Raw genomic sequence first — 71366 nt, forward strand, 5'->3', positions numbered from 1 at the left:
ACCAGCTGTACCCAGCAGCTCCACACTCCTACACCTCCTCTCTACTCTTAGCCTTGGGTTGAGAAGATTCCAGGGACTATGTCTCAACAGTTACCCCAGACCAGTCAGTGGTAGTGTTTAACAATACTTCCTGTTTGGAAGGTTTCCTTAGGGGTCATCTGTCACCCTCATGTCTAAATTCTTTGGTTTAGTTTTAATTCTCTTGTTGCTTTGTTTTCTGCAGAAATGGAGACCCCAGCTGTCCCCCGCTGATCATTTACTCATTCACTCATTCACTCATCCAGGCCTTATTATGTGGCTGCTACTCTGGGCGCTGCATATGTTAATATCCCTTTTCCTAGGAATTCAAGGGAAGAAAAAGTACTCAGGGCACAGGTATTTTGGCTGCTCTATAAATAAAACACAAGTTTCATTTTTTTTCTCTTCCTGCCCCTGTCCTGAGCCCTGCTTCCCTTGGCAGGCCACCCTGAGCCAGGGCACTTTGGTGGCTAAACACAAAAAAGAAGAAGAAGGCAAAGGAGAAGGCGCTGTGTAATTGTGCCGTACCTCGGAAATTCTAGTGATGAAAGGCAAAGTGCAGCCCCGACTTCCCCTTCCTGCAGAGTGTGAGCTGGGGCGCCTGGAGCTGGAGCAGTCCTCGCTGGGCAGCCTGAGGCAAACATGGACCAGGAAACGCTGGGCAGTATTGTCCTGTTGGCCATCATCACCCTCATCAGCGTGGTCCAGAATGGTAAGGGAAGCCCCTCGCTCGGTGGGGGGGAGCACAGAGGTAGATTTTGTTTGCAAGTTGTGTGAGAGCCAGGCCCCCACGGTCTGTGTGCACACTCGTTTCCCTCATCTGCATGTATTGCCTTTTACTTGAATGTGGAGGGGTGTGTGCATTTCTGTGTGAACTTGGGAATTTGCCTTCTCCTGGTCTTTGTCTCCCTTTAATGCTGATGATTAATCACACGGGTGGAGTCAGGGCAGCAACTTGGAGGTTTCACAAAAGTCCTCGCCGAAGTGTTTGCGACCAGCATTTTGATTATTAATTACTAGGCCAGAGACTGAGTGGAAGGCAAGAAGCCTGGAGAGCGAAAGCAAGATACACGTTCACACAGACACCTTGATATTCAGTTAGCCCAGCTGGGCTGACTTCAGTGCACCCAAGTTTACCTCCACCTGTAGGCTAAACAAATGAATTTGGGGGAGGGTGTGAGGGGGAAATCATCTTATCATTGTTTTACCTCTGTATTCCCTTTTTTTTTCTTTTGGAGAAACATGTTCTTTGTAAAACTTCCCCTTTCTCTAGCAATGTATAATTTTTGAAGCATTTTTCAAATGCATTATATAATTGTATATATAGAAAGATATGCTTGTTTGGGGTCTGCATTTCCATTAACCCTGCTGTCACTTAAAAAACCAAGCAAGGTAACCAGATCTGAAAAAGACAAGACTGTGCAGAGCTCTCTTTAAAGTTCTGAGTTAGGGCTGCCTCAGACTCTTTTTACAAGTCTCTTCAGGAGCTTTGTTTTTACAGTTTATTCAGATACAGAAAGGAGAGTGACGGCTAAGGGCAGCTGCTATGACTTAGAGGTCAATGACTGAAGGTTCACACACTGTCACACTTTGGAAATTTGAGCCTCTAATCAATGTGGGATATTCTGATATGTTCCCCCAACTTGAATCTGGACAGACTCTGGTGATTAGCCTCTGGGCACCACGTAAGCTTTCCCCCCGACCTCCCCACACCAGAGAGGTCCAGCCCTGCATTCTCTGAGTATGTTTCTTTATATGGAACAACACTCGGTAGCTTCTTGACCCGGACATTTCCAGACTAAATTATGCCCAATACAGTTGCAGCTCAGAGAGGGAACAAATGGGTGGTTCAGGCTGCCACTGCTTCCAGTCATTGCTAGTTCATGCAGGTACCATGGCAGGGCTCCCTGGTCTTGGAAATAAGCAAGGGACTCATTTATGTGACCTGCGTGCACTTACAGGGACCCTACACTGGGCTGGGAGGTGTCCTGGGTACATGGGGATGTAACACTGAAAGACAGCTGTGGTTCCTGCCTCCCGGGACAGGAAAGGTTAGTGGGGAAAGGTGGGCAGGAAAGGAAAGCAGGAAGCCTGCAATGACCTCCGCAGTCTCTGTGAGGCAGTTGCATGGGTGGGGGGCAGTGCTTGCTCAGCTCTGTGCGGGGTCTCCCCTCCTGCCCTTCCGCTACAAGTATCAGTGTAGCGCCGAGAGTCAGTGGCCAGCGGAACCGCTCCCTCTTACCGGCCTTTGCCGAGGCGGCTGAGCTCAGCTAGAAGAAGGCTACAGTGCATTCTGAGAGCTCAGGTTGAGCCGGGGAGGCTGCAGCGTCTCCTGATGGGAAAACCGTCTCTGCCTCTCTCCTGTCTGAGAGCTCCAGGACCTGGCCTTGGTCTATCAAGTGCATCCTGAGCTTTCCATAGTGACATGGCAAACCCTGAGTAGACTTGAGGTGGATGGTGAGATTTCTAACGAGTTCTGGAAGATGAGAGTAAATCTGCTTTGGTACACGGTGGGAGAAGGGGTTATAAATGGTCAAACGTCTGAGCCTTCACAACTCCAGTCTAAATAGCGGCTGCGCAGTTCCCCCAACTGTTGAGTGGGATGGAGGCTTCCTGGCAGGGCAGATACAAGTATGGACCCTCATGGAGCTACTGTTTGGGGCTGGAGAGTTCTGTGCTGGGCAGACCCCATATGGCCTCTGTTCCTGCCCAGCCCCCGGGTGCAGCTAAGGCAATGTGGGGGCAGAATGACCTCGTACAACACTGTGCCCCCTGTGCTTGGGGAAGGGAGAAATTGCTGTTCTTTTGAAGCCACAGAAGGAGCCCTTGCAGACCCTCTGGGTAAGGCGGGGACCTGGGCTCCTGCATGCTGCTGACAGGACTGGGTGAGAGCTTGTCACTTTTAAATGTTAAGGGCAACAAGAAAATGCAAATGATTTGGGAGATAACATTCCCATTTTACTGTGAGTTTTTAGGCAAACACAAAGGTCCAAGTGTACAGTTCAGAGCGTCTCTTTGCATTTCTAATGCACCTCAGTGTTGCAGCACAGATCTACCTCACAGAGCTCAGAAAATATGCAAAAACTGTGCTTTTCTCCCTCTGCCCTCCACAAAAGCCGTTCTACCCTTTCTGTTAGTTGTAAGAAATATTTACATGTTGTTGCCAGGCACTGCACAGTTCGCCTTTATCCCAAGATAAGCAGATCCAGTCCATATGCGTCCGTGATGTGTCCACGGCTCTGTGTTTAAGGACACTGAGGGCCTCATTGCCTGGCAGAGGCCAAGAGCCCAGCCCACCTGGTGGCACTTCCTCCTCTGCCTCTCAAATATTCTTTAGTCATCAAGATCTTTAAACTTGTGGCCCTCTTCCAGTTTGATCCTGCAAAATGCGGAACAAGTGTAAAACACATTGTTCTAAGAACGCTGGACCAGAACTACCAAAGCCAGGGATTACAGACAGATGCATTTCCCTATGAATGGTATCTAGAGGGTCTCCAGCTTCCCCTGACAGAATGACCAGCAGCTTTGACATGAAGCAAACCTGGGAAACACAGATTTGGAGAGAGTGACTTCCACAGGCAGCCTAGCTCATTAGTTTGGGAGGGGCAGTGTGCCAAGGGGAGGGGCACTGAATGGTGACGGCAGAGGAAAGGTTTGTTTCAGCAGGAGGGCTGTGCCCGCAGTCCTGATGGTTGCAGGGGAAGGTGGTGGGCGTTAGCATCATCCTTTTTCCTCTAAGAGAGGCGGCCTTCTCAACTCTCTTCTTACTGTGCAGCCAAGAAGCGAGACACATGGCCATGCAGGCAGGGATGTGCAGTCAAGGATGGTGGGAATTGTGGTAGGAGGGATATACAGCTGGTAGTGAGCACACTCCTTACCATGCCATCCCTGCCACGCCCACCCCAATACACACTCACCGTGAATCTCACGGGTACCATATGGGCCCTAGAAACAAGATCATGGACTCACGAAGCCCCCGAAGAAGAAATCTTCTTTACGCCACCCTCAAGTGCACGCTCTTATGATGGAGAGCTCATAACACACTGAGCCTGCCTTTCCTCTTTCTTTGGTATGTTTCTTTATCGAGGTGTAGTTGATATACAATATTATATTGGTTTCAAGTGTACAGCATAGTAATTCGACATTATAAGATGCTCACGCCGACTAGTGTAGTTTCTGTCAACGCAGAAAGATGTCACAGAACTATTGACTGCATTCTCTATGCTGTGCTTTCATCCCTGTGACTAATTTATATTATGGTGGAGATTTTGTGCCACTTTATTCCCTTTACCTATTTCACTCACCCACCCACGCACCCCAACCCCTCCTCCATGGTAACTCAGTCACTGCAGTGTCTGTGAGTCTATTGCTGTTTTGTTGTTTTTAGGTTCCACATGTAAGTAAAATCATATGGTATTTGTCTTTCTCCACTTGGCTTATCTCATTTGGCAAAATACCATGTTGTTGCAAATGGCAAGATTTCTTTCTTTTTTATGGCTGAATAATGTTCCATTATGTACCCCTTCTTCATTCATTCATTCATCTATTGATGGACATGGCTTGTGTCCATATTTTGGCTACTACAAATAGTGTGGCAATAAACATGGGGGTACATACATCTTTTCGAATCAGATATTTTGTTTTCTTTGGGTAAATTCCTAGAAGTAGAATTACTGGGTCATATGGTGTTTCAATTTTTGGTTTGTTGAGGAACCTCCATACTGCTTTCCATAGTTTACCTTTCCTCTTGTTGGGTGTATTGAGAGTTTGCTTTCTATCAAGCACGTGCTTTGTCCTGGACATAATATTATTTTATTTAATCCTTGCACTCTGTGAAATATCTCCTGTATATACCAAGTCTGCTGTAACACGGCTTCTTCAGCAGCTCATTTTCACATGACTTGGTTCCAGACTCCCTTGTCGTTGGGCCCCCCCCCCCGACCCCCACCCCATCTCACCATGTTCTTTCTAAGACGCAGATGGGTGTTTTCTGTGCAGGGAACCCGTTCTTGAGATCCAGCACCGATTCTATGAAAACGAGTCATTGATGAGCTATTGTTTTGAGAACTTGTAACACACTGCAGGCTCCTATTAACTTTGTGGGTGACTAAAATCTAAAGATCTCTTTATGTGATTCTGAGAAAACTTTTTAACTTCTGGAACCTCAGTTTCAACTGAGACGAGGAGTTATTAATAACTGCCACATGTTGAAGCCACCGCACGCAATAACGTAGGTAAAGTGGCCAGCAACGGCTGGAGTGCGTCTGATTCTCAGTAGCGGTTTACATCCCTGCTCTCTCTCTGCGTCTGTCTCTGTCTCCTCCTTGGGGTTGGCCTAATGTTGGTAGCTAGCCAAGATAAATATCTCATTGTCTTTGCATACATAGTTTCTGTAGTAGCTGAGGATAGCAGTGAGGAGTGGGCGGAGGTGTCGCCATTCTCTTAAGTGTAGCTGAGAAGGCGGGAGAGTAGACTGTAGTGACTACTGGACTGCACAGGCTTGCTTTGTTTTATGGGTAGGAGAGATCTGAATTTGTTTCTAGGATAAAGAGGAGAGAAAATGAGACTCGAGTTCAGGAAATGGGGAAGACACTGATGAAACGAAAACCCAGAGAGGCAGCAGGAATGGGGTCAAGGTCACAGATAGAGGGCAAGCCTTGGGAAAGAGGAAGGGGTTTGTTTCCTTGGGAAAGAGGAAGGGGTTTGTTTCCTTAAGCAGGGAGAGGAAGAAGGAGGGCAGACTCGAGGAGTACAGCCGAGTTGTATGCCCTTTGCAGGAATCACCTCGGACTTTCTTGACACTGTCCCTGGCTGCATGTTCAGAGGGAAGAGCTGTCATCCTGGGTCCTGGAAAAACAATGATCAGAATTTTCTAGCATAGTCTGTGGTAAGAAGAGACATTCAGAATGCACAGATGTGTACTGAAACCCTGTATAGCTGATGGAAGCTCTGCAGCGAGCTTCAGGGTGATGATAAGCGGCAAAAAAATCCTCGTATGCCCGGCTGGGTTCACACCCCCGGCTCCACCGCTCGCAGCAGAGTGACGCTGAGAAAGTTAATTTAACCTCGCTGAGCTGCAGCGTCCTTGACTACCGAGTGGGGACAGCATTTGCTCACTTCTCAGAGTTGGGGCAAAGCCTAACGGGGGCAGGTTCATCAAGCGCCTACCCGTGTGCCAGGAGGGCTTCACACAGGCCAGCCCTGCCGCTGAATTCAAAATGGGCGCATTCTTAAGTGAAGGGATGTGCGTTTGCCATAAAGAAAACCATGAAAGGCTTTTATTCACATACACAGTGGATAAGGCATCCTTCCCTTTTGGGGGAGGCTCTATGAAGCTGATGGAGCCCTGGGGTGGATCCCTGACTATCTCACTTTCCCTCTTTTCATGCTAGACATAGGAATAAAGTAGGAGGGGAGGGGAGGGGAGGGGAGAGGAGCAGAGGGGAGGGAAGGGGAAGGAGACCTTCATCCCCCACCCCCACCATCCAGTCGGTGGACAGTCCCTCTGGGTTCCGGCCCCTCGGCACCTCTTCCATCCCGCAGCCATCTCCTTAATTAGTCCCTCCTGTCTCCATCGTGGCCTGATCCCTCTAAACACTCACTGCACTGGGCTAGAGAGGCTTTCTGCCTTTGCCGTTTCCCAGCTCATGCCTGCCAATGACCTTGTCGCTCTCAAGATGGAAATAAAATCTGCGTTTCTTCCTGCGGCTCTCAGCAAGGTCACAGCCACACTGCCGAGTCCAGTGGGCACTTCTCACTGACCATCATCCTGAAGCCTTGGCCTGCCTTTCCTTTCTCATTCAGGCTCACTCTGTCCACCCTCTGAGCACTTCATGCCTCTTACCACGGTCTGCTTTCCCTTTGTCCACAGCTCAGTGCGCCATATAAATTTAATTCCTGTGTTTTGTTCACTGGGTCTGGTCTATCGTCTCCTTTTCTTGCCAGATCGCAAGCTTCTCCAGCCAAGGTTCTTTGTGTGTTTGTTCTCAGATGCAAGCTAAGTGCCTGGCAAGGGATCAAGATAAATGTCACTGAGAAAACAATTCACCATCTACCTCTGGCCTCACTTGTAAGTCTTCAGGGTTCCACTTCTCACTCCCCGTATCCCCATCATTAGCTGGACATACTGAACCAAACACAGTTCTTGACTCTGGACCCTTGCATATTCTGTTCCACCGGAAGGAGTGACCTCCTCTGTTGTTCCCTGTCCCTTCATCTGCTTGGTAATTCTTACTTGCTCTGCAGATTTTCCCTAGGTGTCACTTCCTCTAGGAATCCTTCTGTGACCCAGACAGTGAATTAAGTTGCTCCTTTGATCCTCGAGGGCTCCTTGATCTCACCAAGTGTCATCTTAGCTTAAAGCACGAAGGGGCAACTTCCATTTCACTTGTTTGTCTGTTTCCTTTGACTGTAAGATCCTTCAAAGCGGGGATCGTGTCTTGTTCACCACTGCATCGCCACCACCTAATGCAGGATTAGTAGAGGGTAGCTGCTGAGTGAATTTTTGCTAAATGACATTTCGTGGAGCAGTTTTAGGGCTGTTTGGAGGGTAAGTCACATTTCATATTCTAGCAAAATAATGGGGCAACAGGCGCATGAAAGTGACCATTATAAACCATACCTTTCCCTCTGCCAGGGTTCTTTGCCCACAAGGTGGAGCATGAAAGCAGGACCCAGAATGGGCGGAGCTTCCAGAGGACGGGGACGCTTGCCTTTGAGCGGGTCTACACTGCCAAGTGAGTCCAAACCCTGACATTGCTGCCTAACAGAGCTGGGGTGTGGGCACGGGGCCGCCCCACCCTCAAGGTCACATGACGGTCTGGACCAACCTTCAGAATGGCAGAGAGGAGAGTTCCCAGTGGCGGCTTAACTCCCCCCACCGCCGCGCCGGGGGGGGGGGGGGGGGGGGCCTTTGTGGACACCCTTCATCACCTAAGTGCTTGTAGTTAAAGACAGGAAGTGGGGATTTGGGGTGGGGTTGGCGTGATCCGCACAGCTCCTTATTGCTCCAGAAACCTCTGAGCCGGTCACGGACTCACCGGGGCCGACCAGTTTCCTGTGGGGCTAGCCCAGAGGGACTCCCCCGAAACCCAGCCCCACTCCTCCGCCGGCTTCAGGAGCAATAGGCAGGCGTGATGGCAGCTGCCCCCCGCCCCCTGGCGCCCCTTCAGTGGGAGTCCGAGGGGCCTCCAGGACATTTCATGGCCTCCTCGAGCAACCAGAATGAGAACAGAAAGAATGGGGGAATTGTGCGATTGCTCATTGTTTACTTTTGAATAAAAAAGCCCATTTGAAAACAACCGAACGGCGCAGTGAACGAGATGGATGCCGTTTGGGATGCAGATTTGAACGATGTTATTCCAACACTCATTTCTCCTTTATGCAGAATGTGTTTAAATAGACGGTTCAGCCAGTGGCCTGCTTGCCTGCTTCTCTGTACCTGTGACCACAGGCCTGTAGGAAAGGAAGCCTTGGGAGACGAGCTAGCTCAGGAGCCGGCCTGCGGTGTTGACGAGACTAGGATGTCCCTGGAGATACCTTCCAAAGCGGCAGTCATGGCCACCTGGGAAAAGTCCTCTTAGAATGGCAAGAACAGCATGAAAGAGGATGCCCGCAGAAGCGTCAGGGCCTCGGGCCTCAGCCGGCTCTGTGGGGGCAGCTCAGGGGAAGGACTCACATTCAGGACTCACAAAAGACAAACGATTCACCTCCCGTGAATTAAACTGACTTCGAGGGCTCTCAGCTGCTCAGGCCTTCGTCACACTCACCAACATGCTTTCTCTCCAGTCCTTTTCCTCATCTGGGTCTTTTTATTTTGTAAACGAGGTACGGGGAGTATGGGAGCCCCAGCTGTTGTCACTGCTGTTTCTCATCTCAGGCCCTTTTTCTCCCTCAGCTTCTAAATTGCTGCGTGGACCATGGGCCCCATGCATGGACACATTTGTGAGGCCGAGCAGGCTGGTTCCCCGGCCCCCTGACCTCTGGGGCCCTGTACTTCAGGCCGCTCCTGAGGGCTCACAGCCCCTGCACAGTGCACAATGGAGATAGATCCCCTCCCTCCTGCCGGCCCCTCCTGTGCGGGGACCTCTCTCTCATGCTAAGTGTTCCCGCACAGCATTATTCCGGCAGTTCTAACCTCAAGGAAATCCTCCGCTGATTCCTCCTATTTTAACATTTGGACCTTTAGCATATTAATTCTCAGAATCTATTGAAGGAGTTGAAAGCTGTGATTTAAATCATTTAAGACATTTACACTTAAAGGAGGCCAGGGAAAGTATGTAGGGGGCCATCAACTTCTCTGTGCCATTTGCAGGGGAGATGTGAGGGTACCCCTCAGACACATCCATGTGCAAAAGGTGCAAAGAAGGTGTCTTTGATCAGGGGCGACGTCAAAACCTCTCTGAAAATGGAATCCAAAGAAAGCATTAATCCTGTTCTATTAGTTTGGAAAGAGAAGCTTCTTTCCATCCAGATTACTGAGTTCTTAGGAACTCAACTCATGCATTTGGGAGAAGTTAGGCAGGGTGGCTGGGCCATGCAGTGGAATTTCACTGTACTTGTGAGAAGTGTCACATTTGCATCTTGCCAGCAGTGAAGAAAGAGTGGAGCAGGCCGGGCTGTCTAGTTTCTGCTGCTTCCCCCCGGGAGTAAACTAGCTCTGCTTCTCAGAAGCCCCTGTGCTTGCACCTGGCCCCTGCTGCCAGTCTCCAAATTGCAGAAGTGTCATTCGGTGGTGGCTGCCCTGCGTCACTGGTAGGATGGTTTGCCAGTTCTGCAGTGGTCTGGGGTTCCTGAGGGAAGAAGGAACTAGAGGAGAGTGGTGAGCAATCGTTGCTGCCTGGAGGTCCCCACTGTGTGGGTGCTGCAGCCCAGCTCCCCAAATCCACGTGTCTTTACCTCTTAACCTCCTTAGGAGGGAAAGGAGGATGCGGGGTGGGGAGAGAGATGCAGGAAGGTGGGGAGTAAGGGGAGAAAAAGGAGAATTTTCTGTAAGATGAAGGCTGCCCAGTCATTGCTATGGGTCTGCAACAAAGACTGCTTCCTCCCCGACCCACCTAACAGACCTGCGTGTGAGCCTGTGGTGGTTTGTAGAAGGGGCTGAGAAATCAGTGCAGCAAAATGCTGGCAAAAGCCACGGCCCTCAGGCTGCTTGCCTCTGGCAGGAAGCCCCTGGGAAGGCACTTCCGTGTTAGTCCAGTAGAACATCATCTCCGGAGATAGTGTCTCCAGGAGTCTCCTAAGCACCAAAGAGGGGTAAGCCATGGGGGTGCAAGAATGTGTATTTAAGCTTGCTACATAAAATATAAAAAATTAAGCTTTACTTATTTTTAATATACAGGTTGAAAGTGGTATGTGGATATAATTTATGCATAAATACACCCATCACAGGGTTGCGTGATCAAAACTTTTGGTCGATGGGGTGTGAGATCCTAAATTTAGAGATTGTAGCTATAAAAGAAGATGAGCGTAAAAGATAAATGATGCCAGTGGATTGAAAAGCCTGATGCACATTTTTCAGCATAAAATATGATTGTTGATGATATGGACAGTTTGAGATTTGGAGGCAGTTGGTAAACAGACATTGCAGCCAGGTGTGCCCCATCAGCTCAGACCTGGCCGTGGTTAATGGTCTGTCCACCCACCCATCTCCCACCAGGGCAGGGCTGAGTCAGGGTTTGAGAGATAAAAGGAATCATGACCTTGATTCTCTGTCCGTGTGTATAAAATATAGTTCAAAGCCCTGTTTCCAGCTGATGAGCACAGCTGGCGCAGTGACTCCTTGATTTTTGGAGAAAAGTCTGGTAACTGGCCTTTGATGCTTCCCTTAATCACAGGTGAGCCCAGGCTGCAGCAGAGGGAAGCGGGATCTCTGGAGATACATAATTTTCTAGCATGTGTCCCAGAGATAACAAGGTCATGGGCTGCTAATAGGTATTACAGGGAAGAACAAGTTGTGTACAGCAAGACTTTTGAGAAACTTTAACGTACTAAGGGACTCTGTGATTCTCCAAGAAGGGGAGGTCGTTTCTAACTACAGACTCCCTCCTTCTTTTTTTTTTTTTTTCAGAGCATAGCAAGGGTTTTGTGTTTCACAAAATGCATTTTGGGAGATGCTACCTAATGTCCTGTCTCCCCTGCATCTCTCAGAATCCACTCTAGACTGACTTCCAAGTAGAGTGACTTGTCAAATAATTTGAAGGTGAGAGATCTACATTGATTTTATTGATTAGGATTGACACTATTACCATTATTAGTGATATTTATTTATTTAAAAGTAATCCAGACAACAAAACATGAATTTAAGTGCTCCTGTATCTCATTGCCAAAGGTGGAGAGAAAGGGAAAATAGCAACGAGTCCTTTTCTCCATAAAAACATTGATAGTGTCCTGCACTGAATTGAACGTAGCACAGTGAATTGTCCTGAGATCTGCTGAGCAGCTCGTAGTTAGGCTTCGAGAGATGAGAGCTGAAATGGGTTTGTCGGTTTTGCCTTGCCGAAAAAATGGCATGAAACTCTCCACAAAAGAAAATTTGGAATAATAACAATTTGTTAGAGCGAAAGACGTTTCCACTGGGGGTCATAAGAAGGAAAACATTGGAGCAATAAGAGCCACCGTTTACTGCCCGTGTACTGTGAGCCGGGCACCGCTTTATCTTATTTTATTCTCACAACAATCCAGGGAGGTAATTACTGACGTCTCCACTCACTCCTTCTGCATAAGAACAGCAAGGCTCAGTAAGGCTAAGAAATGCACCTGCGTTCACACAGCCAGTAAGCTCACACAGACTCAGCACTGGAGCCACGCTCTGTGACTTTAACGACCACATGAGCAGCCACCAGCCTTCATGCAAGAGGCAGCCATGTCATTGCCCAAATCTTGAATTCAGCCAGCAGCAGCCCTCTCTCAAGGAGGGCATAAGGGCATGAAGCTTCAGGTGGAAGACATGTCAGAAGTCCTGGATGGAAAAGGGACTGGCTTGAGTCAGGGTGAGGGGCAGGACTCTGGGCATATTCTGGAAATCTGGAGAAGCGGCCCGTTCTTTTAAAGCTGGGAGAACTTCGCTCAATTCCAGACAGACCATGTTTCATTAGGGACCAAGGTGACTTGAGATGGAGTAACTGATGCAGTGTCAAATCACTAGACAGTTCTTCCTAAGGAGCAAATCCCTTAGACAATCAAGAATTTTCAAAAATTCTGCACCACCCAGACACAACCATGACTTAAAAACAAACAAACAAAAACAGAAGCCTGAGAACAAGGAGGAAGCAGGGGAGATCTTTGGTATTAATAGATTTTCAAACGGTTGGAGCGTCAGATATTAGATCCCACCAGACACGGAATGTTATTCAGCTAAATAAAAAGAATGTTCCCTCCAGTTTTCTTGAACGAGGAAACGGATCACATTCTCAGTCCCAGGGCTGCAGTTCTGTGCCTCTAATAACGTACAACAGTGGACATAATGCTCGTGTTTAGTAGCTGCTACAGTTATTACATTGGGACCCATTCATTCAAGATTACTTTCTGAGCGTGAGAATTTCAGAATCGACCCTGGTTTCTTGACTGGGCAAAGCTCACCTTCCCTTCCTCAGCCTGGCCAGCGGTTGTGGCATAAAGGTTCCCTTCATTGGGTTCTTTTCCCCCCTACACCTCCGCCCTGACTGCCGCCGCAGCCCTGCTGTCTGGGTGGCTCACTTTTCACTTCTAAAAAGTGTTTGGCACAGCCAGGGGCGGGAACACTGCCAAAGCGAATCTACAAAGAAACCAAGTCTCCGATCGGCTTCACCGAGGAAGAGAGTAAATGGATTCTGACCGGGTGTTTGCTTTACGCCACGGTCTGGGTGATGTGACACGGGGCTGCTGCATCTTATCTGGTAGCTGTAAAGGGAATTGTGAATGGGGCTCCTGCCCACTGTACACTAGTGATTATTAGTTTGGGGTTTCAGGTGATTTTCAGACTACACTGCAATAACACATTTTCTGATTTTTCTTCTTATTTCTTCTATAGCCAAAACTGTGTCGACGCCTACCCCACTTTCCTCGTGGTGCTCTGGAGTGCAGGGTTACTCTGCAGCCAAGGTAACTCGGGCTTCCCTGTATTCTCTTTCTGAAAGGTACGTCTTGAGGAGGTTCAAGCAGAGGCTTTTTGTTGAAAAGACTTTGCCTGACCTCCAGGTCCGATCCGTAAAGCCCTGGAGAGGTGAGACCCTCGGGAGGGCATGTTTCAGGTGCGCTCAGTGCCTGTGCGGAGCTGGTGTGATAATGCATTGCTGATGCTTGCTCCCTGGCGGCTGGTTCAGAGAGGCTGTGCTGACAAGGGAGGTTTAAAGCGAAATGTGACTCAGAATCCTTAAGCAGTGTCAGCTCAGATACAAGGGCTTATACATGAGAGTGCCTGAGGGGTCTGTTCCGGGCTGGCTGTCACTCGGCCCTTTTGCTAATAAGCTTCCAGCCTGGCAGTCCTTTGGCATCTGCGTGCAGAGCCACGGGCTGGATTCCAGGTCTCCAGCCTTCCCTGGGTTATCAGCAGCCCACAGTCTTGACTTCAGCAAGTTATCCTAGACTTGATTTAAAATTAAATGGCAATCGGAGTTATATCTCTGGTCCCCTTTGGAGATGGCCACCGTGTTGGGGGGAGGCTTGGCATGACCTGGGCAGCTTCCACACTGTGGCTCAGCAAGGTGCGTAAGAAAAAGCCGCTAGCGTCTTCTGATGAAATATTAAATTCTTCTCATATTCTCTCACTTTATATAGTAGGTAGAGTGGATATTATTTCCTTTATTATCTTGGAGGAGACTTTGGTTCACTCAGCTGGTGAATGACAGCCAGAAGAGCCCAGATCTTTTGGGCTAAATCCTGGATTTTTCACGAGTATCCCTTTACTATTCAGTCATGTAATACATACACCCTGAGCACCTACTATGTGACCAGCCCTGTGCCTGGATTTGCAGTAGTAAATATAAAGAGATGGTGAAGCATACAGCAGCTGGTGAGGTGAACCGCAGGAAATAAGAGAATGGATGCATGATTGCTGAGAACAAGTAAAGTGCAGTGAGGAGACCAGAGGTGAGAGCCGGCAGCAGACGCCACGGCAGGGATGCCACGTGGCCTCCTCCTGTGCTCCACAAGGCTGTCAGTAGGCCTCTTTATTTTCCAATTTCTCTCCTTAGTTAAATGAGAAACATGTTTGGCATAACTTGAAAAATCAAGTCGAACTGCTCTCATGCCAGGAGTTGTGATTCCTGTTATGTCTGAGATGATCCTTGGTAGAGATGAATGTGGAGTCGTTCTAGCTAGGTAAATACAAAGGGAGTCTGAGGTGGTTCAGAGCCCTGGAACATTGCATTTCCTGCCAAAACAGGCACTGACATTGCCAGGGGACAGAAGTGTCAGCAAACCCTGTTTGATGATTGTCATTTCTTGTGAAAACAGGAGATGGGAGAACCTTTTAGCTGGGAGGAAGCTCAGGGATCATGGCAGCCCAAACCTTTTACTTTACACAGCAGGAGTCCAAGCATCAGAGGGACAAGTGGTTTGCTTAAACTCCAGAAATTTGGAGCCCAGACTTGAACCCACTCTGCACCCCCTGCTTTGCAAGCAGCCCAGGGCCACACAAGAGGCACACGCCACTCCCTGCATGAGGGCAAAGAGGGCAGCAGTTTTCCACCCCTAATTCCTATCAGCTAATGTTCGGTTCCGTTCCCTTGGAACGAAGGATGCGCCACAATGCAGAGCCCCCCGGCTGGGACAGACCAGGAAAAGCTTTGTCCAGGACAAATGGTGACTTGTGACAAGTCTGTGACTTTCAGAGAATAGGGTGAGCCTCACCGGCAGTTTCTGCAGAGCTTTGATTTCTAATCTGTCATATAACAGCATTTTGGGAAGCAAAGTGAATTTGGGGAAAGAACGTGGGTTTGGGCAACTGACGGACTGGAGGCAGTTCACGGGACACTCACTGCTGGTGTCATGACACTGGGCTGTTACTCAACTTTCCTAAGCCTCAGTTTCCTCATTTGTAAATAGGAATAATAGTGTTCACAGGATGATTGAGACAAGGTGATAAAGCCCCTGACACAATGCTTGACGTGCATCAGATTGAACCTGCTGATATGAGACTGCTGATATCTGACTGCTTATGACCCACAAACATGGCACTTTCCTACAGTTTAGCTTAAAATAGGAACCCAATACATGCTGTTATTGATGGTCCTGGTGGTGGTCTGTTTGAAATCAGACAGACGTGGTTTCAAAGTCCGCCTCTTGCATGGCCCACCTATCTGACCTTTCTTCAAATATCTGATGAATAGTTGTTGAAAGCCAGTGTGTGGCAGGAGCTTTGCCAGGTGCAGAGATGATTGATAGCTGAAGACGGCTCTCCTCATGGGTCTTTTGGTCTGGGAGGTAACTCTGGGCTCACTGACTTCTTTGAGCCTAAGTGTCCTCATCTGTCAAATGGTCACAGTAATGTGCTCCTTACCAGGTGGCTGGGAGGCTCGGAGACCCCAGGACTCAAAGTGCCTGGGGTGGTGCCCGACATATACAAAGTGCTGGTCAAGACAATTAATTTGGCATTTGAACAGTGCTGAGAGGCTTTCAATGTGCTTTTATACCCATGCCCCGATTTCACCCTCATGGTTATTCTGATAGGGAGGAAGCTCTCATCAGCCCTTTGTCTAGAGGTCCAATGAGTTAAGCATTGGCTCCAGGTTATAATCCTGGAGGGGTGGGTTTTCTAACTCTCAGCTCCAAGTGTTCAGGACTCCATGGGGTCATCTGGGTGCTGCTCAGGCCCATTCCAAGAGAATCTCTTTCCCTAGAGAACTTTTCTGAATAGTGGCAATTGTTCAGAAAAGGTTGGGCATTGCACTGCCTGGAAGCCCAGAGATGAAGGGTGTGCTTTTAAGAGAACCAGCCTCAGAGCCAGGCCTAGGGTTCAAGTCCAGCTCCTCACCACCCCCAACCACACACACACACACACACACACACACACACACAACCTGAGGGTCTTATACAAGCCCCTTGACCCCTTGAACCTAAGTTCCTAAGTTGCCATGTCTGGAGATAGAAAAGGTGATAACAGTCATGTGAAAAGGGTCCAGATGAGATGATGGATATGAAATACTTTGAAAACCATCCCACACTGCCGATATAAAGTAACATTACTATTATCAAAGTTCTCAAGGTTTCTTCAGAAGGCTTTTGGCTGAGGTTCACATCAGCCATGACTGTCAGAACCTGAGGCCCCTGCTAGGTACTGTGGCAACATTAGTTGCGTGAGAACTGGTTTAACATTGTGTTAACTTAGCATGTTTTGGCCGCTACAAAACTAACTAACACAGGCATTTCTCTTTCTCCACTAGTTCCTGCTGCCTTTGCTGGACTCATGTACCTGTTTGTGAGGCAAAAATACTTCGTGGGCTACCTGGGAGAGAGGACTCAGAGGTAGGCTGCTGGGACTGTGTAAGAGCCTTGGCGTGGTGCGTTTTGGCAGCAAGAGTGGTAATTCACAAGATTCTGCCTAGCACTGAAGGCTCTGGGGGATCCCCGAGGGCGGAGGGCGAAGGCAACTACGATCCCTCATCCTTAACTCCCTGAATTTTGCAGGCTCTGAAAACACAGCTGGGGGACTTGACTAGTTTTCCCACTAAAAAAATTCCTCCACATAGTGTCAGGCTCACAATAGATGCCTTAACACTGTGTGCTGGGTATTCTTTACAGCCCCACACCCTCTGGGGCTTGAATGACTTCCTGTGTCTGGCTTCTCAAGGCCTCCAGTGAGTGAAGCATTTCATTGTTTGCCTAGAGAAATGGGAACTAAACCTTGATAAGTTCTCTTGAGTAACAGAGCATCCAGGGACCAGCAGAAAGAGCAAATAAGATGCCAGAGCATGCAGAGGATGGAGACGGTGAACAGAGACACCACTGCATTGCTTATAGATGTTGCCCGACAGAAAGTCCCAGGGCAATGGTTGTACATTCACTATACCTGGATTTTAGTAAGAGAAATCACGATACTCACAGAAGAAATGTTCAAGTTCCAGTATGCCACCAGCTCCTTAGAGATCAGAATTCCTAATAGGCAGAAGGGCTCCGAGGGGCAGGCATGTGTTCTGGGAGGCTGATCCCACCTTTTCCACCATGTTTTCCCCCCGTGTCTAGTTTCCCATCCCTTTTCTGTGGCGTCCTGCAGCCGTGACAAGGACAGTGACATCCCAGGAGGCTGGCAGGAAAAGCACTGCCTCTGGGGAGCCTGCGAAGCTCAGTGACTTGGGGGGCTTGAAGGTGATCTGCAGCTGGAGAAAAATGGCCCTTCCTCCAGCACCTCTTTCCCATGCTCATCTCTTCCTCATTCTTCCTCAGTGGCTTTCTTATTTCTCCTCTAAAACCACAATTCCATTATCTCTATTACCTCATCAACACGGTTCTGAATGATATTTTTTATTCTCTTGTATCCCGGAAAGCCTCTGTGTGCCCCAGGAGATTGCCTGTCATAGAGTTGAGGGGGTCAAAGTGTCTGTCAATTAAGTAGGGCATCTGAGCTCTCAGGCCAGCCCCCTGGGCATCCCCGCCGTCCTTCCCCACGTCCCTGGGACCTGGCCTAGTCCCTCTGCTCTCCATCTGCCACCACTTGCCTGAGATCTTGAAGTTGCTTTAATATTAAGACAATCTATGGAACATGACAAATGGTGTCCATTTACCCACAGGCCCTTTTCATTTTAAAGGTAATCATACTAGGGAATGAACAGAGGTGGCAGAACTAAACACTAGGGTATAGGCTTAAAATCTTAAAATTATTTGGTTTCTCTGGACCTCATTGAAATGTAAACGGCCTAACCTCTTATATCCTTGCCTGGTCTCCCCCATTAAGTGGTTGTAACACCTCACCAGCCCCTTTACCTACTGTGTGTGCTGGTTTCAAACCCTCCTCACCTCCCCTAATCATTTCATTACCAATCAATCCTGGATTTTAGGTGCGCTCTCCTGCTGCGATCAAACACGGCCTCACGATACTTTCTAACACAGATCTTAGCAGTTGTCATCAATAGAAATGATACATACTAGATGAAATATCTGATCCTAATCTAGGTCCAGGCACAGCCTGAGGAAGATGAAGCCTGCGGGGCTCTGTGGCTAGGTCCAAGGGGATTTCCAATTCTGCCTTCTAGAAACTACCTGCTAATGCCCTCTTCCACTGCAGACTCCCCTCTTTTATCTACCTGCCCTCCGTCCCTGGGCCCTGTCACACTCTGACTCTGCAGATGCTTTAATGCCCTAATGTCTTTGGGATCTGCTTTACTTCGTGGCCTCTCCAATGGAGGGACACACTGCTCAGTGAGATCCTTCCCCAGGAAGATCTCTCTTGGGTTCCAGATCATCTTTGGCTCCTCCCCAGAAGCTGCTCTGACCCTGCCCACTTCAGGAATGGCAGCGTCAGTTTGGCCCAGTGCGGAGGCGAGGCCTTCCTTGACACATCTCCCCCGCCAGAGCATCTCCCTTTAGGGATTTGGCGGCTTCCTCCTTTACACCCCCTGGAAGTTCATGGCTCCTATTCTCAGTCCTACATCCTACATCTTACTCCTGACCTCTTCCCCCCTGTCCTGATTAGGCTGTCTATAACATCCTTAACTACATGGCTGAAAGTTAAGGAGGAATCTTAGTTTCTTCCCCTTTCATTCTAAGCTACTATCAGGCCCCAGCTCAAAGGCAGGTGGCGTTATATTACAAGACCATTTGCCTTATATCACCTACATTCACCAGCTCACACCAGGCTGTTCTCCTTGTCCCTCAGAACCCAGTACCCCTGTTGCAGCTCCCGCTAAATTCCTCTTTGCAATTCGAAGTTCTCAGCCAAATGGCAGAGGGGCAAAGATTGGCAGCTCTTGGGGCCAGTGAACCCCAGTTACCTGATTCCACCTGCTCTTCATCTAGCTCACAGCTCATTAACTCAGCATCCATCCGATCAGGAATGTTTATTGACCACCTGCCCTGAGCCAGCGACTGTGTCAGTTGCTGAGAAGATAACGATAAGCTCTTGTCCTCAAGGAGACCTGGGGATCTCTGAGCGTAAGGGGCATGGTGCAAGACCAAAAATATTCAACTGACAGAAATAATAATGGGCATGATTTTCGAAAGGACCAATCCCTCACAGTCATTTTCCCTTAGAGTCCATATTTTACAGTCATGGCTCCTCACCAATGTGGACCATGAGGTTCCTTCACCAGAGTTAGAGGGTCCTTTGGGGACCCCTTGGCAGGTATTATGGGTATCAATTCTGCTGTTTCTGAAGTGAAACTTACCAACCAGTTGTTCCAGAATCACCTGGGGTGTTTACTAAAAATACAGATTCCTGAGCCTACCTTGGACTTACAGAATCAGAATCTCTGGGGTGGAGGCCCAGGAATCTGCACTTTAACACCGTATTCAGGTGATTGTAATATGCACAGAGTCTGGGAATCACTGAAAGCGGCTCATGCCTCTTTTCTGAAAATGATTCATTCATTCAACAAAAAGTGTGGAGGGCTGGATTTATTGGAGGTACATGGGGGTACAAAGGAATGATATCCCGCTCTATGGACCTTACAATTTTTATTCCTTCTTGAAGTTACCATATTTAAAGTGGCATTTCCTTTTTGAAAAGAAGAGAATTTTAAAGCCAGGAGGGATTATAACATTTTCCTTTTCTACCCACATTTTGTGTACATCTGTGTGTGAGACAGGGAGGGTGGGTGACACCGCAGTGTGCTGGGGCAGGGACTTGAATCTCTCCATAGCTGGGTCCACCTTTCTCACACCACAGCCACTCTTCCTAGAAGATTTAGGCACCCTTGAGGTGGGAATTGCTTGGCATAATGCATCTTTCATATTTTCACGTAGGTTTTATGCTGTGTGTGTGGAGAACATGTTTGCTTCAGAATGAATAACCAAATCCTAGTCTCCAAAATCTGGAGGGGTCCTCAGGAAATCAGGGACAGAATAGGACTCTGGCCTCACACAGATGGGGTTGAATCCCGGCTCTGCCTCTCCCTGGCTGTGGGACCTTAGGCGAGTCATTCTGTCTGGTCTCAGTTTACCCTCCTGGAAAACAGGTTAATAATGCCTCACAGAGTCATTCTGAGGATGAGATGAACTCACAGCTATAAAACGCCTGTTCCTTATAGAAATTTAATAATTTAATTCTGACTCTTCCCACCTCATTTAGCGAGAACTATCCATCAGCTTTTAGAGGCAATAAATATCTTGATTTTCCATCTACTTACGCAGCCTGTGCCCCGCTGAGGCCCCTCCCTCTTCCCCCTGTGCTCTGCGTGACTTCCTGTTGTGCGTTTTGCCTGAGCCTGTGGTGGGTTCTTCATATGTGCACACATGCCCAGCTTCCAGGGGGTTGCCCGTCTCTAAGCTTGAGAGACTTCAAACTGCAGCTAATGCGGTGCCGGGCCGGGACCCCCATTCACACTTAGCCCTGCACGGGATGGGCATGTGGTGAGTTCTTGCCATCCACACCCTCTGCATGGCCCCGGAAGAGTTTGAGCACCAGAGACCTGTCTCCTTTCAGGGCCATATGTCTTGAGACCTTTAAAAACCTAGCCCAGATTCAAGAATACTGCTATTTCATCAGGAGGCACCGCCACTCCATTCTTCACCACGGATTTATCTCGGGCATGTTCCGAAGCAGCTTTGCAAATCACTTTTTCTTGTTTCTGTAATGAGCATATGGTGGCCTCGTTCATGTGATGAATCTGAGCCACCACAAAATTTGACTTTTCACAATTTAACTTCTCTGAACCCTCTGTTTTCTGGCTAGAAAATATCCCTTACGCTGACTCCTTTAGTTTTTAGTCACTTCCTTCTCGGCATGAGCAGGTAACTCCGTGTTTGTCTGCTTGGGCCACCATACAAAATGCCACAGTCGGGGTGGCTTAAATAGCAGAAATGGACTGTCTCGCAGTTCTGGAGGCCAGAAGTCCAAGATCAGGGAGTTGGCAGCCCTGTTTTCTTCCGTGGCCTCTCTCCTTGGCTTGTGGGTTGCCACTGTCACCAGTTGTCCCTCTGCGCATATCTGTGTCCAAATCTCCTCTTCCTGTAAGGACACCAGTCGTGTTGAGTCACGGTCCACCCTCGTGACATGGCTGAACCTTAATCACCTATTTAAAGACCCCATCTTCAAATACAGTCCCATTCTGAGGTCCTGGGGCTTAAGGCTTCAACAAATGAATTTGGGGGAACAGTTCAGCCCATAACTTTCTCTTCAGGTCCCCGAATAAAGAGACAGTGTCTCACTTCATGAGCATGACTGTGAACAGGGAACCGAGAGAGAGAAGAATACAGCTGGCCAAGGGCAGGGACAGTCTCAGCTTCAGTGGGCTGTGAGTCAGAGAGGAAGCTGGTCAAAATGCAGATTCTGATTCAGTCCATCTAAGGAGGGACCTGAGATACTCCATTTCTAACAAGCTCCCAGTGGATGCCAACGCTGCTGGTCCCTGGGCCACACTTTGAGTAGCAAAGAGGTTGATACTCAAGTGCTGAGTGATTTTCAAGCTCTTGACATAGGAAAAGTATGAGTCTCATTATGAACCTTTGGGGTCCTTTTCAGAAAGATACCATTTCTAATGTCGAACCCGGGGATGCCAAAATCTGCTCTCTCCAATTATAGTAAGAAACAGGTTCAGCAGCGTCATTCACACGTTTAGCTGAGTTGGCTCTTTTTTTGAGCAGTTCTGATTACCAGAGTCCCCTCTTCACAGTCTTTACTAACATCTTTAAGGAGTCATTTGGTTGGACTTTCAGACACGCTAGATGGAAGCGGGCACAGAGGTCACAGAAGGACCGCAGAGAGTGGAGGAAGCAGGGAGGGCTGCTGCTGTGCACAATTAGGCAGTCACATATCACTGGGCAGTGCCTCCAGACCCCAGCTGACGATGTGCCTAAGCAGCTTAGGATTTAGAGCCTTTGAGGGAAAGATAGGAATCTGCTAAAAGTCTCTCTCCCTCCATTCACTTAACATGTAAGGGCCTATCTTCCATTGCTGGGGGCCCAGCTCTCATTAGTGTGAATGTGAGCTAGTCCCAGGCAGCCTCAGAAGAATAGATTGCACCTCCAAATAGATGCCAAAGCCCCTTTTTAATGCCACCAGCATTATTGCTTCACTGAACCATCGCCCATGTCATTAAGTGCCGCATCATACACGGCAGCCCACATGGTTCACAGAGGCGCTCCCGGAAAGGAGCTGCTGAAGAGAGGGTCTGAATGAGTGGATGGGGTGCTGATCCCCGGGCAGAACGCCATCTTCAGGCCGCCAGGGATTGGGAGTTCGGAAGGAAGTCAGGAGGGCAGAGGACCCAGACAGCCGCACGCTGGCCACAGTGGGTTTTGAGGCCTGGGCTCTCTTAGCTGGGTTTTGAAATATGTGTGGTGACTAATAAAAGCTCAGACACTTCCATCCCTCACGTGAAGTAAATGGAGCATTCTTGAGTAAAAAGAGCTATAATTCAAACCCCATGTAGCGCCAAGTGACATTTTTTGGTTACGTGGCATCCTCTGTGCATTTCTTTCTTTCTTTCCCAGCACACCTGGCTACATATTTGGAAAACGCATCATCCTGTTCCTGTTTCTCATGTCCCTTGCTGGTATACTCAACTATTACCTCATCCTCCTTTTCGGAAGTGACTTTGAAAACTACATAAAGACGATAACCACCACCATCTCCCCTCTGCTCCTCATTCCCTAGCTCTCTGCTGACTATGGGGCCAGTGCCCTCATCTAATCAATACCCGAAGTCATCATAACTCAACCCCGTAAGAGACGCAGCTCCTCTTAGCTGCAAAGCTAATGACCAGCTGGGCTTTCCAGCTGGAGTTAACCTTGCTTTTCCTGGAAGAAAATAACTGTGTTTCAGCTCCAGCCCTTGAAAATGGCACTGGCCCCAGATTGGTTATTCAGACCCATTCGGATCTTCCTCGACTCATCCTGCTCTCTGAAGACATCTTGTGAGCAGATTTATGTTTTCCTAAAATAAAATGCAGAGACATGTCTTAGGCTGGTGGCTGAGTGTTTTGTGGGTATATTGCTATAGTTGAACAGCTAGTTTATTTTCCTCTACCTAAATTATGATAATAAAAAATACACTCCACACACACATATAGCCCAGGAAGGGTATTCACCAAAATGTCAACTGTGATGCTCTCTGGGTGAAGAGATTTTGGGGAGGTTTTAGTCTTTTATTTGTTTTTGAAATTTCTTAATGAGCAAATAAACCCCACTAAACAAAGAAACAGGAGAGACACAAGTGAAGCATTGCTTTTTTCCAGCCATCTTTCCTCCCTCCAGTTTGGTGCATGTTGCCCTCTGACCCCCACAGCACCCTATGCACGTCTCACCACAGCAAGCTACTCTTCCAATGTGAAGATATTTGTATGTATGTGTTGCCCATCCCTGTTAAACCTTCGGTTCTTGAATATCCCTAATGTCCTATTTATTTTGCATTCCTGTGCTAAGCTCAGAAACTGGCCCATAGTAAACACCAGATAAAACCATTTAGGAATTTAAACAAAATGTCCTGTGAAGTGATATAAGGGACAGTTGGTGTGAGTTTTATGAGATTAAGCTGTGTTTTTTTTTCAACAGTTTTAATAAGATAAATTGTGGACAAATGCAAAAAATATACATACACTATCCTTCCTATAGAAAACAGACTTCTTTAAGAATCTTTCATTGACTGTGTACACACCTCCACACACACCCTGTGAGGATTAGGATGGTGTCTTTAGGTTCTAGCATCATACCCAGCACAGCACTTATCAGGTCATTCAGTTTAAAATGTGCGGTATCTCAGTGTCAGAAACTAGGCCAATGCTGGGCCCATTGTAGGTGCTCCCAAATATTGTTCAAACAAATGAACAAATGAATGAATGAATATGTGAATTACTGGCTGGCAGTAGTTAATAAAATATGTATGTTCAGCCATTTCCTATATTGTGGACAGTTTTGTACTCGTCCGACCACTGTCATACCTGGTGTCCGTTGGCACAAAGAGCACAACTTGGAAGATAGCTGGGTGTGACCAAGAGCCCAGGCTACCCAACAGAGAGAAACCAGTTTCTATAAGGGTGTCTCATCAGGACGGAGGACAAATTAAGAAATTGAGGTGACCTTTACCCCCAGCTGAATCTCATTATGGTCCCAATTCTAGGAAGGATGAGATGAATCCAGGGCCCAAACCGCCTCCAGCTTTCCCTGGGTTGCCTGCTTGGGGAGCAGAGTGGAGAGAAACATGGAGTCTGTCCTATGTGATGTCTGGACCAATGTGCTTCATGTGTGATGCTCAAGGCCAGTGGATCTCTCAATTCCAGGGAAAGGGCTCATGGGACCTGATGGTCCAGACTGAAGTCCTGCCCAGACTTTCCCTGCCAGACCCCAGCCAGCAGGAGTTACCTGGCCCCATCTGCTTCAGTAGAGTTGCTCCTGAAATTAGTCATCTGTAGAGAGCAAGACTGATATCCCAGCAGGTACTTCTTCCTTCCTGGTGACAGGAAAGCTCACAGCAAGCTGCAGGGCACAGTGGTCCCTTGGCCTACCTCAGCCCAGGCTTGGGGTTTGGAGGGCAGCAGGGTGAGCCATCATCCCAGTTTGTCAGGGCCTGAGGGGTTTCCTGGGAGGTAGGGCTTTCACTGGGATGGTCCTGGGAAAACCCTAAGGTTGGGCACCCTGAGCGTGGTCTAGGCCAGCATATGCCCACGGTAGCCTGGGGACACCTTAGCTCCCAGAGGCTATGCTGTCGACACTGACCACGGGACCTTAGAGGACAAGGAGAGGAAGTGGAGTGATGGCCCATCAGAGGCCTGGATGCGAGAGCTGGGGCCGTGACTAAAGGGGTAAGATGCGGGGTAGAGCGGGCTTCCTAATTATGAAGAAAAGGGTCACAGGTGCAGGACTCGCACAGGCACTCCTCTAGCGGGGGCAGCATCGCCTGGCGCCCCAGCTCTCTCTTCAGGGTTCCAGGCCTGGGCTGACTCCCCGCTCCATCACATCCTCCATTCTGTGACTTATCCTGAAGCCACAGCATTTGTACGTATCAAATTAGGATATGAATAGTGTCAAATGTATGGGTGGTTGTGAAGAATAATGACACAAAGCAATTGAAAATGTTTAGCACATAGTACATACTGAATGCTGCTGTTACCTGTTATTGCTCTATTTATTATAGTTGTTATTTTATTGTGCTAGTCTTTTACTGCCGCCTAACAAATTCCCACAAACTTAGTGGTTTAAAACCACCTACATTTACCATCTCACAGTTCCTGTGGACCGTCGGTTCTCCTGGCTGAGCTGGGTGCTCTGTGCGGGGTCTCACCAGGCTGTAATCCAGGGGCACTGGAGCTGTGACCTCGGCTTGTTTTTGTGGTTGTAGGAAAAAGACTCTCAGCTCCTGGAAGCCCCTTCGCTGACGCATGAACCTTTTCTACAACATGGCAGTTAACTTCTTTATGGCCAAAACAAGAGCATTTTTTGGTGATCTTTCATCTCCAACCTCTAGACCCATGTGTACAGGGCTCGCCTAATGAGGTCAGCCCACCTGGGACACATTTCCCTTTGATTAACTTAAAGTCAACTGATTGGGGGCCTTCATTACATCTACAAAATCACTTTCACCTTTACCTTATAATGTAATTTCTGAGATCATAGCCCAGCGTGAGTCCTGCTTATCTGGGGACTAGATGGGCCGTTCTAGGATTCTGACCGCCTCGCTTGTCTTCCAGTGTGAGGGCTGCCAAAGGACGTTGGACGGATGGTGAGATTCCTCTGGGGAGAAGCAGGGTACACTGTGTGCGCGCGTGTGTGTATGTGTGTGAGAGAGAAAGAGAGAGTTTGTACATGTGCACACCTGGTAAGGAATTCTGGAGGAGGGAGGCTGGGGCTTCTTCCAGCCCCTTGAGGGCAGGAAAGCTTCTTAGTCTTTGGCACCCCTGTGGGAAATAGTACAGAGAAAGGACAAATGAAGCTCAGGCGTGCGATAAGGCAACTCCTGTGTCCCTCGCCATTTTAACCAGAATAGAGTCATTTTCACGATAAGCATCTCACTGGGCTGTAAAGAGATAATCAGTGCACCTTGTTTTTTATATTCATCCCCACCCCCACCTTCCGCACTCTGTAAATACCCCACCCATCACTGGGCGGCCAGGCCCTAAACGAAGGCGCTATCTCCCTTCCTCTCTCCCTTCCCTCCCCACAGCCCATCCATCACCAAACGCCTTCCACTCTCCTTCCACATACACCCTGCAGACGGCCACTTCTCCCCACCCCCGTGGTTGTCCAAGCTCACATCTCACTGGACAATTTCCATAGCCACCTTTATTAAGCATCATGTCACATGCCCTTGCTTAAGACTCTCCCGGGAATTCTCACCGTCTTTAGGATGAGCTCCACCTGCCCTGATGCCTCTGCGCACTCCGTGCCTCGGCTGCTGGGCTCAGCCACGCCGGCCTTCGGGCTGCTCCCTCTGAGGCGGTGCTCTTCCCCCAGGCACCCTCTCTTTTACTCAGTGTCTGGCAGCGGTCACCTCCTCCCAGGACCCTCCAAGATGGCCACACTGCATCCACCTAGAGGCTTCGTCCTTCCTCCGCCCCACCCGCCATCTCAACCCTTGCTTTGCTTTCCCCCTCTGTGCTTACCACCACCTGGCTGACATTGAATCACTTATTTGCCTCTTTGCCTGTTTACTCTCTGTCTCCTTCACGAGGATGTAAGCTTCAGAAGAGCAGGGCCTTGTCCTTTACTGTTTATCATTCTATCTCCAGGGCCTAGGACAGGGCTCCGGTCATACCTGATAAGTCAATGGAAGAATGGACTGGGTTGTGTGGTTGCGTCTACTGGCTTAGAAGACCTTGAGGTCAAGGTTGTAGCAGTTGCTTGGCTGAAGGGCTAAGAGTAAATTGAGCAAATTTGAGACAGGGAATCTAACCAATGCTCTCAAATTTCAATAAGCAAAGCTTTAGCTATGGAACCTGTTAAAAAGTGTAAATTCCTTAGTGCCACTCCCAGAACTATGATTGGTCGGTCAGGGACAGAGCCTAGAAGTCACACCCTATTAAGATTCCCAGGCGGTTCCTGATGTAGGTGGTTGTGCATCACCCCTGGAGAAGCTTTCTGTTCCAGAGCTGCACCACCCAATATGGTAGCTGTTAGCCACATGTGGCTACTGAGCCCTCGAAATGTGGCCACTCTGGGCTGTGGCCACTGTAAATGTACATACAGTGCACACCAGATTTTCAAGATTTAATATAAAAATGTAAACTATCTCATTCATCATGTTTTTATATTGATTACACATTGAAATGATCTTATGGATATATGTGTTAAATAAAATTTATTAGAAGTAATTTCTCCTGTTTCTTTGTAGTTTTCTTAAACTGACTATAGAAATTTTTGAATTACATTTGCACCTCACATTATATTTCTGTTGGACAGCACTGATTTAGAAGTTTTGTGGCAGCAAACAAGTCCTCACAGCTGACATAAATGCTAGGCCTCACCCTATGTACTTACCATTAGGTATGAGTTCTTACAGACAATATTGAAAAAATATGTCAATGCAAGTTACCAGAAGAAGCAAGCCAGTCCTGTCTAAATCTGGAAAATAGTTCTTTGAAGCTTGTTACCGTATGATGGTAGGAGTGTTTCATTAAGTATTTCTGACCACAGATGTGGCACATTATTAAAATATCATTTTTACTGTCGCCCTAGAGGCGAGGGTTATCTGAATATGGAGAGAGAAGCAGCTTGCGGAACAGTTGTATAAGTGAAATTACTAGATAGCAGTGCACTTGATTGCATTTTGGCTTGGGGGCTTATTCTTATTAAAATGTTTAGATAGCAGTTTCTGTTCATTTCTGCAGAATTGCTCTCCAAATAAAAAATTTGGCTTGGCACACCAATGGACGGAGAGTCCCAGGAGAAGCTTATCCTCCTTTTTTCTTGTTATCCTTGCCTAAGCCCTTAGATGCTGCACTGATAGGTAGTGTGACTATATGGAGCGTATGCTATTAGAATTTACTACAGCCCTGCAAACTGGCACACTCCTGCATGCCTGAAAGAAGTCAGCACACTTCAAGAAAATCAGAAAGTCTGTCTATAGGAAAGCGACAACTCTGTCTCTTTTTTGATACTATTTGGAAACAATGTTTAAAGGAAATCAGCCTTAGTGGTAGAAGAAGCTCCTGCAAAAATGTCCCTGTTATTATTAATAGACTGAAGGCCACCGTGTAAACATAATGAAATATAAGCCTTTCAGAATTCAAGCTGTAAATCTCTGCTCAGCCAGTCAACAAGAGGGCAAAGAACAAATATTTGGTGCAGAATTACTTCTTTCTGTGAACATCCATTTGGGTCTTCAATGTCAGCGCTGTGGCAACCAGGGAGTGGCCACAGCAACTGTCTGGAAATATCTACTCTCACCTGGAGCCAAGAGGTCATGCCCACTGGGCGCCCAGCCTCTCTCCCTCACCCCAGTTATATGCACACTTATCAATCATTGGCCAGTGACCTATGAAGTGAGTGCTGGCTGATGCAACTGATGCCATGAAGCTGGATGATTCTTGCAATTCCCAAGCTCAGAAAAAGGTTTGGGGGGAGGGGCCCTGGGAAAGTAAGTGTGTGTGTGTGTGTGTGTGTGTGTGTATGTGTGTGTGTAGTTTGTGCCTACTGAGAGGAAAAAACCAGCTAACATTTGTGATTCAGCTGATATATTGTTTCCATCTCCCTTTCAATTACCTAGGTTAATGGGGACCACAGAGAGCTTAGCTACCGCCTGAATGTCATCTCATCTTAACCCTTTGTTTCAAAGCCGTTCCTTTCATCAGCTCTCCCCTCTTCTTTCTTCTCACATGGTGGGGCTGTTATTAAGGAACTAAAGCGGAGAGGCCAGGTGGAGGAAGGAAGTGGGTCTTCAGGAAGCTGACAGGGGCTTGCCTACTTTTCTAGAATGTTTCACTTTCCCTCAGTGAGGGATTCTCAATTGGTGTGTAATCATGAAACAAGTCAAAAGAATCTCCGAGCATGGGACCTGACTTTGATAAAATGGTGAAAAAAATAAAAATGATTTTAAAATTAGCCATTGTTTATTATGCTTATGACTCATTTTGCTGTTTTGTCGGAAGCATTGTAAAGCACAGAATCAGAAAAGCTCCTACTACTGATAACTTGGTATTTGGTTCATTCAGACCTGAGAAAGCAGGAAAGATGGAAATCTATTGAAGAGGGGAAGGAAATAAAGAGGAGAAAAGAAGAAAAAAAATCAATATAAAATGAAAGTGGTAACAAGACACTTTCTATAAGGAGTAGAGAATCATTGCTGAGGACCTTCTGAACTCAGAGCTTTGTGCCACACCCAGTGGATAAACACTGGTACAACAGGTCCTTGTCTCGAGGAGAAAGGAATTGTGTGTGAAACGATGGCTAATAGTGCAAGCTACGGTGGGTGGAAGCAGCAGTGGGGATGTAGGAGCTCAGAGGAGGCAGTGACTGCTGCCCAAATTAGCCAAGGGTGGGAGGGAGGGATTCGCTGGGGCACAGCAGAACAGACTGTGAGGTGGGGGTGCTCCAGGATGCGCTAGAGGACCAACAAAGCCACCCGCTTACCTAGGCACATCTTCCTGGACCCTGGAGATTGGAGTCACCCAATTGTATACGACAGCTATAATTTAAGGCATTTCTACATTGATAAACACAGATATATTGTGTGACAGAAATACAAAATTCATATGCGCTCTTAGTTTGAAACCCGAGACTTGTAACAAACATCTCCTGCCATGTACTTGAATCACCCCCCTCTGAAATTTAGGAAGACTTTGGTGGGGAGGTTTGGGAGATACTGGGCTGTGCACCCAGGGGCCAGGAGGGGATAAGAGTAAGCCATTTGGACTGGCGTGAAGGATTTCCTAAAAGGAAGCGCCCCGGTTAGGTTGTGGAGACTTCAGTCATCAGCCTGGGGGATCTAGATGCTCTCGGTAGAGAGCTGTCTTTTCAGAGAATGATGAGTTGTGCCGAGCAGGGTTTTGAGGGCCTAATCTGGCAGCTTTGTAGAAGATAGTTTGAAGGAAGGAACTAGATAGATGAGGGAGAGGAAACAAGCTGGAGAGAATTGCTAGGTGAAAATGTCAATGGTTTAGATGCAAAATGCTCCTGGACCAAGTTGGTGGCTGAGGGGATGGACAGGATGGATGGAAGATGTAACGTTATGAATAAACAACAAAGACGATGCTTGATTGGTGCAGAAAAGAAGAAGAAGGAAGGAGAATTGGTTTTGAGCCTGAGTGAGGGCAGGACCACTATGCAGTTAAGCCCCTGTCCTGCCCCTGCCACATTCAGACCTAGGGTTGGGCACCATGTGTCTCAAAAGCCCAAAACTGGACAGTTTCAACTTACAGTTTTGTGTAAATTAAAAAAAAAACAACAACCAAAAAACCAAACAAACAAAAAAGGAAAATTAAAGGACATTGAAAAGCCACCTAAAGTAAGAAGAAATGAGACTCCCTAAACTTGATAATAACAATGACAGTGTCTTGATTGCTCTCTCCCTGTGTGCCACATACTAAGTGTTTTCATGCCTTACCTAATCCTTCACGGTACCAAAGGGCAGGGCATTTGCCCGCGGTCACAGAGCTAGGAAGTAGCACACCCAGAACTGAAATTCAAGTCTATCTTATCTGAAAGCTGTTGTGAACTGATTTTGTCAAACAGGTCCAAGCACAGGTCCTGGGTAATTTGGGGTGTATGGAAGCACTGGGACATTTAAGGTGGGGAGAGCTAAGCCCTCAGACCTCATTACCATGTTATTAGGAAAGCAATTCTCAGACCAAATTCGGCCTTCTGTTAAACAAACATTCCTTCAGAAAGCAAGCTTGGGACGGGTCATACAATTGTGAGCTTTTTGCGGTTTCCACCTCTTGTCTATGCTCCTTTGAATAGAAGCAACGGACATTCAGCACCGTCTCTACGGCCACGGCCACGGGCCTCACTGATTTCTCCAGCCTGTTCACACGTGGGTTGGGAGTACTTTTATCATCTTCTACCCAGACCTCCAAACCTGAATACCTTTAATTTTACTCCTGAAAGCCTGTTTCTGATATTCATCATATTGATTAACAAGCTTCTCATTTCATCAATAAAAACTGCATTCTGACACTCACTATTTTCATTCTCAAAGCCTCGAGTGGTGATTGAGATCTGACAGCTGACATCTTCCTGATCTAACCCCAGCAGGAGGCTGACTTTTCTACTAGAAGAACTAAATGCCCTAGAGTTGAGGCTTCGACTAACACAAACCTGTGTTCCTATGCTCAGTGTCAAACTAGTTTAAAGTATGGACATTATAAAGTAAAGCCATACTGTTCACCGTTACTCATAAAGCCTATAATACAGATTTTTTTAAAGTTGATACTGATTAACTATAGAGTACCTATATTATTCTTTCCACTAGGGAATCTTAAACTCATGGCCCAGCATGTAAATAACAGCTAGTGATGACCAGCTCTCATTATGAGCAAGGCCGTGTGCCAAGGGCTTCAGATACATCTGTGCATTTCCTCTTCAAAACCAACTGATGAATCAGGTTTCATTATTACATGTCCATATTACGAAAGAGGGAAGTGAGCTTGGAGAGGTCAAGTAATTCGACCCAGATCACTCAGCTCGGAATGGATAGATATGGGATCCAGGTTTGGGCCTGGGGTGGGGTGGGCAGGCCTGAAAATTCTGAAATTATCCTCAGAATTATGTGTGTGTGTGTGGGCATCTATGTTGTTCACATTTTTTTCTGCAGGCGGGGGTGGGCTGGGTTGTGGTAAGTTTCCGTGATTTTCACTGGATTCCTGAAGGCTTTCAGGACGCCGGTCCAACCCTGCTCCATCAGAATCCAGACGCCTTGCCTGACAGCTGCCTGTCGTAAGTCATCTTCCTAATGGAGGCACAAAGCAGATGCTTCATTTCCTCTTGTGCGGACAGATGTATTGAACTGGGTCTTCTAATCTAAAAACAAAGCAACGTCGTCTTAATTTATGGAAAACATGTCCGGTAAGAAAAATCACATTCATAAGAAATCAATTGATCCTTTGCTTATTTATTTTTCTGAACTTTCCAATTTAGAACTGGGTTCAAAGACAACAGGATGGCTCCACGCTGTGAAAAATAAAAATACAAATCCTTTTCTTATTATTTGTTTGTTAAAGAAAAGTGCCTTTGAGGAATTTTTATGATAATGGCCTTATAAGCCTTTCAGACTTTGTAGGTAATTTCTAACTCTGTGGTCCTACACTGCTTGAAAAAATAATCTACTCCCAAATTTATTTGCACCAAAGCAAAATGCTCATGTTTCTTTCGGCTTTGGTGAGGTGTTGACAGAACACATAATTGAAATATCTTACTGTTGCAAAGGCAAACTGACTTGAAAAAGGTGAAGGAAGATGGGGGAAGAAACACTTTGTTCTTCTATCTTCCCTCTGAGGTACATTGAATTTTAATGGTAGAGTATTTCAGGAATTAGTACACAAAGAAAATTTATAGTTTCTCTTATTTCTTCTCTACTCAGGCCATACATGCTTATCTTAAAAGTTGTCTGAAATTTTTATAGAACAGGGTAGATAAATTTCATAGTAACTTGACACACAGTCTTCCTACACATGCCCTGCAATCCAGCACGTCACGGCCCAGACCATTCTCTAGAAATTAAGCTAAAACAAGCAAATCCTTGACTCTCCTCGAAGACTCCTCCACCCTTTATCAAAAGAGTTCCTGTGAGCACCGAAGTTTTGCTTAGTATAAAATGAAGATTTGGTTATATCATGCAGAAATTCATGAACTTTCTGCTGTAAGCTTGAGTATGCAGAGTTGAGAAGTATTTTGGGCTACTCTGTCAGAACCGAGGGAGAAATTGGTGTGGAAACTAATTTTTCAAAAGCCTCAACATTTCAAATGCAAAAGCTTTTTTATCTGGTTGCTTCTGGGGAAATAACAGCTGGGACCTAATGAATGGGACGCGACACTAAGATATCTCAGCTCCTTGGTGGCCCTAGCTATTCCTAGCTGAGTGCTTAATCATGTGCCTGAGCAGCCAGAGAGGTCTCCTCCTACGTCAGCAGGTGGCCAGTCCTGTGGGCCACTTCCTCAGAGGCCATCATGGTCAAATGTTGACAGGCTCACAACCTCTTGCCGGATCCCCAACTCCTTTGTGACCCCCACCCACACGTATGTGAAGCATAGCAAAAGGGAAGCATTTCAGGCAGGAGTTCAGCAAGACAGCCCTTTAATATGGATAATTTCCTTCTTCAGACCCCCAGCACATTCCCACTCCACACTGTACCTGTTTGCCTTTATTTCACCTCTAAATATTTCATTTGTGTTTACCCCAAATGAACGGAAGCCTTTGTCTTCCATTTTTCATGTATATTTTCAACCACAAGCAGAATCCTATGAACACAGTAGCTGTTTAAGGAGTACCAACCAATGAATTCCTTCTTTTGACATGACAGGAGTTTTTGTGGATGCTGTATTTTCTCTAATCGAAAGCTTCATGGGGACAGAAACCATGTATTCATCATTTTGCATCTTACACAAAATTGGCAAAATGAAGTTACTGATCAGAGTAAATGTTCAGTAGTTACCCTGGAGAGACTGAATAGATGCAGCAGCAATGAGAGAACCAAGCTTTATGATGGCCTCGCCAGAACAATTTACAGTGCTGGAGAATGGGGATAGGGTGGTATTTAGGTTTTCTTGCTGGCCCAGGGGCCTTTACCTAGCACGGTTTGAGCACCCTCGTCTCTGGAAGCACTTTGTTCAGCGGGCTTCCAGCAAGGCTCCAGATGCCACAGCTGGCCTTGACTTCCTCCTTGGGTCCCCATGGCCTCTGAGCAGCCTAAGTGACTCTCCAAACTCGTAAGACAAATCACGGTTTCCCGTCAACTCAGGGTAAAATCCAAATGCCTTACAGCACCATAAGGCCTCTCTTTCTCCTCTGACCTTAACCCTCTCCACTGCTCCCTCCATCCCAGACCCACTCCTTGCTTATCCTCTGGATGCACTGGGCATGTTCCTGCCTCCAGCCCTCTGCACCTGCTGTTCGCACTGCCTGGAGTCCCCGTTCCTGGACACGCACATGAACCTATATAGCAGTGTCTCTCACCTGCCCTTGGCACCCCACGTCCCCCCACCTTGCTTCTGTGCCACTTTGCACCCCTGGACAGACCCAGGTGCCTGGAAGAGTCCAGGCAGAGGTTAGGTGCTCACTCTGCTGAGTGAATGACAAACGCATGGATAGCTGGGCCAGAAGTCAGGGGTTGTACTAGAGGTGCCCCCTGGCTTTCTTCTTCTGTCTTCGGCACTCTCCTAAATTCTTGCCGAATCACAATTGGTTCTCTTTCCTCCTGATGCTGAACATATGATCAGAACTCAACAAATGGTATAAAACAATAGTCAACAAAACCTCACCAGGAATGTCTCCTAGAAACCAGCCTAGACCCAGTCCCTTCAAGTCCCAGGATTTGGGCTTTATCTGGGGCTAGCAGCCTGGCTTAGTCAATAGTGTTTAGGACTTGGGGTTAGGATTGCCGGTGTGCACCCAGATGATCCCTTATCCCCTGTGTGCTCATGGGAAAGTTACTTTTCCATCTATGCCGCATGCTTTTATCTGTAAAATGGGATCATAATGACAGAGTTCCTAGAGTTTTGTGAGCATTAAGAGAATTAATTACACATTAAAGTGCTTAGACATGTAGTAAACCTTGGATAAATGTTCACTAGCATTATTAGTCTGTGTATATGCTGTCTTCATAAGGATTTGGTCCCTGGTGATACGATAAAGCTTTGGAAGTTTCTGCAAGATATTCATTCATTCAGTCCACATGTATTGACAACCTACTATGTGCTACATGCTGCTGCCAGCACTGGGGATATGGGCTGAATAGAACAATCGGGTTCTGGAGTTTACAATCTATTTTGAGGACACAGACAACAATCAAATGAAAGAATTACCAGGGTGATGAGATGGGGAGGGGTGGGAAAGGGGGGTTGCTTTAGGCTTCCTGGTCTGGAAAAACTGCTTTCAAAGGCAATTTTAAGCTCTTATCTGAATGGCAACAAGGATGCAGCCAGGCAAACACCTTTGGCAAGAATTTTCCAAGCACAGCAACCAGTTCATGCAGAGCCCAAAGCAGAGATCAAGCCCAGCATGTCGCAGGAGCAGAAGGGAAGCGAATGCTGGTGGGTGAGGGAGTGTCCTCAGGGAGAGTGGGAGAAAGTGAGGTCTGGTATTGGAGACCACAGTAAAGGGCTGGAGCAATTTTTAAAGGGCTGGAGGTCACTGGAAGGTTAGAATAGAGGATGGTACTTTACAAAGATTCTCGTGCCTGTGGGGTGGAGAACAGACGAGGCACGCGTGAACAGAGGGACACCAAGGGGCACGGTGACAAGGAAAGTACGTGGACAGTCGGGGTGTTTATGCCGGAGGTTCTGTCACCATGTGATGCTTAGATGCAGCCCCCGGACTTGTTATAAACAAGAGGCATCATTACACCTGCGAGGAAGCAATGCCGGGATTTCTGACCAATCCGCCTGACCCGGGACCGTGGTTGGCTTATTCCCGCAGGCCTCTCACATTTTTTTCTCTCCCAGGACATTTTAATAGAAACTTGTAACATGATCAGTGTAGGGGAAGAGGGTGAGGCTAGATCCCCTTTACTTCTAGAACTTTCTCCCATGGCTCCTAGGAATATTGACAAGAGAAAATAATGTTAAATCTAAAGGGAGAGAATAACAGCTTCTAAATAAAGCCTGCCCAAGAATTCTGTGCTGACAATGGACTGTATTTGTTAAACATCAGCTCTTTGACAGGGATAGTAACTACAGGTGAATGATGTTTGTTTTAAGAATCTTGGAAAAAATACACAGAGACCTCTTTTAAAGGTTAGAAACAGAAAGGCTCCTTGAGCTTCCATCCTCTAAATTCCATTGTGAACGAGGCTGATGTTTCACATTAACAAACAGACGCTGGCTTGGAAGTTCTCTCCTCTGGGTCTAGTGGACTGAAGGCCAAAGGTTCTTTTTGTTGTTCTAATTTCCACTACTATTTATTGAGCGGCTGTTTTCTGTACTTAGAGTACTTTCCAAAATGTGGGGGAGAGGCCAAATGGAGTTACTGGAGGTCTTCTACGACCTGGTTTTTATTCAAGAGGCAAAGCACCCTTAAGTGCAGGGCAGCTGTCCCTGCAGCAGGGGTCTTGGATCAGTCCATGTCAGACGTCTCCCCCCTGCTGTCCGTACAAGACAAGGCCCCTTATTGGGCAGCCTGGCTTAGGGTCGCCAGATCAAATACAGGACACCCAGTTCCATTTGAATTTCAGACTTTAAAAAGTGAATGTTTTTTTAATATAAGAATGTCCTAAGCTTTATATGGGCAGATATTAGTTGTTTATTTGAAATCCAGATTGAACTGGTCAACCTGGTTTTTACTTATTTCCTAAAGTGGCACTCTGGCCCTGGCTGGCGTAGGTGTGCAGCTTACCCAGGGGCAGGGCCCACTCACGCTGCCCGTCTGCTGTCTCCTTGGGCCTGTCCGACTCTGGGCACCTGCCACCTATTCCTCTCCAGCCAGCCAGACTCACCAATGTACAGCAAGAGGGTGAGCAGCTCGCTCTCCCCACCTACCCTCTGGTGTCTCAGTTAGACCCCCGTGACCAAACAGGGCATTCTCTCCTTCCCCTGCCCTATGGTAGAAGCCACTAGCCATCCATCCATCCATCCATCCATCCATCCATCCATCCGTCATCCATCCATCCATCCATCCATCCATCCGTCATCCATCCATCCATCCATCCATCCATCCGTCATCCATCCATCCATCCATCCATCCGTCATCCATCCATCCATCCATCCATCCATCCATCCATCCACCCATCCGTCATCCATCCATCCATCCATCCATCCGTCATCCATCCATCCATCATCCATCCATCCATCCATCCATCCGATAAGTACTTATAGAATACCTTTAAGTACCAGACACCATGCAGCAAATCTATATTCTCCCTGGGAATGTGTCATGTGAATGATTCATGTTCTGTCTTGAAGCCAAATTCTTGGAAGTCCTCCAGAACCTAAACAGCAGCTGTTGTGATGAAGAGAGCAGCTCCGATCCCAGAATCTCTGGTCCTGTCCAACTGAGCCTACCCATCTCAGATGCCACCAGTGCCCTGGAGCAAGACACAGGGCAGGGAAGCTGGAAGCTAGACACGACTGTCCCATTGCATCAGTTACGGAAGGCCACTTGTCACAAACAGACCTCAACATGTATAATGACACTAAAAGCTTATGTCTTGTTCAGGTACTGCTTCTGGGCAGGGGCAGAGGGGGCTGGGGCAGCCCTCTCCACACAGTCATTCAGGGGCTTGGACTGGCAGAGGCCCTGCCCCCACCACAGGTCACTGGTCACTTCCATGGTAGTTCAGGGGTCAGCATGGTTCCAGCCAGGCAGGAGAGCAGGGGACCATGGAAGAGTCTTACCAAGCCTAGAAGTGGCCACATCACTGCCTCTCAGCTCCCTCGAAGAACCACAAGGCCCTTCATAGTTGCAAGGGAGGCCAGGCAGGGTGTGCCCAGGAAGATGAGAACGTGAATTTGGCTGCTGTCTCTGAGCCTCAGTTTCCTCATTTGTGAAATACTTCATTGATCGCATCAAGGTCTGCTGGGGAAGTCTCTGCTGGGACCCATGAGTGGCAGGTTTGACCACATTTCCTCACGCTCCTTTCCCAGCATCCCTCCCGCCCAACCAACCAGAAGCCACTTCTGAAGACAAAGATAGAACTGATCCCACTTCCGTTTTTCCACCCTGTCTGCCTCTTGGCTCTTGCCCTTCTTCTCCTGGCTGTCGGGAGCGAAGCTGCTTCACCTCCCAGGATGTGTTCCAGTAGTTCATTTACTGGCTGGTCGCTTTGGAACTCTGAATGCATTTCTCCAAAAAGCAGCTGTAAGTGGGGTGGTTGGATCCCCACTGAAGCCCAGCCCCCATCTTCTGGCCCAAGGCAGCTCCAAGGGGTGGGCTGGGGAGGCGTGGCACCTGGGCAGTTCCCACGGTAGCATCCCAGAAGGCTCCCAGCAGGCAGTGGGGGCGAAGCTGGGGCCCCAGAGGCTCTGTGAGTGGCTGGTTCCCATAGCAACTGGGGGGGGGGTGCCTCCACAACAGCCAGGAACTGACTAACCCTGGTTAGAAGCTGACGGTAAGTTCAGCGCCTGTAAACCTAGAACTGCTTGCAATTGCAACCTGGAGCAGAGCGCTTTTCCAGCTGGGATGAGATGAACACACATCGACAACAGACAGGGACAGTGCTGGGTGACCCAGGCAGGGAGAAGGTGGTCAGGAAAGTTCTGGGAGCCGGAGATGTGTGGTCTAAACAGTAGCCACACACATGCAGAAGGGCGGAGAAAAGCTGCACATTGATTTGACACGGTCCTTGCAGGGGCGTGTGGGTAGGGACAGGGCACAGGAGCTGTTGGCAGGCTTCGGATCAGGAGTGCCCTGAGGACCTCGGGTCATGTCCTGGGGGAAGCGACCCCGAAGCCTCTCACAGAGGAGTAGTTGAGGAGGACAGATCTAATGGTTTCATGAATATTTTCAAACTTTTGAAGTACTTTTAAGTTTCTTGAATTCATATGAAGGGAAGAAAAACTCAGAAATGTTTCTCTAATGTTTGGCAAATCCCACCCACTAACAAGTCCCATCTCTACCCTCCAAATGGTCACAACTGTGTTCTGGCCTGGAGACCAAAGTTTGAACCTTCTGAGAAGTTGGAAAAGTGTTCATTGCAGTCTCCGTCCTGCAGGGGGCGTCTGTGTGCCCGGTGGGCATTCTTTCCTGTTGCTCCCCGCAGCCTTTTATCTGTCCTCCACAAGGGAGGCCCACCTGAAGGGCCAGGTAGCCACAGTCCCTCACGGGGTGGCCAGCACTCTCAGTTCCAGCACCGAAAGCCCCACGTCCCAGGAAACTCCCCAGACATCAGGCTTATAGGATATTGACTGGCGGGTGGGGCTATTAAGAGGTTGGCTTCAGAGCCAGGCCTACCCAATCAAAGCTTGATTTCCCCACTTAACTGTGTGACCTTGGAGAAGTTACTCCAGCGTTTTAAACATTAATTTCCTCATCTGTTATAGGATAAAAAGAACACCTGTCTTAAGGGATCGGAAATAGTGTATGTTAAACACTGCCATGTAAGATAAGCTTAGTAAATTATATTATTTTGTAGGCATATCAACAGCTGCTATATAATATGGTAAAAGCCATACTGAGCTTTTACATTTAGAGTTGACACAAAGGAGGAGCATATAACTGCCTCAGGTCTCCCGGGAAGTCTTATAATTGCCACCAATTGCTGACAAGACTCCCACGTGGAGCTCCCTTGCCTCTCACATGTCCACTGTGGACTGTGATTAAAAATTGTAGAAAAAGAAGATTCAATAGAGTAAGATGATAATGAGTAGCAGGAAATGTGAGTGGTAAGGTAACAGACACAAGGAACATCTAGTCTCTGAATTCCAGTTCAGTTCATGTAGGGGGAAGTGCCTGTAGGTGAGAGAATCTGAGGCCTGCAAGTGTCCTGCAGCAGAGAGCTGGGTTGCCTGCTGGGAGAGTATAGGCATTCTAGTTCTGGAACATTCTAGTACATTCTGGAATGTACTCCCTGTGACTAAAGCCAGGGGACAGGGAGAGATTCACACAATTCTGTTTGTGAGGAAGAGATTGGTTCTGTGGACTTGCTCACTTGTGGGGTGCCCTGAAGAGGACCACAGCAGCCCTGTAGTCACATCTGGAGAGCCCTGCCCCTCTGCAGAGGCCGGGACTCCAGCCTGTGAAGCAAACTTCCTCCGAGGGAGAAGCCAAGTCTGAACTATGTTGCAATTTCTTTCCCAGAAAGTCCTAAGAGCACTAAATGTGGAAAATCAACACCTTCCTCCCTTCCCGCTCCGCAGCTGGGCATCCCCTCTTAAAGGTCAACTTTTGTGCTGAAGCTGTGGAGAAGGCACTTCTCTTTCCTGTTCAGGAATCACAGGTTCTTGACACCCAAGAACGTCATCAAGAATGACATGAAACGAGGTTAGTGATGTGCAGGACCACTGATGAATGACAATGACCCACTGGCATTCAAAATATGAGTTTCTTACAGTAGAAATGCCCTAGAGAGCAGCATCTCACCAGAGCTTCATCTCACCGAAGTGGCCCTGGCAGCAGTGGAGGTGGGTCCCCCTGCTTGGCAGTTTTCTATGCATGTTTTGGGTTCTTAGCGAAGATTGTATCCAAATTAGGGCCCCCAAGTCCAATCTCATAAAAGTGGGCTTGTGTTATTGTGGGGTGGATGAAATGACAAGGTGATCTTGGCGTAGAGGACAGCCATCGATCACACCTTGTTTTACATCCATCCCATCTTCGGTTCTTGCAGCTGCATAGTCATGGAGCTTCCACCGAGTGCAGAGAGCAAATCTCACCTGCGTTTTGCAGATGCAGTTAGAGGGCTAATGAGGGGTTTGGATACAGAGAGGTTGTGGTTTCAGCTGGGGAGGAGCTCCCGGGAAAGTTCTGTCTGTTCACCTCCTGTCACCCAAGCAAGGTGTCCATGTGTAGAAGGAGGCTGACTCTGGTGTACCCCTGCGGAGCCCTGGGGCCAGGCGGTGGGGGTGCCAAGCCCCAAACTGGGCAGAGAGCCCCTCAGAACGGTGCCTGGATGCTCCCACCCCCAAGGAACTGCTAGCAGGGCTTCTGGATCTCATTAGGCCTCAGCTGCCCCAGCCCGGACTTTCTGAGCGGGGCAGGAGTCTGGTTTCCATCGTTTGCATGTTGATTCAGCCTGTAAGCACCATCAGAGGGCATATTCCAGGTTCGGGGTTTAAGAGAACAGCATGCTTTTGTCTGCAATTGAGGAGCCATTCCTCTCTGAGCATGCACTGCCTCTCTGAGGCTCAGCACCACTCCCCCTTCAGTCTGAATCCAGCTGTACGGCTCTGAGTTCAGGGGCAGGCCAGCACGATGCTTGGAAAGCCACAAGGGCCCCGATGTGGACCTGCCGAAGAACTGAGGCCTGTGATGCGGCTGGGTGAACGTGCGCATTACTGTAGTGGCAGCTCCCCAGGGGGCTTGGGCTCGGCACCTTTACTGGAAACACCCGATAAACCACCGGCCTCCAGGTCTGTTGCTGAGCGCAGGGCTTAAATGCCGTTTCCTTCAGGTTGCCAAGATGCCTTTGCTGCTAGAACATGCCAAATGTGGCTTCCTGAACACCCTGCCTGCTCCAACTTTGTTCTTGTGTTCAGGAGTGAGTTCTCAATGCGTCACTTCACTCCCTTCTGTTCGCCAGGATGACACTGAGGCCAGCCGTCATCCGGAATGGGAAAGTGGATGAGCTGTGCCAGGCCCGGCACCCGCTCACCAGAGTGAGACCTTTAAAGCCCTTTGGCTAAGGCTCAGCATGTGCCCCAGGGCCAAGGGACAGAGTTTGTTTCTGAGTGCGGTGCACACACCTTCAACCTTTCTCAAGGTTATAACTACCCCAGGCAGTTAACAACTATACATCTGATAATCAGGGGCTGGCAGATTCCCACTGGCCGGAGAACCAGAAAATCACAACCTCTATTTCAAATAGCTTCGCATAAGAAAAATATAAGTATTTTAGCTGCAGGGAGGTTCTGTGGTTGTAGAGCCCCCAGGAGGCTGGCCCTCTGGCCGCGGGCTCACTGACTCACAGTCAGAGGGCAGCCTCCGAGGTCACACTCAGTGGAACACAGCAGATGGATACAGATGGACGCATGCACAGTGGGCCAGCGCTGGCTGTGGGGGCCAGTGATAAACAAGTCAGACCTGGCTCCTGGTGCTCAGGAATTTGGGGTCAATTAGGGAGCAATGGTGCCAGAGGATTTTAAACAATTGCAACCAGAAGGGCGGTCTCTGGTTGTATCAGCAGTGGAATGCCTAATGCACAGATACAATTGTACTATCCCGAAATTAAACCAATGTTCTTTTGCTGGCAAGGCCTTTTCCTCAACAAAATGGGATTGTCTGTGGCTAAGGTTTAACCACTGGTCAAGGCAACAACTGATGACCTGATTGATCACTGACCCTTTGCCACGTGGTCAGATTCATAGTCCCAAGGGGCTTGGCTGCAGACTTCTCAGGAACAACTGAATCTAACCTAATCTGACCTCACTCTCACCTTACATTTTTAAGCAGCAGGTTTCTGTGATTCTTCGACTCGAAGGTTAAGTCTTCATGCCTTTCCCATTGTTTCTCAGTGCCTGCTGGAAACACATGTTAACTCGATGGGAAAACTGAATTTCTAACTGCAGGCATCAGGACCTCCCAAGAGCCAGCGCAAAGTGGACATGTGGCGTGAGTTGAGACCAAATCAAGGGGCCACGCGGAGGGATAAGTGGGTCTCTCAGGCCAGCAGGAGTCGGAGGCAGCCGGGTAAGACCTGCAGGCCCAGGCAGCACCACCTAGAGGATGACAGAGCCCTCCTGGCCTCATTGCACCGTGAGCTGCTCACCTACCGATTAACTTGGCTCCTCGGCTCAGAACGATTCCATTGGTATTCTTGCCACCTGATCCCCTTCTTTGATGAAACTGCCTTTGCCCATGACCCCAGCCGTATGGCATCCCCTTCCATGTCCAAGGACATCTTTAACAAGTGGACATGCAGGCCAGGTCCTTCCTGAGCTTGACTGGAAGTGCACCTGGTGGGGAGGAGGAATGTGCTCCTTTCACGGGGCGGGGGAACAGCCTGGTGGCCATGTCCTCCACCACCTGGAGGAAAGGGTCCCCCATCTTTGGTGAGAATGAAGCCAAAATTCAGAGAGAAGCACATGGTAAGAGTGGCTGAGGACCTGCCTGGATTTGAATCCCTGCTCCAATAGTTCCTGAGGTCAGGGTGCCGCTGGTATCACTTGGTTCTATGGAGCAATGGGCTCCTCTTCTCGCCACATTTAGGTGTTTCTTGCTATTATACTTGCTAACAGTTTCTCAGCATCCTCCATGTCATGTCATTACTATTATTTCTGGTGACAGTTTGGGGCATGTGTTGGCAGCTAAGCACTCATTCAGTTCTGTAGCTCCCATCATGTGGGGTCGGCTTAGACAGCAATTATACCATGCTAAGGCTTAGGAGACAGACAAGACCATCAGAATCTGGCATTGAAATGACACTTTTTAGCTCTTATAACCCAGTTAATACTCAGTTATACATAGTCAATCCTCAGTTATAAAATAGGAACTTAAAGTGTTATTTCTATTGGCAGTTAGTGAAACATTTGGTATTTATGTAAGGTTAAATGCAACAAGAGATACCTGAGTTGACTTGCTAACCTTTTGACCTTTTGTGAATTCTAGGGTTTGCGATCTTTGTAAGGCTGGCAGCCATTAGCTTCCACCTCCAATGAGGAGAGAGCAGGTTGGGTTTAGATCAGAGATCAGATTTGCTCACTCTTTCCAATCCATCCTGCAAATCTCAGCTCAGGTCAGCAAATAATGATGGTGCATGGATGGTGCTGGAGACATACAGGTGAGTCCCGGTTACAGACAGACTCAGTAGTCTTCCTAAACACACCGATTTCATCCTATTTCTCAAAAGCCCTCCAGTAGACCCCCAAATGCCCTCAGAATAAAGCCTGGATGGGAAGTAGCTTTCAAGGCCATATGTGACCTTCTGCACCTGACCTTCTGTACCCAGCCAGTCAGCCTTACCTTGCCCATGCCCGCCCAGTGGCCTGCCTGTGGGGGGGCAGCCTCCATGCTGAGAAGCTCTCCTCCACTCCCGCCCCCATCAAGCTACATCTCACCCACTTGTAAGCTCCCATGTGTGTCCTTTGCTCTTTAAAGCTTCCCCAGGCCTGGTGGTTTACATCTTTCCAGTGGACTTTTCCCACTGCTGATTTTCAAACTCTCTCAAATGGCCATTTCTGTGGCTGTTCTCCATTGCTTCTCATCATGAAGAAGGTTGTCCCTGTGGGGACCACACAGTCTTTGAGGCCTGCTGCCCAGTCACCCCTGCTCCCCGGAGGAGACCCTTCCTGGACTCCTTTCAGATCCTGGGCACCACTAACTGAGTCTTGTCACCCGCGCTGGTCTTCCTTGTTGAGATGTCTGTCTCTTCTTCCTGCCAGGAGTCAGAAAGGCCATTCAATTCCTGGCTCCCCAAGTGTCACCAGAGGGCCTGGTGTCTTAATACAGGTTTGTTTTATGAACATTAAGTGAGAGCTGCTTATCCCCCAGATTAAGAGCTCCCAAGCAAATAATAAAATAATAATTCTATGCTAATAACAGCTAACAAAATGGCTGTGTGCTTGGCACTGTTGTAAACCTTTGCCACGTATCTCTCATCTAACAGCATAACCCGTTGGGTAGGGCTAAGATTCTCTCCGTTATGAAGATAAGTGTTTTACTTCCTTATTACGACCATGGCAAGTCACCCCGAACCTTAAGTCCAGTATCAGGAGTCAGCAGGTTGCCTCCCTTCTGGATGCTGAAGGGGAGAGTCCTTTCCCTTGCCTTTTTTCAGCTTCTGGAAGCCGCCTGCCTTCCTTGGTTTGTGGCCACATCACTCCAAGCGTTTGCCTTTCTTGTGTCCCAAGACTGATTCCGGCCTTCCTGCCTCCCTCTTGGAAGGATGCTGGTTATGATGTCAGTTCCACCTGGGTAACCCAGGATCATCTTAATGCAATCCCGTCTACGAAGTCTCTTTTACTGTGTGAAGTCACATGTTCACAGGTTCCGGGGATGAGGCTGTGGGCATGGGCATGTCGTGGGGTGGGTTGGGAGGGCATTATTTTGCCTACCACCATGAGGAAATCAAGAAATACAGAAGTGGTTCTGGGAAAATATGCTGAGAGGTATACAGCACTTTCTGAGTAGATCTTAATAATTTTCCCCATAGCATCCAGCACTTGGGAGGTACTCAGTAAATAAACACTATTGAGTTCTTGAAGTGATTCTTCAAACATGAAATAAACTGCCCCAGTATCTTTTAAAATACTTTTTGGAAATTTAAAAATACAGTTTTCCAGTGTTGTTTATTATCTTGAATTTTAGAGTTCCCTTATTCTCATTTTCCTATGATCTTGCAAACATTCCATGATATTTAGTTACTGGCTATTCCTTAGAGATCTCTATGAGGCAGTATAACCTTATTTACTCTCCAGGGAAACAGTCATATTGACTATCTTTGAATGAGAAAGTACTGCATTAACTTTGCAATGAAAGCGATGATCAGATGCTTCCTGTCATAGCATATGGATTGAAAATACAAAGTTTCTATTCCCAGGCCACTGTCCATTTAGTCTGCCATTTAGCATCTATAGCCTGCCTTCCATGTGCCAAGCTCTGCACAGCACGCCAGGCAGCGTAGATGGACACAAGAAGACTCATCCTCTGAAGAGCTCAAAGTTTATAGGACTAGACAAATGTATAATTGTACAATTACAATGCCTCACAGAAGCAGTATAAACCAGGGGCAGCAAGCAGGCTGTACCAATCGTCTGGGGGCATCTAGGGATCCGAGGCACCCATCTGGGTAAGAGGGATGGAAATGTTACTGCAGGTGACCCCAGGGACAGAGGCAGCAGGGCCTGCTGTGGCCATGAGCCTCGAGGCCTGTGCAGGAGCAGAGAGAGGACACGGGGGCACGGGTGGGGTTGAAGGTGAAGGTGAAGTGGCCTTGATCTTGCTGACAGTTTGGCTTCCTGGGTTCTGCTCACTGTGGGCAGAGTAGCACCTTAATTCTGCACATTCTAGTTTTGGTTTGTCTCTGATGTTTTCCATCCCTCTTGAGTCTTAATAAATACATACCTAGATATGAGCCAAATGTATTTGTCCAGTGGGCACCCATGAGGCAGAGGAGGTGGTTCAACACTGACCTCGCAGTGAACCACGGGGCACTCCCTGCAAACATGCGCCGTCTTCCTAGTCTCCGAGATACCTAAAGGGCACGTCGCTGATGAGGCCTCAGGGTCACAAAGTGTGGCATTGATTTCCTTTCTCCATAGTTACAGCTCCCAGCTATGGCTTCACACCCTCATTCTGACACTGAGTAGCTGGGAGACTTGAGGAGATCACTGGGTCTCTCTGAGCCTCCATTTGTTGGTGACAATAGTAGTCCCTTCTCTGACTGTTGTAAGAATTAAACAATTCAGTATATATAAAATTCCCAGCCTAGCAGCTGGGTTTTAGCAGGCACACAAGAAAAGTACCAGTTCCCTTCACTGAGAGATTCCACCCAAGGGAAGCCTTAATTACAGTTGTTTGCTCTATCTTTCTCCCAATTCTAGAATTTGTTCCCAAGATAACTAACAGACCACAGAATCCTCCTACCTCTCAGCCACTGGTGGGACAGCCTCCCAATAGGGGCATCAACTCCAGTTTCCTGAAAGCAGAACACTTAGGCAGGTGCCGGCGTGTGGCTCCACGGCTCCCCATGCGTCCGGATCCAGAACAGTTGCACAATCCGTGACAGTTAAATATTTACGTGTTCAGAGCCACCGCGGCACGACAGGGCTCTGAAGAAAACCCAAGAAGCAAGATAGCTTTGGCATCATCCTCTCCTAGCTGGGTGGGGCATGTGTCTTGATGGGAGGGATCATCAACCTGCTGCCTTAAAACACTAACAGTAAGTATTTCCACTCCAATTCAGCAACAAAGATCGGGCAGGAGGGATCACTTGTTAAATGTAAGTGGTCAGCATTTGTCTAGTTTCCTGATACAATTTCCTTCGGTGTCCAGGTACCTGCCTGAGGTTCTGGTGTGAGGGGGGAGTGACACGTTAAGTACCATCTAAGTATCTGGTATGATCTCTTATCTCTAAATTCTGCAGGAATATTATTATTATTATTAATAATATTCTACAGATGGCAAGACCTGTGGCTCAGAGAAGGTGAGGAGTATTCCCAAGGTCACACAGCTCTAAGAGGCAGGGCATGGAGGAAAGACCCACACAGGAAGACTGTCCCAGCATCCTCTGAGAGGCTCCCGAGGAGATGGGTCCCACAGGGTGGCCAGCGGGCCCTGGTTTCCTGTGACAGTTGGAGGTTGGGACCTCTCTTTGCTAAAGGCAGCTCTGATCCCGCGCCTCTCGTAGAAGCCTCCCAGTGAATGACGCTCACAGTCTGTGTCTCTCAGAATGTGGATGGACTAGGGCCAGACCCAAGCGCCGAACCGGCAGCCAGGGAACAAGGCCGTCTGCAGGACAACTGAAACCCACATTCTCTGGAGCATTACGGAGGGATTCAGATTCTCTTTCAGTCCCACCGCTGAGGTGAAACAACACAGAGGCGGCGGCGGACATGGAGGTGAAACCGCTACCAGTGCCCCTGCAGGTCTGGGAGTTGGGAGGGTGGGCACAGCCCACAGGCAGCCCCTTTGGGAGGGCCCTGGCCACTGTCTCCTCCCATGGGAGCCCGGAGATTGCACCCCGGAAGGAAGGTTTTCTCGGGCCGTCATGGGGTGGGGGGTCGCCTGTGTCAGGCCCCAGAGGTACATGTGGGACCTCTGTAGCTCTCTGCCCTGATTTTGCCCTGAGCACATGAGAGATCCTGACTTGGTCGGTGGTGAGGCTGGCTGTGGCCGCAGTGGGAGGAGTCTGCATTGCTCCCGGTTCTCCTGCTGGTCGTGATGTGGGAGGTCTACAGGTCGTATCTTGAAAACTGCTGCTCTCCCTGCCAGCACAGCTTCCGCGGAATGCCCCTCTGGCCACAGTGATTCCCCTTGCAGCCAGGACGTCTCGGGGCATTCTCTAGAAAACCAGTCTACACTGGAATCAAGAGGAGTCTTTACTGGGCTCCTGGGCCAGCTGCGGGGGGCTGGCGATGGCCCTGGGGGAGGGCTGACTGTGCAGGGAGCAGTGCCCCAGCCAGGAATCCTGTCCCTCTCCTGCCCCCTGAGCCCAGCCAGAGATGGCCAAGTAGGTGCTCAGAGCTGGAGGCCCCCTGACGCTCTCTGCCCTGAGAGGGTTAAGGGGCTCCCTGGAAACCTGCATTCTAGGGGAGTAGTTTGAACACTGGAAAAACAGGGCCCTTTCTGTCTGACACTGGGACACCCCAACCAGCACCCAAGCCCAGAGGGTGCTGAGACCTGGGCCTCCCCATTCTCCCTCTCCCACAGGGGGGACACCCACTCTGGAAGTGGTTAGCTCGGACCCTCAGGACATGGGACTCCTACCCCCAAGAAACACGTGCATGAAGAGGGGTCTATGTCCACCAACACTTCTGAATGTTCTGAAGAGGAAAATAAAATAAGAGAACGCGTAAGGGAGCATTTAAGATATCCAAAATATTTCCCTTTAAAACAGGAGAGAAGTCTGACGGCAGCAAAGGAGAAACGGTTTTGCTGTCCCCCCACATCCACTCAGTTTCGGCTTCTTACTGCTCCAGGATCTCGCAGGCTTATGGCTGCTATCGCAGTGACTAATAGGAAACGCCGTTAGACCCTTTCTTTATGAAGGGAATTAATGACTTTGAAAATGTAGCGCTTTGTAAACATGGGAGGGAAAGTTTTTCCCCCAGGCTCACCTGATTCCCTGGCAGGGAGAGAGGCTGGATAGGAAAGTAACTGTTCCCAGCCTGCCGAGAGGCCCTCGCACCAGGCACTGCCTGCTTCTTGGAAAGGCGGCCGCACAGCTCTGGGCTGTCTCCAAAGTCCTGCTTCTAGAAGGCATCAAAGAGGAAAGCAAAGGGAACAGGGGCCAGAGAGAACGAGACACATCCCAGAGCTGGAAAAAATCCCCACCGGTGAAATTTTCTAATGCAGATGCATTTTTTTCAGTAAAAATGTATGTCCTCGGCCTGCCTTGTTTTCCACCTGAATGAAAGAACTTGGTTGTTTCCATGGCCCAAACATGCAGACTTACTACCCTATTTGTTCTTGTAAACTTCTAGGCCTGGCCAATGACACAAAATCCTCGGAAATAAAGAAACCTCTCAGGACACACATTTAGAAGTAGGCATGGAAGGAAGGGGCTGTGGAATCAGGATGTTGCGGTTTCACTGACACTGTCAATACAGCAAGTTACTGATACTTGAGGAGGGCAGTAGGGCAGGGGAAGGGAAAGGCCTCATTTAATAAAATAACTTGATTCTGGGGGGCTTCGTGAGAGTAGTGTTCCTTGTCCACCAAGTCTTTCTCCTTCAAAGCTACCTTTTCCAGAGACAGCCTTTCTCTGCCCTGTCCCTTTCTCCTTCAGGAAACCACAGGGACGTCAGTTGTGCAAATGCTCACATCTTTGAAAGTTGGTCGGTCCCACGTTGGGTAAATTGGAACTGCCCGGGCCTGACTCAGGGGAGTCACTCACTCTTCCCCTGTGTCTTGGTTTGGTTTTGTGAAGTCATTTATTCATTTAGCAAACAGTATGGAATACCTGCTCTGTTCAGATCTGGGGTGGAATCTTTCTGATTCAGGCCTTCAAAAAGTGTCTCAATATTTGTAATAGCAACAGTAGCCAAACAAGTATATTGCTTTGTGGATATCTGAGTTTTTGAGTGAACCTGCCGTGATTTTCTCTTTGTTTCTTGATATATTTCAGAGGTACCAGCCAGAGTAGTGAAGTGGTATTGCTTGTTGACAGTATCTGGATCTTCTGGCAGAAAAAAAAAGTTTAAATTTGTAAAGCCATTGAAAAAATTTTTAAATAAATTGGTCACCTAAGCCCTCTGAAAAGTTAGAATATACTTTCTGAAGTTACCAAATCAGAAAGACAAGGCTTAGTGTGTGTATTACACACAAGACAGAAGGGTCTAGAAGACACAACTTGGAGGTGTTCAAATCAAAGGGTAAGTAAAGTTAAGGGTGACCGTCAGTATTAGAAAATGTCACCTCCCAGGCAGCCTAGCAGAGAATTGTAAAATTCTCTTTTCCTGCACAGGAGTACAGGTAACAAACACCCACAGCCCTTGGACCTCCTGCTAGGCCAAAAAGTATGTATCTGCTGTTTGCTTTATTCTATTTGCATTTTGCTCTGTCCCACAAAGGATTTAAGGCAATTTGCAAAGGAGACAAAAAACGTAAGTTTAACAGACACTAACAACAGGAGCAAGAGAGAAAGGGAAGGTGAGGGCAGCTAAAATGGGACAAAGAACGAAAAAAGAACCAGGAGAAGACAGGCATCTCTCCTGAGGGCCTTTGCACCCCATCTGTGTGATATACTGAGACAGAACCTCGATAGCATCCATCCTGTATCCGGCTTTGCCTCAGCACTTCAGAATTTGGAACTGTGGATCTTGCTTAGGACTCTGATTCACTTTTTTCTGGGTGCATCTGCTCCGGAATACCCCCAACCTGGGCAGCACTCATTCGATTTTAGGTCTGTTTTGGTCCAGATAATGGCACTTTCCAGAATCTGCCCTACAGATCAAGTAGATGCTATAGAAAATTTCACCAGCAACTACAGTTTTCAACCTGATAGCCCAATGAACGTCCGGACAAGGATGAGGGTCCATGTGGGACTAACAAGAAAAACCAGTATGAAGCAGGGTCACCGGACCTGTCTGGAGCATCTGGTCACCATACCTATGCAAGCCCCCAACCTTCCTTGCACCTGCTTGGGGAGGAGAAGGGACCCTGCGGGATTCAGCCAAGCTTGAGACCCACCCCAGGACCAATCCACACACCACGGAGGCCAGAATGGGCGGTTTGATGCTCTAAAATGGTAACAACTCTGTATTCTATCCTTTAGATGTTTTCCCACTCTGGTTACATTAAATGTGTTTAATTGATGCTGTGTGGAAGCTTCTTCATGTTCGAGGATAAATAAGACATTCCCTTTAATAGAAGCCTGGAGCTTTCCCTGTGAGGAGGGCACTTGGGGAGCTGCCTTCTCATTAAACAGCAATTAAAAGACTGGTTTCTTCCCCCAGCGCCCTGCCTCCCGGGGCTCCGGGAGGAGGGAAGGGTGGACGCGCCCTCTAGCGGCCACTTCCAGAACGTGCCCCACGGGCGTGCTGCGGGTGCTCCTGCCATCTGGGACGAGAGGCGCCTGCAGGCCTTCTAGAGGTCAACCAAGAGCTTGATGGATCTGGCGTTGGCTTCTTCCAGCCTGGTGAGCTTTGCCGTGAGAGTGGTTTCAGAGGAGCCTGGGCTGATGGCAGGCAAGAAACCCGGTTAATAAAGAGGCAGCGGACCTGTTTGCACTAGGTCAGCGCGCCTTTGCTGCAGGGGCCCCCCTGTTCCGGCCTCTCTCCACCGTTAAGCCCTGCAGATGGCCTGCCAGCCTGGCTCTCCCCTCCCCCGGGATTGCTTCTGCCCGCTGATGCTGGCAGATTTCTCCTATCCTCCTGTCCTCCCCTGCAGCAGGGTTATCTGGGTGACTCAGAGGAGCTCCCCGGGTGGAGGGGGCTGGGGGGGTCTTCTGAGCTTCAGACCCTGGGACGACCCTTCCTACTATTTCAATATTATTATGAATTGAACAGGTTTTTGCAAAAAAGTCCGGGAACCATTTATAATAGCATTTCTGTGTGGAAATGTATTCCAAATTCTCAACAACCAACATATATATTATACAGTCTTTTCATAAGGTAAGGACTTCCCTTGTCTACAACTTCTCCTGCCCAGTGCCCCCACCCCTGGTTTTCTTTCCCGGGTCAAATGCAGGGCCCGAGATTCTGGGAGTGGCTATTTACTGGGTCAGCAACAAGGGGCCCCAGCGTGGCTTAGGCTGCACACTTGTAGGATTCAGAGCCGCCTGTGAGGGTCTGATGGACTTTGGGAGCCGTGTGTGGTGGCTGTGCAGGGCACGTAGCGGGCACAGAGATGTGCTACCCAGGTTCCCTTCCAGAAACGGCGGGAGGACCAGTTCCAAGCAGGCTGCTGGCTGGGACTTCCAGCTGTTAGCTCCTTCAGGACACACTTCAGCTTTCAAACCCAGTGGCACTCGTCTCCGGGGCCATCCAGGCCACCCTCAGAGCAAGGCTGTGGTCCCCAGGCCCAGCATGTCTGCCAAACACTGACTTCCCCACCAGGCTCTCTGTGCACCAGAGTCCCTGCTGCACAGCCCTAGTAGGTCCGCCTACTTACTCCCCAACTGCTCCCCAGTTCTCCCTCTTCCCGTCTCACAGGAGTCTCTCAGCTACAGACCCCCTGCATGCCTAACTCTGTCTCAGGGTCTTTCTTGGAGAATCCAACCGAATAAACTGACTTTTGTCCTATGGAAACCACAGTGATGGACGTCTTCCCAGGAAATGCGCAGGCACACACGGGCTGGGTTTCACAGAGTGCAGACCTCCCAGGCTATCCCAGAGGTGGACAGGGAATAGCCGGGCTTCAAGCATTTGAAGAAGAGGCATAATTCTAATTTCTGCCTCAGATCTGACCCTCAGCCTAGCCTCCCATGAGCTCAAGGTTTCTGTGAGGAAAAAAAATCGGAAGCCAGTCCCTTAAGTACTCTGCAAGGCCCTGTCAGCAGGCTGCCCTGCTTGGCCCCATGCAGCTCTGGCCCAGGAAGGCTCAGAGAAGAGAGAGCTGTTCTGTCTCAGGGTGCCCGGCCCCCCAACTCATCTGGCAGGGGCGGGGGATGACACTGCATTACCCGGGGAGGCCACAGTGCCCATCGGGCCTTGGAGGCAAGGTCTTAAGCACCTCTGAAGGCGGCGGCCGTGAAAGGGGATGTTTCCCAACATGTCAAGCCAGAGAGAAAGATGACAGCTAGGAAGTGCCATCTTACAGATTCACCTCCAGAAAACTCCCCTTCCAAAACTGGCATGGGTTTGCAGGGGATTAGATGCCCTCCATTAACAGGTGGAGAAAGGAGTCGGCCAAACGGGATTATACAAGAATGAGAAGTGGTATTGGAGGCCTTACAACAGCAGGCACACGACACTTATTCTACCCCAGGCACCGGTCAGCACTCACACCTAGGACCCGATTTAATGCACACACAACCCATGTGGTAGGGGCTAGCATCGGTCCCATTTCACACGCGAAGCAACTGAACACAGAAAGGGTTAGCAACCTGTTAAAGTCACACAGTTAAAAAGCAGCACAGCCGAGAGTTGAACCCAGGCAGTGCGGGTTTGTGCTTCTTACCTCTGTCTGTGCTGGTTATGTGCTTGCTAGTGGTCAAAATCTTGGGCACCGGTGTCAAATGGCTTTGTGTACATCCCCAACTTCCCTTCTTCCTAATGTGTGGTCTCAGTAGGTTTCATACCTCAGATGTTTCATACCTTCCTATGACTCAGTTTCCTCAAGTAAGTGTAAAATGATTTTAATCTTACCTCATAAAGATATGTGAGGTTTAAATGAGCTAATCATGTGCAGGGCTTTTGGCACACAGAAAAATGCTCAAAATGACACTGCATATATACAGAGTCTTGGGACTTACGCCATCCACAGAACTCGAAGTAGTTTCTTTGAAAAAACCTGTGCTCTAAACTCCCTAGGTCAGCCCAGCCCTGCCTGGAACAGCCGCGTAAGGCACGAGGTAGGAGACCCGGGCCCAGCCACAGAGCCAAGGAAGCCAGGCGCGTCTTCTTCTGTGGAGTCCTTGCTGGGTGCAGGGCCTCTCAGGTCTCCTGATTGCTTCTTGCTCATTTCTGTCTTCAAAGGGTTCATGGACCAGAAGACTGCCAGGCCCCTGCGCATTCCTACCAGCGTCTGAGTAAATGATGCTGCTGTTTCCCTCGGAGAGGAGGGCTGTGTGGAAGGCTGAGGGCGCACGGCCATCCCGCCAAGCCTCGGAAAGCTGGGGCGAGCGTGCAGAGGAGGGGAGGCCCCCCTCCCGCACAGATCCCTCCTGCTTTACAGCACCCCAGTCTGTGGCCTACATAATGAGCAGTTACTGGGGGTGTTGCTCCCTTTGAAAAAGGATACCCTTCTGGTGAGTTTGAAAGCGTCCATCAATACAGATTTAATTGACGTGGAACTTTTCGCCGACACATTTTTGGTGTAAAGCCCTACGCACTACATTCAAGAAGACTCAACATACGTCCTACAAAAATATGGCTGTACGCAGAAAGAAGAGTATCTCAGTTTTCTAAAACCAGGGGAGCCCACTGAGAGGTGGGGGGAGGCGCCGGGGGCTGACAGAGGGCGGGGAGCGGGCCCTGGAGAAAGGAGGCTTTGCTGCAGTGCACTGTCACCGCTTTAAAACATGATGTGGGAATTTGTTTTTAAACCATGATAGGAAGTCATCAAAAGCACAGCGTAATTCCACCTTCCAGTCTGAGCTTCATCAAACAGGATCCCCAAATACTCCAAGGCCTTCAATGGAGGCTTTTGCTTAACAAACCTACATTTCTCTTTTGTTTCTCATTTCAGCATTCATTAATCTGTCTCCTTAGAGGCCTTTTCTCCCCCTGGCCTTACAAGTGGGAGAGGATTGTCATCTGAATGAAATCCTCCGTTCTTCCTCCAGCTGGAAGCAGAAGCTACTTCCAAGGACAAAAATAGTCATATCATCCCTTTCTTTCCCTGTTTGCAGAATTAAAACTCAGGCCATTTAGGATCTTTCCCTGATGCAGAGGTCTTTGCACTCAAAGAGGTTTTCTTTTTTCTCCCCAAATAAATTTGTGTATGTATATTTTTCCTAAGAAATGGCATTTGATTAGATCAGTTTATTTAATTATAAGTGCAGCAGGAAAGTTTATTTTAAAAACTGCCCTGAAGTTAATACTTTTCATTTTTATTCTTTTTTGTTTGCTTTTACTTACTCTATATACTAGGTGTTTCTTATATACGGAGCACTAGGCTAACTGTGGGGACATAACATTGAACAAAACAAAGTATGTGCTTTTCTGGAGCTTTGATTTTAGAATAAACTCTTAAAAATAAGTGAGCTGATTTCAGAGTGTTATGACAGAGAGCGGCTGGCTAGAGGTTAGGGGCCTGTCAGAGCTGGACTCACAGGGAAGGCCTTTGAGGGGGTGGTGACTAAGCTGAGGTGTGAGTGCCACAGTGGAACCAGCCACAGAAATGTAGGCAGTAAGTGGTCTGGGTGGCAGGACAGCAAGTACAAAGGCACTGAGGTAGAGATGTGCTGAGTCCAAGGAACAGAAGTGCCTCTGGCTGCAGCAGGGGAGAAAAGTCAGCAGGGTGATTAGCAGGGCTTTGAGTACCACGTGAGACTAGGGTTTCACTACAAATGTTCTGGAAAGCTGTGGAGGTTTTTAAGCAAAGAAGTGACTTGATCTGATTTGTAATAAAGATCCTCTGTTGTCAAGGATTTGCTGCCAAGTCGTGCAGGGAGAGGGGAAAAGCGGGTCAGCATGGTTAAAACAAGACTGGCCATGAGTTACGAGTACTGAAGTTGAGTGATCAAGTTGGGGGGAGATGCTGTATCCCCTTTTGTTTTGTGTATGCTTGAAAATTTCTATAATACAAGTATATAAAAGAGCTCTTTTAACCGCAAAAGAAACAAAATGGAAAAAGAACTGTTTAAATTGCAGACAGACAAACTCACACAGTAGCAGAGCACCCTCTCTCGCTGCTCTGGGGGGGACAGGTGATGGGCGGCAGGGCAGGGAGGGGACGTCCAGCAGAGGGCTGCGGCCAGCGTATAGGCAGGGCTGTGCAGGGCATGGCTCTGGACAGCCAGACGTGGAGTGGGTCTCCGGGGCTGTGGGCTTGAGCCAGTGGGACTTGCCGCTGGGCAGGATGGGAGGGGTCAGTACAAACGATTGTAAGGCAAGTCACGCTCTCCAGATGTGCCTGCTGTCACTAGACGGGCCTTCATCTATTGAACTGCATTAACTAGCTTATTAATTGAAGGACATGTATTAATCACGTGTTTAATTTTCTAATGCTCTGACCCGCTGGGGCCTTGCTGACCCAGGAGGGGCTGACCTGATTCCTAGGGATTATCAACAGCTCACCTTGAGCAGGCTTTCCAAACACTCACCAGCCAGTCCTGAGCCCACATCCCAGCTGCCTTTATCTATCTGCTCTCACGCTCAGGGCCACTGTCCCCACCCCAGTCACCAGGGCCGGCAGCCAGACGAGAGCAGCCCTGCATCCAGAGCCTGCTGCACTTGTTCAGGGGGCTGGTCCTGAGCCTGCTGACCTGCCTTGTGCATTCCTTCCTATGAAAACCCATGGTAAAGGCCCTTGCGCTCAGTGCCGCCCCTCTCTGCCTCCTGACCGACCCTGGCGCTCCTCCGGCAGTCCCCCGCTTGGAACTGTGAGTCACAGACCGTCTCTATAAAGGTGGTGGACTCCTGACATGCGGGCCTCACCATACAGGAAGAGTAACACAACTTACATTTTAAACGCTTTGAGGGGCACCAGGAAGGCCTCCTCGCCACAGTGGGGGGCCCTCCCCGCCAGGGCACTAAAGCCCTTCCCTTCAGGTTTCCCACTGCCTGCAATCCTGTCTGCACAGCTCTGTGTCTGCCACTGTGGAGGGGGGGGCACTGAGAAGACGTGACCCCCGTCAACCAGAAGCTCCACACCCCACCCCTATCCTTGGAACGTGGGTTCTGCCTGCCTTCCCTGCTCCCAGAGGCCACCCCAAGGACACAGCCTTGAGACAGTGGTATGGTGTTGAGGCCATCTGGATGGTGTGTGTGCCTGAACCCAGGTAAGGCCCTTTAAAGCTCCAGCGGGCAGGTGCAGAGATCTACCCTGCTCATCCTGTGGCCACCCAGGACAGCCTGGAATGTAGGCCCCCTTGCTTATTAAGCCTGCCACTGCTGACCTGGAGTGGCCTGCCTCCTTCTCAGGTCTCTCCCTGCCTCCACGTGTGGGGGCCAGTTTCAGATCTCACCTAGGAGGCTAAAGCGCATGAACCTGACAGCCACCCATCTCCTGCTTTAAAGCCGAGTGTCTCAGAGGTTGTCAGTCCTTTGTGACCATCGAGAGCTGGGCCAGTGGGACTGCTGTCTTCCTAATACCCAGTTATAAGCCAGGTTGAGAAGAGGGAAATCTGATGAGAAGAAAGAGAGAGAAAAATGTCATTCACCAAATGGAGCTCCCTGGACTGGTAGGCCTGGAAGGGCACTGAGAGAGGGGTGCAAGCAGCCCGAAGAGCACTTGGGGGCCCTGGTTCCTGCCCGGGCCTTGCAGAGAAAGGCCAGGAAGAGGGAAGCCGTGGACAGAGGAGATGGAAGGTCCTGAACCATCCTGCTGGTGCTCAGAATCAGGGCTACCAGGGAAGCTGTAGCCAGGCAGGTGGTACTCTGGAGTTTGGAGGGCACTTGGCTCTTCCTAGAGGGTGTGAGAAGTGGGGGAATGTCAGGAACTTGTGGGGCCTTCTTTCCTACAGGCTATGACCACCGTCGTGGCCCTCGTGCCCGCCTTGTGAGGGCTAATGCCAGGAGAGGCTGCCCCCCAGGATTCCATCGCTCAAACCCCTTGCCCGGTCCCTGTGTTACTGTGGGGACACATGGCTGCCCTCTGCCTGACGGGGCTGAGTGTAAGCTGTGTGTGTCCCTACTGGTGCCCACGTGTATTCTGGTGCTCTTTTGTCCAGAAGGACCCTGGATTCACTCTTCAGAGGAGAACTGTGTGATCGGAACATTCCTATTGGGCTTTATTAGTGAGAAATAAACTTCCACTGCATCAGTGTAAGTCTGAGATTTTGGGGTTATTTGTTAACAACAGTTCGCCCAATCTGCCTGCTCTGAGTGGACAGAAATCTCATGGATAATTGAAATAATAAAGAATCCCCAAATGATCGCTTAACCAATAATTAGAACTCTGGTCAGATGAGGCCTTGTGTGGGGTCAATTAAGGAGAAGTGAGTGACTCCTTCCGCGCATTTGGTGGTGAGGGTTGTTAAGGAGGTGAGGTTATTAATTTGGTCATTTGTTAGTCAAAATGACCAAAAGACAGAGCAAGGAAGGAGAAATGAAAGACCTTGGTAAATGCACAGACTGAACCACCGAACCCTGAGGTCACTTAGCTAGTAAAGAGAGGGAACCGAGAATAAGAAGTGAAACTGAATGCAGTGTCCGCGGAATCACTTATTCAGTAAACACTTGGTGAGCACCTATGTCCAGGAGCTGTCCTAGGTCCTGGGTGCACCATGGAAAATGATGTAGACACATTCCTGTCCCAAAGGAATGTATGATCTAGTTGTGGGTGGTAGAGAAAAAATGAAAAGTAAAACAATAAGGGAATCAACTGCAGGCTGTATCAGGCCTGTAAAGGAGTCCAAAACAGGCCTGAGACAGAATGATTGCGGGGGAACATAGGAGTAGGGAGGGAGCCCCCCCACCCAGGGCCAAAGGGGAGAGAAGGGGTAGGCTATAAGCAGAGGCAGGGTGGAAGTCAGGATTGGGAGAAGACAGGGGATGGAGAAGGAGAGCAGGAAGCATTCCCAGCAGAGAGGCAGCATGTGCAAAGGCCCTGAGGCTATAAGGCTGCATATGTTTGTGCAGCCTGGGCGGTGGTGAGGGTTTAAACTTTTAATCTGTTTCCAGTCTCTCACTGCTCCCTGGCCCTCTGTTTAAATGGCCTTCCCCCGGCCCCACCTCCATTCAAACGCTCTGGAAGTTTTACAGACAGCCTCCTTCCAGCCTTGTCCTGAGCGGTGGCTGTCTGCTGCAGCAGAGAGAGAAGCCCAGTGGGGTTTGGTTTTCTCCACCTCTTCCAATTCCAGGCTGAGGGAGGCGGGTGCCAGACACAGGACCGGCTACCTGACACGCCGAAGGCAGGGGCCTGCTGTGTTGGGCAACTGGACCTGTTCATAATGAGAGAGACGTCCATCCTCACTACCCAAGGAGCCAAGCGGGGCAGCTGTGCCAGAAATCGTCACAGTCCGTGCATCTGGGGTCAGGGGAAACGCGTGCACACAGGGCAGCACCATCCTCCCGGCGGGTGGGCAGGAAGCCAGCAGCAGTGGGGTGGCACCTGCCGGGGGACGATCAGCAGTGACCTGGGCGCTCCGCGGGGCGCGTGTGAACCTGCCTCAGGTGTGGTGCCAGGAAAGCAGGCCCTGACAGGGGCTGACCGACGCGACCCCAAGGCGCGACCTGGCATTCCCTCTGCACCAGCTGGCCGCAGCCAAACTCTACCCCGAGGAGCGCTCGCACAGCCGTCCGAACTACGGGCCGTCGTGCCACCCACACTGCCTCTGACAGGCAGCTGCAGTGGGGCACCTGCCGAGGGCACGCAGGTGCGGAGGGCTCTGTCCCGCGCCTCTTTTCTGAAGGTACGCCAGGTTTCTTCCCCACCCAGTCAGCTTCCCAGAGAAGCATGGACGTGTCATGAGGACCCACGAGATGAGGATTTGTAGGGCTGCCTGCCACTGAGCCCAGGCTGGGGTCCAAGGCGCTGTTTCCTGGGCCATTGAATGGTTTGCCTGACTTCAGCAGAAATCCAGCACTTCACAAGCAGCTGCAATCAAAGAATTCAGAATCACAAGTACTGGGTCCAAACTGGCAGGCTTTCGTGAAAGTCCCACCCATCTCCAAGTATACAGTTGCCACGGGTCACATAACATGTACGTAGCTTTAATATAGTTCCATTTGCTTGACTATCAGCCTGGCTGTCAATAATCAAAGAATGGCTTGGGTGGGGAATTCAATATGAGAATCCAGCTGGGGCTGCCAAGCCATATACGTGCTAATGTTGCAGTTTCAACCCTGGACTTAAGGTCAAGATTAATTCAGTGAAAAATACGATTTCATAACGTAATAGACGCCTGAGTTGAAAGCAGGAGGCATCCAGGAGCACAGATGAAGCGTGGACTGTGTTTTGCCAAATGGCAGAAGTGGAGAATTCTTTGAGAAAGGGTTCAATGGAGGGTAATATTTTTCTTTGCTTCAACCCTTCAACTCTGCCGTTGTAGCACAGAAGCAGCCAGGGACAGTATGTCAATAAACTTTGCTATGTTCTAACAGGACGTTGTGGGCACTAACATTTGAGTTTCGTGTCATTTTTCACATGAAAATGTGAAATATTCTTCTTCTTTGTTTTATTTTTCTACCTTCAGAAATGTAAAGATCATTCTTAGTTCATAAACTGCAAAAATAGTTGACAGGCTGGATTTGACCCTCAGCCTATAGTTTTCTGACCCCCCGAAATTGTAGGATTTCAGATACAGGTTTACTCAATTTCAACAAAAATCAGCTCTTGGTCCATCTTTTTTCATCTTTTCCTCCTACCCTTCTTCCTCCCTCTGGATTCTTGGGAGCAAACTTTAATTAACGATTTCATCCATATTCATATTTCAATATTTGTTTCTGAAAGAGGTATCTAATTTTAAACTTAGGACTACAGTGTCATCATCACAACTAAAAATATTAACAGTAATTCCTTAATATCATAAAATATCCAATTAGCCGTCGGTTTTTCCAATGGTGGCATAAGTGTTTAGTACATGTTTTGAGCTTTTTCCCTATGGTTTGTTTGAATCAGGATCTAAACAAGGTCTATATTTTGCAATTGGCTCGATAGGTCTCCTAAATTGCTTTTAGTCTATGAGATCTCTTTCTACCTATTTTGTTTTTCTTTCCGAATTATTTGTAAGAAGAGTTTGTGCCAGAAACTGGGTTTTTGTTCGCAGGGTTTCCTACAGTCTGCATTTTGCTGATTGCATCCCTGGCTGCTGTTGCATTGCTCTCCGTATTTTCTACGGTACAATGGTATTTTCTGCCAAGTGGAAGTTAGAGCTAAAGGCTTGATGAGATTCAAGTTTTCTTTTGTTTTTGTTTGCTTTTGGTAAGACTACTTTATGGGAGGTATTGTGTTCTTCTATCAGGAGGCACAAAATGTGTGGTTGTCTCTTTTTGCATCTTAGCAGCCATTGACGATTATTGCCTAGATGATTTTTTATAAAGTAGTTTTAGATTTACAGAAAAAATAAATAGTACAGAGGAGTTCCATATACCCCCTCACTACTCCCTCCCCACCAGTTTTCTCTATTATTTATCTTGCATTAATGTGGTGCACTTATTACAGTTGATGAACCAATATTGAGACATTCTTATCTAGTCCATAGTTCATATTAAGGTTTGCTTTTTGTACAACTGTGTGGTTTGACATATATATCATGTCATATATCCACCATCACCGGAGTGTGCAGAATAGTTTCACTGCCTACAGATCCTCTCTTCCCCACCTAGTCATCCACCCCTGCACCTCTGAACTCCTGGCAGCAACTGATCCTTTTACTGTCTCCTTAGTTATGCCTCGTCCAGGATTTCATTTAGGTGAATCACACAGTAGATAGCCTTCTCAGATTGGCTTCTTTTACTTAGCAACATGCACTTAAGGTTCCTCCATGTCTTTCTGTTGCTGCATAATATTCTACTGCATGGACTTAACCACTGCTTACTTACTCTTCATGTACTAAAGATTCCCGTTCTGGGCAATTAAGAATCAACCTTCTATAAATATTCATGTGCAGGTTTTTGTGTAGACATAACTCTTCAACTCAGTTGTGTAAATACCAAGGAGCACGAGTGCTGGATTGTATGGTAAGGATACGTTTTGCTTTTAAGAAAGTGCTGAACTGTCCTCCAAAGTGGCTGTACCATTCTGGCATTCCCACCAGCGGTGAGTCAGAGTTCCAAATGTCCCACATCTTTGTCAGCTTTTGATATTGTCAGTTTTTTTTTATTTTGGCTATTCCTCATTGTTGCTTCAATTTGCAATGCTCTAATGATGTGTTAAGCATCTTTTCATATCCATTTTTGCCATCTGTATGTCTCCTTTGATAAGGTGTCTGTTCAGATCTTTTGCTTATTTTTAAATAAGGCTGTTGTCTTACTGCTGAGTTTTAAGAGTTCTTTACATATTTTAGATACAAGTTCTTTATCAGATACTTTTTGCAAATATTGCCTCCCAGCCTGTGACTTGTATTTCCATTCTCTTAACAATATCTTTGTAAAGCAGACATTTTTCATTTAATAAAGCCCAGTTACTTTTTCTTTCATGGATCATGATTTTAGCATTGTATCTGAACACTCACTACCAAACCCAAGGTCCTTTTTGTTTGCTCCTCTGATATCTTCCAGGAGTTTCATAATTTTGCATTTTACATTTAGATCTATAATCCATGTTGAGCTAATCCTTGTAAAAGGTGTCAGGTCTGTGTCTAGATTCATTCTTCTGCATGTGCATGGCCAGTTTTTCCAGTATCGTCTGTTGAAGAGACTGCCCTTTCTTCACTGACTTGTCTTTGCTTCTTTGTCAAAGATCAACTGGCTCTATTTATGTGGCTCTGTGCCTGGGCTCTCTATTCTGTTCCATTGATCTGTCTGTTCTCTCACCAACACCGCACTATCTGGATTACAGTAGCTTTAGAGTAAGTACTGAAGTCAAGTAGTATCAGTCTTCCAACTGTCTTCTTCTCCAGTACTTTGTTACCTATTCTGGGGCTTTTTACTTCCCCATAAAAACTTTAGAATCAGTTTTTTGATATGCACAAAATAATGTGCTGGAATTTGGATGGGGATTGCAATCAAGAATTGACTTAATAATATTGAATCTTCTTATCCATGAACATGAGATAGCTCTCCATTTATTTAGATATTTTTTTATTTCTTTCATCAGAGTTCTGTAACCTTCCTTTTAGAAATTCAGTACATATTATGTTAGATTTATGCTTACCTGTTACATTTTGTTGGTGCTAATGCAAACGGTATTGTGTTTTTTAATTTCAGATTCTAGTTGTTCATACTAGTGCAGATCCATTCATTTTTGAGGAGTTGCAGAATGGTAATATTCTACTATTCCTTCATTTATTAGCTGACACACTTTTGTATCAAAAAAACCCCACAAAACCCTGTCCCTTCTCCATCAATTCTTTGGAATGGATCACTTAGGAAGAAAAGATAAATGCTTGATTCTTTCACTTGATTTACCAATTTTTGGAAAGTACTAGATTGGCTCCCTAACACCTCCAATGTTGACTAATGAATTTTTCTTTTAATATCATTATGAAAAATATTTTATGTGTTTCAGCCTGTTGTATTTAGTATCCTTATTGGTGCTCAAAGTGTCCTCATAGCAATGGGGGCCTTTAGACATCTGACATGAACCCTTGATCTTTGATGGTTTCTTTATTTCCTTATGTAACAAGGTGGTCCAGACTTATCCTTTATCTGTCCTTCCTCTGACTTGTTACCAGCCATTTCTCCAGGGAGCCCAGGTTTCTTCTAGTAGGAAATAGTGTTTAGAAATCACAATAATATGCATTCTTTCTTTTCAGTGGTCAGAATGAGGAATTATACATTTTTTTTATCTACCACAACTTCTTTATTCATTCATTTGTTGATGGACATTTTGGTTGTTTCCACATCTTGGCTGTTGTAAGTAATACTGCAGTGAACATGGAGTAGAGATGTATTTTTTTTTTTGAGAGGGTATCTCTCATATTTATTGATCAAATGGTTGTTAACAACAATAAAATTCTGTATAGGGGAGTCAATGCTCAATGCACAACCATTAATCCATCTCAAGCCTAATTCTCATCAGTCTCCAATCTTCTGAAGCATAACGAACAAGTTCTTACATGGTGAATAAGTTCTTAGATGGTGAAAAAGTTCTTACATGGTGAACAGTGCAAGGGCAGTCATCACAGAAACTTTCGGTTTTGATCACACATTATGAACTATAAACAATCAGGCCAAATATGAATATTCGTTTGATTTTTATACTTGATTTATATGTGGATCCCACATTTCTCCCTTTATTATTATTATTATTATTATTATTATTTTTAATAAAATGCTGAAGTGGTAGGTAGATGCAAGATAAAGGTAGAAAACATAGTTTAGTGTTGTAAGAGGGCAATTGTAGATGATCAGGTGTGTGCCTGTAGACTATGTGCTAATCCGAGCTAGACAAGGGCAATAAAACATCCACGGATGCAGAAGATTTCTCTCAAAACAGGGGGGGTGAGGTTCTAAGCTTCACCACTGTTGATCCCCAATTTCTCACCTGATGGCCCCCCTGCGACTGTGCCTGTCTTAGGTTGTTCCTCCTTTGAGGACTCTTACCCGTCTCTGGCTAACCAGTCATCTTCTGGGGCCATACAGGGAGATGTAAAGTTGGTAAGTGAGAGAGAAGCCATATTGTTTGAAAAGGTTAGCTTTTTACTTCTTTGCAGATTTATGCCCTGTGGCTTCTATGCCCAGCATTTGTCTGGAGGTGTCTTTACCACTTGGAGGAATTATGATACTCAGTAAAATCGATATGAGGCACGAATTCTATTTAAGGGTTGTAATTAGGAAGGAAGAAGAAAAGCTATAGAGGTAGCAGATGGAAGAAAACATGGGAGGATTGATTATTTCTTTGACATATCTTCTTGTAGAGTAACTTAAGCATGTATAGGTTTTAAACTACTAACTAAATTGCGCACACACATCAACATAATAGGAATATAGTTACATAACCAAAGCAGATCTATAATTACCAGCCATCTCCAGTGAAGCCAAGAAAACCAGTTAGGCACCCTAGGCATTTGTGAAAATTTGTCTATGATATGATGGATATTGTCCAACTGTACTTGAACAGTCTGAGAGAAATCAGACAAATTAAAACAACCCATTCCTGGGAACTGTTCACATCCCATATGTTCTTTTAACTGTAGATAGTCTGTAGTCGTAAGATTTTGGAGCGCTGCAACTTGCACTTCTCCTAATTCTTGGTTGAGTTCCAACAGTATAGATCCAGTCAAATTTGTTGTTTTACTGAAAGCACAGGCCAGCTTAGATATCTCCTTCTTCATTCCAATGGCAAGTCCAGGAACTGGTGGGATGGATGCAGCGACAACTGCAGCATCGCCTGGATCTTTGTGGAGGTTTTTTGATGATCACCTTCTGGTATGAGTCTTCCAGAGAGTGCTGATGTTGGAAGTTCTTCTTCATATCGTATCTTAGTTCATTTTCTGGGTAGCCAAATTAGGCTTTGATCCTCTGTATAAACACAAACAGACCCTTTGCCCACACTTTGATATGCCCTTTATACCATTGTGTGGAACTCATTGGAGGTCACCACACAGGAACTGCTTTTTTTTTTAAGAGAAAGAATATTATCAGAAAAGTGTACCTCCATAGCCGATCATCTGACACCCTTTAAGTGATCAAAATTAAGGATATTTAAAGCATGCATTAATCGTTGATTTACCATTAGTTTTATCCTATCAAGGAGTAATCCCCCTTTTCTTTGTTTCTTTCTTTTTTTTTTTTAATCTTTAATCTACACTTAGATGAAGAATATTATGTTTACTGGGCTCTCCCCTATACCAGGTCCCCCCTATAAACCACTTTACAGTCACTGTCCATCAGCATAGCTACATTTTTTTAAGATAAAATATATCATGAGTTTATACTGATGCATGCCATTTAGAACTGTGAGGTTTTTACTTAATCTCATTGGTTTTGCCAATGTTTTTCCCTTCTCTCATGCTGAGACTGCATTATTCCAAAATTCACATACAATAGTCTCAGAATAACAATACCAGTGTTACCACCAACAGCATATTCATTGAAAACAGTTCAGATTATTTTTTCTTTTCCAGTCCTTGTCCCTAGGACATGTCTTATTAGAGAGAAAGAACAAAATGCTGGTGTTTTCAAATGTCCTGGTGTAGCTCCTATTTGTGTGGTTAGGCCACCAAGAGGGTATAGAATTAAGTTTGTTTCAATTTGATTCTGATTTTTAAAATTTTAGGCATTTAAAAAGCATTATGCACATTTATCTTTCACATTTCTTTTTATATTTTTGCCAGTTTATCTTTGGAATAAATTCCTGAAAGTGGAATTGCTGCTTCAAAGGGCAAATGCATATGTAATTTTGCTAGACGCTGCCAAATGCCCCTCTGCAGGGGTTGTGCCATTTTACATTTTACTGGCAAAACGAACCTGATTCACTACCTTAAAGGTTTGCTCTTGCATTTGTAGTGTGTTCGGGCTTGGTGAGTGTTTTCTTAGAACATACTTTGTTTTTTCCCAGCAACAGCCCCAGGGCTTAGGTATTATTCTCACCCTCTCTGTATAGACGGGGAAACTGAGGCTCAAGAGAACAGGAAGAAAAGAGCTGAATATGGCCCAGGTTCCATGCTTGGCCACAAAGGATCCTTAGGCACGACACAGTGTCCTGCCTAAGTGTCCAGTTCAGAAGCACAGGATGGCCAATGTGCCCTAGGGCATCCCTCAAGCGATGTGGCCAGGAGCGCTTGTCCTTCATTCAGAGGCACAGTTCTGAGACCATCTACACTATTCCTCGGGGGGCCCCCAGAGAGATGAGACCAGTGGTCACAGCAGTAACCTGCTCACTAACCCACCTTGTAGTGGCTTTTCCTTCCTTCCTGTCCCACCTTCCTGGCTCCCTCTCTTCTTTTCTGTGGGGTCTCCTTCCAAATAACCAAACTGGACCCAGATTCCGGATGCAGGCTCTGTTTCTAGGGTAACCCGAAGTAGGCAAACAGTGAGAGCATGTGTCAGGCTTCAGAGCCGAGCTGAGCTTGGCTTCTGGCACCTTGATATGTCAGCTCGGTAGCCGTAGCTCCAGCTCCCCTGGGACACAACCCTCCCTCGCTCCTACGGAGCTGCCTGCAGCCAGTTCCTGGCCCCCTTCTCAATAGGCATGCATGTGAACTTGGACCACAGACTCTCCATTGCTGGTGTGGGGAGGGGAGGGCTGGGCTGCCATTAGTATCCCCTGGTTATGCAGGCATTTACTCATGGAACTGTGGTCGTCCCTGGGTGTGGAAGGGACCTCTGGACACAGGGTCTTCTAGACACAAAGCCTGGGGAGGAGAAAGAAGACCCCAGGGCCTGCTGGTAATGCTAGTGCAGTGGCCTGGGTGGCCCAGACCATCTAGACACCTCCTGCAAAGGCAGTGCGGCCCATGAGATGCATACTTGGGATCTTCCAGCTTGCTGGAGGCTGCTTAATTCAGGGGGAGGCCTCTTCTCAGAGGTACATGGCCTGGCCGGGCTGGTTCCCTTGGGGCCCTTCACACTCATGGGACAGCTCCTTACTGGTTTCTTATAGCATTTATTTCATCTTGTCACCCTGCCCCATGTGAACCATAAATGCAAAGACCAAAGTGCCCTTCTAGAGGGTTCTAGGCTCGGTCCCTGAGGCCCCTCTGGTAAGAAAAGGGGAGAGATGGCTTGGATGAAGTGCAGGACTTGCACCCAATAAAAGGCACTTGGGGTCCCCTTGTTTTATTTTTAGGTGGATTCTCCTCTCTCACAGAGTCCGAGGGGGAGGGCATGTTTGGGGCCCTTGGCTATTTAATTAGTTCATTCATTTATTTACCAGTGGCTCTAGGCAAGAGGCATATGACAGGGACGATGATGCTCATGTAGTCCTGTGTGAGCCGACCCAGAGCGCTTGGTCCAGAGGGGCACACTTCAGTAAGGACACATTTCCAATGGGGTGTACGTGCCAGGACAGGGGAGTGGAGAATACAACAGGATCAAGACAGGGGAGCTTTAAAGAATGAGAGAGAGCAGAACCAGTTTCCTGGAAGACGTGACAGCTAAGATGAGGCCAGAAGGGGAGGTAAGATTGAGACCTACCAAGAGGAAGGACAAGGACTGGATCCTGGCTGCAAGCAGACTCAAAAATCTGGAGGCGAGCAGGGAATGTGGGACACTGAAGACATCAAAGGGATTTCTGAGGACTATACATTGTCGTCTGCATGATTATAACAGAATTGCCTGTGGGCTCCTTAGAAGTCCCATGACAGTCCCTGGGCTACCACGTTTTGGAGATCCGAATCTGTGACATGATTGTAACTATCTTAGGTCCTGCCACTTCCTGTGCGTGGTGTGACCTGCCAGAATACCTGTATTTCAGGAGTATTTTCTTTTAATTCTTTTTCCCTCCCCGCCTGGTGTGAGACGCTATGGACCAGAATTCGCTAGGGAGACTGGTGTGCTAGGAAATACCGAATGCTAGCTTACCAGTTCAAGGCAAAATAAAAATATGCAGATTAAACAGCTATTTGATTATAGAAAACCCTATCTGGGAAGAGAGAGGAAGGAAGAAATGTTTTTCAAGTGTGTTGAAGAATCTGAATTTGCATTCATTTCCTAGAACAAAAAGCAGGCTGGGGAGTTAATGGACTGATAATTACACTCGATCTTGATCAACATGTTCTCAGGGAGCTGATAAATAAAAATAAAGATCTTTGTCCCAAGATTATATATATCCTTGACCTGCTTGATAGAGGTTAATAAAATTGGTGAGCAAGATAAATGAACAGAGAGGCGTGAGCAAGCTTCTCTGGTTTGGTATAAAAGAGCCATGAAAATAAAACTTCTGGGCACATTCCATCTTCATCACAACAGGCACTGGGCTTGTCTCCTGCTTTGCTGAGTCAGCCTGATCCCGCCAAGTGGTCCAGGGCACAGGTAAGCATATTTGACTGAAACTTTATAGGACGTCGCTTTTTAAAAATTGGAATCCCGTGTTACTGGCGCTCTACTTTAATACGTTTTTTCTAAGTTTTCTCTGATGTAAAAACAACAATGACCCTCTCATTTAGCTGCGAAACCTAGAGGGATTGCCCAGAACGACACAGCAGTGTGGAACTTTAGGAGACGTGATTGGAAGTTACATGACTCACATCATCTCAACATTGCAGAATCATTTTCCAGAAACCGTTATTCTCTCTCTCGGCTCATTCATTTATGCCCACGGCGTCAACGACCCTCTAGACCATGATGAATTCCAAGTGCATGTCTCTAGCCCACGTATCTCAGCTGAATGTCTCTGGATGGCTGCACAGTGTCACCACTTAGACGGCTTACTGCCACTCCATCCCGCAAATTTGGTGACTTCCGGTGAACATCAAGTTCATCAAGGTATACAGGTCAAAGTGTAGAAGTCCTTATTGACACAGCTTTCTCCCCCATTCTCAGACATCTTATTCCCCATGCTAGTCTCTTTTACCTCCCGTGTAACTCTTACATCTGTCCCCTTATTTCCAGCTGCCCCCAAAACCCATACCTACATTCTTGGTCTCAATATCAACCACTCCTGGCTAAGCTAGTTCCCCCACCAGTCTCCCCATCTTCTTCTTTTACGCCTCTCCAATCTACCATTCACGTTGCCATCTAAACATTTTTTCTTTGTGTAAATCTGATTGTGTCACTCCTTCTTAAAGCCTCTGATGGGTTCAAGCTGCTTTAGGATAAAGACCTGGTTCTCCAAGGAAGTTCCCAGGGCTCCATCTGCGCCTCTGGCGCTTCAGCTCCGGTCACACCTGCCTTCTTTGCACGGTGCATCCCAGGGCCGGGTTCCTACCCCACTGGCTATTTGCACATGCTGCTCGGGGGGCCTGACCTCACTCATTCCTTGTGTTTCAGCTCAGGTACAGCCCTTTCTCTGCCACACCATCCCTCCCACTCAGCCAAGGCCAGGTATCTTGCCACCTGCTCTCAGAGAGCTCCTCTGTCTGTGCTAAAGCTTAGCCAGCCAGCTTGTGATTGTACATTTGTCAATTACTTGTGTGTCATTACTTGACCCCCTTGTGTCTCTTCCTAGCCCTGGCCTTGATGAGACCTGGAACTATGTCTGTGTTTACCATTGTCCCTTCAGCCACTTGCATGGTGCCTGGCACAACATGCCTGCCCAATACCTGCTTATTGAGCAAACGAGGTTACCAAACTGCCTTTGATATAGGTGCCAACACAGAAAAATCTCAAATAGGGAGCTCCAGAAAAAAGTATATATTCTATACCACAAAGAAGAATTTTAACAGAGAAGAATGCTCTGAGCCTTCTTAGGTATATATATGAGGGAGACAGGGTCTGGAATGAATAGCTTGTCAGTTTAATGATTAGTTCAATGTTTCTTTTCCTATAGGGTGTGACTAATGTAACATGGCTGCAGATAGAATTAGCCCTGATGTTTGTACTTTACCTTTTGCACTTACTAGTTTCCATGGAAGTAAACCTTAAATCCTAAACTGTCATTGTGGTGGGTGCTGAAATTGCAGTGGCCTCATGGCAATAATGATGTGGAATATTTACAACTAAGCTTTCTGGTCCACGCAGTTGTAATGTCTCCTGTGTTGGTTTTACAAGAACTCCATGGTAATTACTGGGCTAGTTATTCTTTAAGCCAATATAGACACAGTTTCAGGAGAGAATTAGTTATTCTAGAAGAATGCTGAATACACTGATATCTGTTCCCAGTGATTCAGACCTAATCCTGAATGAATGAATGGTCATACCGTTAGGTCTGTGGAGAATAAGTCTGCCCTCCAAGCCGTTAAGACCACTAAAACCAGTATGGCTTCAGAATGGAAGAAACAGTTAATCTCCATGTACTATGATGACTAAGCGGAACCTTAGTCAGAATTTTTAAATGTCACAAATAGATTGAACACTGGGGGTCTGGATTAAGAAGCGTCCAGAACCCAGTAGGAAAGGAAGAACACATGCACCCTTGTGGGGTGGTGTGCATACATGCCTGTTGGCTGAGAAAGAATTTGCAGCTATATTTTAAGCCTTCAATTGGAGCACATAAATCCCATGGACAGTAACAGGAATCGGACACCCAGACAAAGAGAGAAAAATGCAAACCAACCCCCAGTGTGGGGTAATATTAGCTACCCGAAGGAAATGGAACCAGGGACTCACCAGGTGAGTCTAACAAAAGGAAAACATCTTAAAACATTAATAAGCATTGTCTATTCAACTGGAGGGACTGAGAAATGGAACACGTCATACCTGGGTCTAACACCATCCTCTCAACCCTCTCGATGTTGATGGGTGTGGCATTATTCTTCAAGCATTGTGTGTGAATGAAACATTATGTTCCTCTTGAGTTTTATGCTTGGAAGATCTAATGTGCAAATAGACATTTTTCTGGAACTGGAGACACAAACTGGCATAGTTAAATAAGGGATGTTAGTGCATTAATCTACTGGAGCTCCAATTCACTGACAGCTTCATCCTCCTAATATTTTAAGTAAAATCTCTCATTTCCATTCATCAGGTTGTGCCTATGCTATAAAGGCAAAAATTAATTCATTTGGGCCAAATTTTGACCATTTGGAATCATTTAGGAGGTCAAAAAAGGAGACTATGTTGGATTGATTTCTTTCCCTTGGGAATCCTCCAGATGGCCTGCAGAGACTTGTAGACATAAATCATACCTACTTCCTTGGTTGTTATGTGCCTTCCCTCTTATCCTAACCTCAGAAAGTAGATGTCTTTGAAATATATCTGAGAAAGTAGTTTCTAAACCAAGCTGATGAACAGAATCACCTGGGAACTCTAAAAACATACAGATTCCTGGATTTTGTCCCAGGTCAACTGAATCACAGACTCTGGTGGTGGGGCCAGGAAAAAAGGTTCCCAGAGATTCTGATGTAGTCAGCCTGAGCCAGAGATTGGAAGAAGCCTCCAACTTCTCCCCGAGAAGTGACCTGAAAGAAATAACC

The 71366-nt window shown here is 47.6% G+C and overlaps 1 protein-coding gene and 1 long non-coding RNA gene across 2 annotated transcripts; both read left to right on the top strand.

Annotated features, from left to right (window-relative positions):
* The first annotated feature begins 523 nt into the window (after window positions 1–523).
* On the top strand, window positions 524–23047 carry ALOX5AP (arachidonate 5-lipoxygenase activating protein). Its single transcript, XM_073228874.1, has 5 exons — window positions 524–730; window positions 7655–7754; window positions 13028–13098; window positions 16380–16461; window positions 22582–23047. The coding sequence occupies exons 1-5, from the start codon at window positions 661–663 to the stop codon at window positions 22742–22744; spliced, it is 486 nt and encodes a 161-aa protein (XP_073084975.1). The 5' UTR covers window positions 524–660; the 3' UTR covers window positions 22745–23047.
* Window positions 23048–38232: 15185 nt separating this feature from the next.
* LOC140843201 (uncharacterized) lies at window positions 38233–43203 on the top strand. The gene is made up of 3 exons (XR_012120864.1): window positions 38233–38276; window positions 40024–40147; window positions 42334–43203. It is a non-coding gene; the product is annotated as an uncharacterized lncRNA (long non-coding RNA).
* Window positions 43204–71366: the final 28163 nt, after the last annotated feature.

Source organism: Manis javanica, chromosome 1 (assembly GCF_040802235.1).
Source record: "Manis javanica isolate MJ-LG chromosome 1, MJ_LKY, whole genome shotgun sequence".
Taxonomy (NCBI): domain Eukaryota; kingdom Metazoa; phylum Chordata; class Mammalia; order Pholidota; family Manidae; genus Manis; species Manis javanica.

What these genes read in the sequence shown, in the direction of transcription:
- ALOX5AP (XM_073228874.1), top strand. Translation starts at nt 661, where the DNA reads ATGGACCAGGAAACGCTGGGCAGTATTGTCCTGTTGGCCATCATCACC. An exon ending in CATCAGCGTGGTCCAGAATG is followed by an intron (nt 731 to 7,654) that starts GTAAGGGAAGCC and finishes TCCCTCTGCCAG; the next exon opens with GGTTCTTTGCCCACAAGGTG. An exon ending in CTGGGAGAGAGGACTCAGAG is followed by an intron (nt 16,462 to 22,581) that starts GTAGGCTGCTGG and finishes TTTCTTTCCCAG; the next exon opens with CACACCTGGCTACATATTTG.